Source organism: Lycium barbarum, chromosome 3 (assembly GCF_019175385.1).
Source record: "Lycium barbarum isolate Lr01 chromosome 3, ASM1917538v2, whole genome shotgun sequence".
Classification (NCBI taxonomy): Eukaryota; Viridiplantae; Streptophyta; class Magnoliopsida; order Solanales; family Solanaceae; genus Lycium; species Lycium barbarum.
Window position 1 is genome coordinate 108840572 of NC_083339.1, and position 72089 is coordinate 108912660.

At 35.8% G+C, this 72089-nt stretch overlaps 2 protein-coding genes and 3 long non-coding RNA genes across 10 annotated transcripts in view; 3 read left to right on the forward strand and 2 right to left on the reverse strand.

Annotated features, from left to right (window-relative positions):
• Positions 1 to 7948: 7948 nt before the first annotated feature.
• On the reverse strand, positions 7949 to 23877 carry LOC132631782 (uncharacterized). Of its 2 annotated transcripts, XR_009579062.1 has the most exons (3): positions 23456 to 23877; positions 11675 to 18895; positions 7949 to 11220 (listed from the first exon to the last, which is right to left on the reverse strand). It is a non-coding gene; the product is annotated as an uncharacterized LOC132631782 (long non-coding RNA). The 2 variants fall into 2 exon arrangements; XR_009579061.1 differs by having other exon boundaries at positions 7949 to 18895.
• Positions 22798 to 31688, forward strand: LOC132631779 (uncharacterized). 3 transcript variants are annotated; one of them, XR_009579059.1, is made up of 4 exons: positions 23142 to 23377; positions 24498 to 26346; positions 27601 to 27685; positions 31320 to 31688. It is a non-coding gene; the product is annotated as an uncharacterized LOC132631779 (long non-coding RNA). The 3 variants fall into 3 exon arrangements; XR_009579058.1 differs by lacking the exons at positions 27601 to 27685; positions 31320 to 31688 and having other exon boundaries at positions 23148 to 23377; positions 24498 to 24718; positions 25078 to 26831; XR_009579057.1 differs by lacking the exons at positions 27601 to 27685; positions 31320 to 31688 and having other exon boundaries at positions 22798 to 23377; positions 24498 to 26831.
• Positions 28471 to 33836, reverse strand: LOC132631780 (uncharacterized). The gene is made up of 2 exons (XR_009579060.1): positions 32958 to 33836; positions 28471 to 28798 (listed from the first exon to the last, which is right to left on the reverse strand). It is a non-coding gene; the product is annotated as an uncharacterized LOC132631780 (long non-coding RNA).
• Positions 33837 to 45773: 11937 nt separating this feature from the next.
• Positions 45774 to 47412, forward strand: LOC132631783 (CDGSH iron-sulfur domain-containing protein NEET). Its single transcript, XM_060347486.1, has 2 exons — positions 45774 to 46089; positions 47049 to 47412. The coding sequence occupies exons 1-2, from the start codon at positions 45905 to 45907 to the stop codon at positions 47149 to 47151; spliced, it is 288 nt and encodes a 95-aa protein (XP_060203469.1). The 5' UTR covers positions 45774 to 45904; the 3' UTR covers positions 47152 to 47412.
• A 21675-nt stretch (positions 47413 to 69087) lies between these two features.
• Positions 69088 to 72089, forward strand: part of LOC132633995 (CDGSH iron-sulfur domain-containing protein NEET-like) — a 4643-nt gene continuing 1641 nt past the window's right edge. For 2 of the 3 annotated variants that reach the window (XM_060350334.1, XM_060350333.1), the window contains exons 1-2: positions 69088 to 69346; positions 71058 to 71179. In XM_060350334.1, the coding sequence (XP_060206317.1) occupies positions 69162 to 69346; positions 71058 to 71160 (288 nt within the window). In that variant the 5' untranslated portion in view covers positions 69088 to 69161 and the 3' untranslated portion in view covers positions 71161 to 71179. Of the gene's footprint in view, positions 69347 to 71057; positions 71445 to 72089 lie in introns of those variants that run through there. The other variant, XM_060350332.1, reaches the window with a different exon arrangement.

Consider the following 72089-nt stretch of genomic DNA (forward strand, 5'->3'; position numbering starts at 1 on the left):
GAATCAAAAAAATATTTAAACAATTTTTTTCGTCTACTCTGCGTTTGTCGCGAATTCGAGTCTCGCGACATCGAATTTGAAGTGTTCAAGCATGAATCGAAGGCGCCGTACTCATTTCGCTGCACCTAGAAAAGGTCAGAGTAATCCCTAGTTTCTATCCTTAAAATTTCATCTTAATCTATGTTTGGCATATTGTTAGTATGTGATTAGTGTATATTTACTGCCTGTCTGGATTGCTGTTTGAATTAGAGTATTGTAAAATTATAGGAATTGTTTAGTTTGAAAAATAAAGATTATTGTGATCGTCTTAGTTAGTTTAGCTTAACTCTCATTTTTTTTACTCAGCTTGATTAATATGTCATGAACTTAGTCGTTCCAGATTCAAATCGAGATATATGTTGATCCATGTTTAAACCAGTATAAATACGATATATTTCTGTCTTGGTTACATGCTTATCAGGAGTCCATCGTAATGAGAGACTATAATAAACTGGTCCTGTTGTCTATGCTCCCTTCTTCTCCCTCAATTCGTTTGACATGAATGATCCAAACCATCAGTTCTTATTTATTAAAAGATGTTTTAAATCCCAATGGTTTCCTTCAGTTATCATATTGAAGAATTAACTCAAAGCATGTGTTAGTTTGAATACTGATATGTTCAGCTACTGTTTATGTAAGATTGTGTGAAATGACATGACTAAACTCTTGAGATATGCTAATTTACTTGAACATGATTAAATCCCTGTTCAAAATTTTGCCTAACCATGAGAATATGCGAGGATCATTCATATAAAAAATGCATTTCTGTTTTCACTTTACTTATTAAATATTAAAAACTTGGAAGGTATCTCACGAATTCTTTAGTTTATTTGGTTATGAGTCGATTCAGATCTTTTAAAATTTCTTAAAGCTCCTAAATGGCATGTCACTTATGTAGGTTTGATCCTAGTTTCTGTCCAGATCCCTCTGAGTCTCTTAATGTTCCTTGAGTCTTAATTGAAGCTGATCATTATTCAGATTCCTCTGAAACTTTAAATTTATCTGTGAGTTTGTTTGTTTCTTTTTTTTATTCACTTAGGTTCTGCTGTTTTTTCAAGCATCTGGTATATGCCAAGTTGAATATGAACCTTTGTATATCGGGTTGATGTTGTTGAATGTTGTGTCCCCTTTTGTGAAGTTGCCTTTTGTATATCTTGAAATAATGCCTGAAATACTTCAACTGTGTAGCCTTATGGTAATTTGTTTTCAGTATTGATTAGCCTAGTCTTTGTGTTCTTCTTAAATTAGTTAAAGGTATTCAGATTGGACAAATGAAAGATCAAGGTCCATCCATGTGAACTAATTTTACTTAACTGGAATAGAACATCTTTGGGATTCTTAACATACTAGAAAGCAGTTTTTAAAATGTGTAGATTGGAGTTGAGTTGTTAAAAACTATTCTTACCTTACACAATTCCATGTTGCTTCATGAATTTACTATTAGTTGAGTTTTCTTTAACCTGTATAACCAATGTCAGATTTGTTTAGACTGAATTCAGGCACACCCAGTTTGTATATTTTTTCCTCTTCTCTTTATGCTGCTCGTGTTGTAGAACACAAGCAGTGGGGTATTTGTTGTGTGTTTGAAGTATCTTGAAGTCTTTTTTCGAAGGAATGAGTGAATACGCATTAGTTAAGCTCTATATATATTCCATAATGTCGGTATACATCTCGTTAGAATTCTGCATATGTTGCAAGTATATCTCGTTGAAGTATGTTTATGAATGAGATACACTTAAATATACATAGTATATGCACAATCTACTGATCTGTTTTTGAGCTCATATTCATATGTTTAGCCTTATTTATTGGTTATGTACTAACTCTTTTTCTCTCGTTTCTTTGCATAAACCTCGCGTATGAGCCCGAGGGACTCGTCTCCCTGCCGCATTTGATGTTGGGTTAAAAACCCAACTTAATTTCTCCGAGTCGTTCGTCATTCAATCCATCCACAGCAAAATGAAATCTACTGGGCCAAAGCCCAATAGCAGCAGCTCTGCCGTCCAAATGGGCTGAGCCCACTCAACTCATTTACCCCTCTATTCTATTCCTTTATGTATTTATTTAGTATCACATGACTAACATTTTGTTCTTTTGTATGGATTTGGTTGAACTTTTTTTTAGGGAAATTAGTAAGTTTAGTAGTGGCTGGTTAGTTTAAAGAAGGTTAACAGTCGATAAGTTTATTTCCCCCTCTTCTCATATTAAATTATTTATAAGGTATATTTATTTTATTGAGAATAATTGATTTGCAAAACGGCACGACTATATATTTTAAGTAAAGAAAAATTATATTTTATTCTTACTGTTATAGATATTTCAAAACAGCATTAATACGCGAATATAAGCTCAAGTATACTTTATAGATAAATTCTTCAAATTTGGAATTAATCATGCATATTTTTAACTAGGTATGATTAATAAGAAAATTCACTTCCGTTTGAAATCCTGTTTATAAGCTTAGATTTTCTTACATTGCTATAATCCAATAATACGATTTATTTAAAGGGCAAAACTGTCAAATCTCTTCTCAATAGCTATTATTTATGGGTAAATTATCATGTTTTATATAAAAAAAAAAAACTTATATTAAACAGCATTCTATTTTAAAATTTAGCCACATTTATAAATCTTCTTTAAATGACATTTTATCTTAACAATGCTTGTAAGTTTTATTGCAAATTATCATATTATCTTATCATACACGCTATCATATTTCCTACAAATCTTATTAAATATTATCTTTTTTTCATTTAAGGTTTCATCAATATTTTTAGTCTCATTCCATATTTAGGATCTTCTTTTATGCACGCCATTATGTTTTCTACAAGTATTAATTCAAACAATATCATCATCACTTTCATTTAAAGTCTTAACAATATTTACAAGTTTCATAAAAAATGGCGTTTAAAGTTCCTTTACACAAATTATTATCCTTTTTCTCTAAATCTTATTTTTTATTAACATGATTTTCTTCTCAAAACTTTAGCAATATTTTAAAGTCATTTTTTTTTAAATTTAATCCTACATTTAATTTAATTAATTAACCTAAGTTGGTCGGATAACCGTAAGTTAACGGATCCTAAAGGATGCCTAATCCCTTCCCTTTAGGATAATATAGAGCCCTTACCTAGAATCACACTGGTTAAGCAGACTATTAACAGAGGTTTAGTTTCAACTTTACCTTAGTTAACATTTAGATGTCCTAATTCATCGTTAAATTAATTAGGTGGCGACTCCTTAAAACAAACAAATAGGAATCACCAATACGTCATACTCCCTAAATCAACCCGGTTAAAATGGGGTGTGACAACAGCTCCAGCCATATGGATCCACGGCCTTCCTAACAACATGTTGTATGTCGTGGAGATATCAAGTACTTGAAAATCCATAATGAACTCAACAGGTCTAATCAGCACGTTCAGCTCTATTTCTCCAATAGGACGCCTTTGAGCCCCATCAAATGCTCGAATATTCATATCACTTGTCTTGAGTTCACTAATATTATATCCGATCTTCTTCAGACTTGTTAGTGGACAAATGTTAAGTCCAGAGCCCCCATCAATCAACACCTTAGACACAAACATGTTACGACACTTGACAGTTATATGGAGTGCTTTGTTGTGACTACATCCCTCTGGTGGCAGTTCTTCATTATCGAAGCTAATTCGATGACTGTCAAGCACGCGCCCAACTATCCCAGCTAGCGTCTCACTAGTTGTTTCGCTTGGAACATATGCTTCACTCAAAATTTTCAAGAGTGCATTTCTGTGTACATCCGAACTCAAAAGCAAAGAGAGGATAGGAATCTGGGCATTGGTTTTTTTCAACTGATCCACAACTGAGTATTCGCTGGCCTTAATTTTTCTTAAAAAGTCTTCTGCCTCGGCTTCTGTCACAACCCTTTTGGGAGGCACATTGCTTTCTTTAGTTTGCCTCAATCTAGCTAGTTCTTCCGGGGTATAGCACCTTCCGGACCTGGTCATTCCTGACGTCTTAGTCTTGTCAGTGATCGTTTCCTTTTCTCGACATTCCATCACAGCTTGTTGATAATTCCATGGGACGGCTTTGGTATCGAGCACTGGTAACTGATTTGGTGCTTGAACTACTTCCACAGGTGTTGATGAAGCTCCTAATATCTCGATAGGTACAAAACCCCTTATCACTATAGCCGGAGAAGCAATGGCTACAAGACCATGATCTTCCACGCTATCCACAGGCACTATGAATTTGGCTAGATCGTCATCATTTTCATCTATTCCAATCATATTTATCGTGGCCCCATCATGGGTCGGGAGTAGATTGTTAACCACATTTGGTACCGGTTGTTTGACCATGATCTGTTTTGCTTCAATAAGATCTTCAACCTTATGTTTCAATGCGTAACAGCAATCAGTGGAATGGCCTTTTACCCCCGAATGATATGCACATGTTTTAGTGGGATCAAAACTTCTAGGTAGTGGATCCGGAATTCTACCTTCCACAGGATATACTAAGCCTGAAGCTTGCAGTCTTTCAAAAACAACGCTCAATGGCTCTCCCAATGGTGTAAAATTGCGAAACGGTTTATTTGGGAGAGGTGCGGATGCATTGTTTGGATGATGAGATTGTGATGGTGGAGTTGGGTATGTTGGTGGTCGTGGAGCTCGATATGCTGGTTGTGTGTTGTAAACAGGGTAGGAAATTTGTGGTGATTGAGGTTGGTAAGATGACAAAGCTTGGTTGTATGGATGTGGAGAATATTGGAAATATTGTGAGTGGTGAGCGTTAGAATGGTATCGCGGGCGTTGTTGATGGTGGTATGAGGTGTTTCCCAGAGCCATTACCGCTGCCGCTTCCTTTTTTTTTTCTTTCCATTTCCGAGAGCACCAGTTTGTATAGCCCTACTAGTAGACTGTAATGCCGCTAGACTTGTTATTCTCCCTGTCTTAATGCCATCTTCGATCATGTCCCCAGCTTTGATCACTTCCGCAAAAGTTTTTCCGCCCATTGTCACCAAACGTTCATAGTACTCTGGTTCTAGTGCCTGAATAAAGAAAGTAACCATTTTTGTTTCCTCCATGGGCGGGTGTACCCTAGATGCTTCTTCCCTCCACCGTATAGCATATTCTCGGAATGATTCGGTTGACTTCTTTTTTAACTTTGTAATTGAGATTCTGTCAGGAGCGATCTCAACATGAAACTTGTAATGATCCACAAAAGCATTTGCCAAGTCATCCCAAGTACGCCATTTGGTTGTATCTTGTTTGGAATACCATTCCAAAGCTTTTCCACTCAAACTCTGATTAAATAGTTTGACTCTTATCCCTTCGTTCTTCCCCACACCAATCAACTTTTCACAATAGACCTTCAGATGGAAGAAAGGGTTTCCCGACCCATCAAACTTCTCAAATTTTGGAATCTTGTAACCTGGTGGCAATTCTACCTCAGGAAATGCACATAACTCTTCATATCTCACGCTTTGGTTACTACCGAGTCCACGCAAACTCCTCATGGCATCTTCCAAACTTTTGAGCTTTCTATTTATCATTTCATCATTAACTGCCCTTGCCTCATTTTCGACTTCGACATAATGATCAACATCTGTGCAACATTGTCCTTGGGTTTGTGTCATGGGTGGAGCTGTGGTATAAGTATATACCGGCGGAACTTGATGCGCATTGGTAACATCATGTGTCGGCGGTGTGAACTGAGCCTTTGAAGAGGCGGCTGTAAACAAAAGAGGAGCATTTTGAGTAACTATGTGGGCAATGGTTTCGGAATGAGCTGGTTGAGAAGTGGTAAAATAGTTTTCTTGGTTAAGTTCATCCAAATTTGGGAATGGAGGTGGCATAGGCAAAGTCTGACGAACCCCCTGAGATGGAGTCATATGTGGCGGAGTTTGAGAAAATGACCGATTTTGAAGTACCATGTGACTTAGTTCAGCAACTCGTCGCTCCAGACGAGCAATGATCTCCAAATGTGTTTCTGGTTCATTAGAGGATGTGGGATCACTCGTGATCAGTAAACTAAGAGATGGCTCAGATGAAGTGGTTGCATTGATCAAACTTTGCTCCATTTTAGAACGAATCTTTTTAGTTAACCAGGTGATTAGTGATGAGTCAGAGTCTGATTTCTTGGCTCTAGACCGTGTGAAATATGGATGCTCCGCCAGTTCCCTTTTAGCACAAGTCAACCTTTTTTTTTTTTTTTTTTTTTTTTTTGAAAATGTGTTTAAAAGAACAAAAGATAAAACAAGAAAAGAAAAAAGAAAACGAGTAAGTATAGTGTAAGGTCATATTATTGCACATAAACACATTATTGCACATAATACATCGCGTTCTATAATGCAAGGGACCTCTTTATGCCAGAGGTAGGCCTAACGAACATTTGAAGGACAAACATGTCTTTTATGTATCATTCCATAACTCTTCCTAAGACTAATTTACAAGAATAATAAAAATTTATTACATGCCAGTTTAATAATACAATTCAAAGTTAATCTAAGATATCTAACACTTCATCTCCACTAATTTCTTTTAATTGTCTTCAACCCTCCGGCATTAATCGGATGCTCCACGACAACCTGCAACAAAATGTCAGTTTTCCTGAAATATTTATCTATAGAGTACTAGGTCCACATATTCCACAAATTTGTCCTTCAAATAATGCACATAGATAGTGAATAGTGTCACTTAGAGTCATAGATTCATTTGGACATTTGGTAGGGTTGTCTAATGAACTTAATACACCAAGGGTATTAAGCCTCCTAGGTTTAAAATGATGCATGTCCTTATAAGGTTTTGGTTTTCGCTTTACCTAGGTAGACTAAGAGTGGTTTTCCTATGACACAGGGCTCCCCCAAGCGGACAACTTGGGAGTGGAAAGTCTGTGGCCGTCGACTGCACCGCCGATCGACTAAATCCACTAGATCAATCCAACTAAAGGGGTAATTTAGTAGTGCACGGGCGCGAACCGCGAAGCCGCTTTAAGTGTGTGAATATGTGTGAGTTTCCAGGAGTGGAAGAAGTATGAGCGGAATGTCAATTTAAGGAAAGCAATAACATACATATTACATAGAAAATTTACATAAAGAATAAAATAAAAACACCCAAAAGCATATAAGGAAAAAACAATAATAAAGGCAAAAAAAAAACAAAACAAACAAAATATCCAACAAATTAACTATTAACCTAAGTCTGTTATGGTTAGAGCCTAAAGTCCCCAGCAGAGTCGCCAAGCTGTTATACCCCATTTTAACCGGGTTAAATCGGAGTACAACATTTTGGTGATTCCTATTTACTTTATTTTAAGGAGTCGCCACCTAATTAATTTAACGGTGAATTAGGACACCTAGATGTTAACTAAGGTAAAGTTAAAACTAAACCTCCGTTAATAGTCTGCTTAACCAATGTGATTCCAGGTAAGGGCTCTATATTATCCTAAAGGGAAGGGGTTAGGCATCCTTTAGAATCCGTTAACTACGGTTATCCGGCCACACTTAGGTTGATTAATTTACGAAAGTAGTGTGTTGAGCATTTTTTAAATAATAGCATTTAGTGGACTAGTTGAAAGTAGTGGATAAAGAAAACGTAAGTAAACCTCATAGTTGAGCACAAGTAAATAGTTAACTGAGTTACAAAAATAATGGCACTTCATAATAATTTGACTCATACGTTGAGAACATTATTTAAACAGAAACTTGAACCTTTTAAAAAATGTTTGACAAATTAGGGACAAAATGCCACTTTATTTAGAGGAACTGAGTAAAGGTAATAACTTTTAGCTTATAAAAGGCTTGCTCGGTGCTTACAAAAAAAAATTGAAGTTATTATCCAAGATTTGCTATTAATGTTCAAAGACATTTACTTGTTTGAACTTCAGTTGGCGCAGGTGAATCAACAAAAGATTGCTATTGATCCAAGGTATAGTTAGAGATAAACTTCTATCAGATTAATAACTTAAGATCCTCAACCTATGAAAATAGATTAAATTAATGAACTCTTTAAGGCGTCACTTCAAAATCTCTTGAACTCTAAATCCGTTATCGCTAAATTACCCCATAAGGTTAACTACCTGAAGTACTCTAAAACTAACCATGCCTATGAAAGGAAATAAAAATATGCTAGCAAGTCATGAGATCTGTAAGAAATATATAAAGCGTAAAATCGATTGACACAATAAGAAGGGGAGTTCCGTTGTTTCTCCTCTCTCTGTTGTATTCTGTTTGGATGCATTTTTCGAGAGCATGAGAGGCGTTACTGGATATGTAAGTCAAGTCTTGGGTTTAACGGCAACAGACGTTAATCTCCAACGAGACTGCTTGCGGCGGTGAGAGTCTTGTATGAAGACTCCATGTTGCTCTCAAAGCGTACATGTAAAAGAAGGTGAAATAAAGATTAGCATAGAAACAATACAAGTATCGGCATAATTCATGTTAGCTAGATAAGTGAATCCACATAAAAGACTTTAGGCCACAAAAGAGAAATTTCCCAGAAAGGTTTTCCAACATATTCAATTTACTCTGATGGAAAACACAGTCATTCTCATTCAAATATTTTTGTTAACGAAAACGAGAAACAACCAACATAATCTCCATCACACAACTCTTGCATTCCAATAAGTTCTAAACATGACATTCAAACATATTCTTAATAAACAGAGAAAAGGGAAGGACTGATCTGGTGCGAGTGAAATCTAACCAAGAACAAGGCTGTTAGATTAAATTAATCTTAGACCATGTACTCATACCCATCCCCAAAAGTTCAGATTAGTCTTAGACTGAGAGTAGTTCTTTCCTTAAATTTAGTAAAAAAAATGACTCCTGAACATGATTTTCTTGAAAAGGAAAGAATAGGGGATTTTCAACAACGACTAAATTGGGCAGTTAAACATGTAGACAGAATATTTTAGCTAGGAAATCGATAATTGTTCTAGTATTCATGCAGTTAAATCAACTAGCAAAAGGTTCAGTAGGCTAATACCTAGTGGATTAGTTTTAACATGTTGTAGTTATACTATAACTTAAAAGACCTCTCATGGATGAATGCATATGAAACAAAAAGTTTTGGAAAAGAAAGAATTCTCAAACGAGATTGTCCAGCTATTCTCAGAGGCTCCAGAATAAGCATGTAGTAGCGGCAATAAAGCATTTTATAGAAATACAGCAACCAACTTAACACTTCGACAATGATCTAAAATGGCAGGAATGAGCTAATGAAAATAAAAAGAAGCATGGAAGACCGCTAAAAAAAACTGGTTCATTATATCTCAAAGAGACTAAACACATACAGTTCACTTCATGGGATAACATAGAGTGAGAGTACTAGGGATTTGTTTTTAGAAGTGTTTTAATCATTCAAAGACCAGTCTTGACACTCGAACCAAATGATGATTTATCCAACACCATAATCTTCAAATTAAATAGGAGCACATATTCGACAAGGAGCAAGATAGCCAGTCAAGAAATGCTTACACACACCACAAAACAACTTGTTCTAAATACTTCGCTAGGCTCGCTTATCTAAATAGCATGCTTCGTATCAAGTCAAACTCAACCTCACTAAGAGCGTACTTAGATTATAATGCAAATAGAGGAAAGGCTAATTATGTCTCAAAGAATGCTAAGCAGCATAAAAGGAACCAACACATAGAAAATGATATATCCGAAAATCATTTTTATAACCACAAAGGGAAAAACAAGCTGGTACTCGTGCCTTTATTCATACAACAAGTAACCAGAAATGACGAGAGAGATGGAAAACTTATGTCATACCTGAACTATAAAGAATATTCAGCCACAAATTGGATTAAACTAATAAAACCAGGCTCTGGACAAAACATAGGCTCAGTGAAATGTTTCTGGGTATTTGGGAACAAGGGAAACATGTTCGGTATTTGGGAGCAAGGGAAACATGTTCAAACCAGTATATTCTCATATACTCTTAACTAGATCAGATATCCAATCAATCCAAACCGTAGACTAACCACAAACTAACAGTGGCAACTAACCAATCATGACAAACTGATTATTAATCATTGAACTAATCATGAAACTTCCAAAAGCTAAAACGGGATTTGACGATAAACTAAGCATAACCACTTGAACCATAGGAGCTAAACAAAACAGAATTCAAACACTGAAATTACTAAGGCATGAAAATTACTGACCTTTTTGGGGTGCAGCGAACTAGGCTGCAAGGGTCTCCGATTCACACCCGAACACTTCGAATCTCCGAGTTTGCGCAGACTCGGATGCGAAACAGTAACAGAAGCAACAAAAGAGGATAAAACAAATTATTCAACACTCAATTTTCAGGGGAATTTTTTACCACTGAAACAACTTCTCTTCAAGAGATTTTCGATCTGTCAAGATATGTTTTTTAAAGGGTTTTTTCGCCTCCCCTTTCATGAATCAAAAAGACCTCATTTATAGGGCGATTCTAGGGTTTGTTAGAGAGGAGCGTGGGGAACAACGCGAAGTGGGGGTGGCAGAAGCGTGGGGAACAGGGGAAATGGGAGAGACAGAGGTGACGATGAAAGATAGGAGAGAAGAGAGAGAGAACAGGGGTCGAGGGAGGCGCTGAGGAGAAGAGATGAAACCCTAGGGGTTTAATCTTTTGTTTAAAAGGAAATGGGCCAATCGGGTCAGGTCGGGTAATGGATGTGGTGGGCTGAAAATATATGGGCTGGGATATTTATTTGTTTTGGGCTGGGGTGAATTAAAATGGATAGTGGCCTATGAAAATTGTTTTGGGTTACTCCGAAAATATTGGGGTGAATTGGGCTCGTATTTGAATTAATAATAATAATAATAACAATAATAGCTAGTAACTGTAATAGAATAATGAAACGCCGGTATTGATAAGAGGCTAATAATTATAGTAAAATATAAATATATTTTTTTAATTTTCCAAAAAATATTAGAAGCGTAAATAGGTATTTCGGAGGAGAGGCGGGACAAAATTGGGAGTCAACAAGGCTTACTCGTCATACAAGGAACTTAGTACAATCGTAGCATACCAAGAATCGTGAGCTTAATAGCTCGGAAGATTGAATCATTTATGAGACATCACAGACTTATGGAAGATTTAGATGTTTGGCCAAAGAACCATGCCTTATGAAAGAAGGGTTAGCCTTACATACCTTTTCCGTTCGACTATTTACCACTTGCACGTTCTCTTTCAACGGTTGCGTTTATACCTTCATTAAAGTCATACTATCGTTAGAATCGACAACTAGCACACATGGCTAAAGCTAGAGAAAATCGGACAGCATCTCCTTTATTTATACAACATTCCTCCATATCGTAATTCAACTCCCAAACGTCAACAATACATTCACAATACCATAACAATGGCCATTAATCATTTACGTTAACCACATTATCTAGATTTCTCAATTCGCTCCCAATTCACCCATATTCATGGTCATATCACCCGACTTCGTCCATTCATATAACATGCCCATTTGCATGATCTTAACATCATTTATAACACATTCATATCACAACACAACAAGAATCATGGTTCAATTCAAACTATCTCTCAAAATGTCATTATTCATCATTCATGACCCATTTTTCTATACTCATCTAATGTCCAAGCATTTTAACTCTCAAATACCTTAAACAACATATATATACCATAAATCTTACCTTAGATATTGTAGGAACGAGCCTTGGTCGAAATACTCCACTTGAGCAAAAACCCTAGTTTTCCTTCAATAAGATCTTCTTGACTTGAATGATCTTAATGGGTTTCCTTACACTTGATTCACTTGATTTGTGTTGTTGATGACTAATAATCCTTGAAATCTTGTGGAATAAATGTAGAGAGATGTTTTAGAGAGAAGGGATGAAATGTGGAAATGAAATAATAAACTTGGTCCCTTATTTAATAACCCAAAATCTGATCTTAAAAGAAAGCACAGTGGTCGTAAACTTGGTTTACGGTCCGTATTCCATTTTACGGACCGTCCTTCGTGGTCGTGTATAATCCTATCAGAACCAGAAACTCAGGCTGAGACGTGGTGATTTACGGACACAGTTTACGGGCCGTAAACTAGTTTACGGTCCGTATTTTGGGTCGTATTTAACCATTTGCTCATTTGGCACAAAGTTGAAGTTTTGGAAGCCAAAATACGACATGGCAGTTTACGGGCCGTATACCACTTTACGGTCCGTATTTCATTTTACGTGCAACTGGCCAGAATGCAAACCTGCAATTTTTCACATTTCCAAAACCTATAATTAGTCTTTGTGGAGCATAACCTATCTCTTATTGCAATTTCCTTCGGAATCTTACTTAGGGTCGTCAAACGTTGTTTCTTACTTATGGAAATATCGTATACTCGTACTCCTCACTGGATCATTTACTTGCGTACCAACGGAAGGTTTTCCAAGGTGTAACATGTAATTTCTGTGCAAATTCTGTAAAATAGACTAAGTGTGAACTATCTTGGGGTCCTACTAATGCTTTGATGAACCTGTGACTTGCCAATCTTGCTATCTCTGAACTTGCTGAGATTAAAACTAAGCTAAAATGACCCTGGATTTGTAATTTGCTTCTGTGACACCTTTGTTGATAACAAACAGACTTGACAAATAGTTTTTGGTATTTGAATTGGTTCATCACTGGACAGGTATGACTTCTAAGTCATTTAACCTCTAGTTCTACCCCTTCTTTGATTGCTGACTCTTTAAAACTGGAAATAGAAATATGAAGGTGTGTTTGGTAGTTTGTTTGTGTATCTCTCCATCTTGTTGTGCTTGATTTCATGTTCCCTTGTCCCCTCATCCTTTTGATGTAGCTATTGCTTGTTTCCTTAGCCATTTTAACACCCCCCCCCCCCCCCTCCTTGGGACTCATTAGCCTAAGTTACATTACTAAAAATTGTTGAGCTATGTGGCTTTTTGGCTTTTGCATGTTGTTGCTGTTTGGGTAATCCTCTTTGCTTGCTTGCTTCTGGGAATTTGCATTCCTCCTAAACCAACTAATGACCTAAACACTGGTCCTAGAATGAATGTGTGAATTGGTTTTTGACTTTCTAAAAAATCTATTTGAGTTAACAAAAAAAATGGATATTAAGTGAATTGGGAGGGTATGCCTTAAGGTTTTGCTCTCCCATGGTGCGTATAAGGAGTGTATATCAGGTATATGGAGAGTATGCCATTTGGGTTTTGCTCACCATTAGTCGTATATCATTGGAGTATATTTCGTATACACGGTCTTGATACTTAGAAATTTTGAGAGGAGATTGAGTGGTATACTAGTAGTATATCATGTATATTAGAGTTTTGATACTTAGGAGGAATTTGAGAAAAATAGAGTAGTACACCAGTAGTATATCAGGTGTACCACCTCTTGACACTTAGAAATTTTTTTAAGGAGAGAATGGCTTGGGCTTGGGCCTTGTCATCCGTGTTTTCATACTTGACTTATTGTTACTACTATGCTAGGCCTATTTTACTTGAACCATCTAATTATCTACTGCTGCTAGTTATAATGTATGGGCTTGGCCCAATAACGCTGTAATTTATTTTTGGCTATGTAATAATTATTGTAGGCTTTAAATTGTGTACTTAGTTTAATCTATGAGTGTATTCTAATATCATGTATACTCATTTGCATCCTTGTCCACCCAAACCAGTTGATGGGTCTCAACGAGGCCCACTAACTTTCCTAGATCGAGTCGACTTCAACCATGGACGAACCTAGCATTGGAGCAAGAAAATTGGAGCGGAATAAGTCAATTACATTATTTTATTTTTCTATTGGGCTTGGTAGGCCCATTTCCGTACTTTACATTGTTTATTTGTTATTTTATGCTTATTGGAACCCTTTAATAATCGTCACAAATTTAGAGTTGCTAAAAATCATTTCCAAGTAACAAAACTGATTTTTGATAATAATTGGCGTGTAAAATTGATTTTTTGAGACAGAAACGGACTTGTGGGCAAAAAATGGACATTTTCTCAAACTTAAAAATATAATTTTGTGGACAAAAAGGACTTGGCAATTTATGGACATTGAGACAAATTGGGACCGTACCTATGGACAATTTGGACAAATGGATTAAATGACCCTGGACTGACATTGGACTAAAAAGACTAAAAATCTAAATAATATAAAATATGAATAATAATAATAATAATAATAATAATAATAATAATAATAATAATAATAATAATAATAATAATAATAATAGTATGCCAAAAAATGATTTTATAAAACTTAAAACTAAAAAACCCTTTTCTAAACTCGGGTGGGCTTACGTAGTGTTCTACTTAGGTTAACGCCTCTGGGTTTTAACCTAGGTGTTCTAGTCCGAAACCCAAAACGCCCAATTTTGGGCAAAACTCTACCATTTTCATTTCTTGAAAGGTGAGTACTTTTGCATAAATGACACATCTTGTATGCGAAAATATAAACAAAAGCAGTTTTTATGATAAACAACTATATCTACAGGGCATACTATTAAAACCCGTAGGTCAACCGTATTTTACAGATCCTTAATACCGGGGTGCCTAACACCTTCCCCGGGGATCACCAGAACCCTTACCCAAACTTTGGTACAGATTGGTTTCTTTTAAAACTTAACCATTTTAAATGAACCCTTCCGAACTAGTTTTCCTAATTTTATAAAAATTAAGTGGCGACTCTAAAAAATAAAGTCCATTTAGAGCACCATCACGTAGAGGTATATTTTTTCTTTTTCCCGGTACGATTAACAACCGTACTTCCCGGGGACACTTTCCTTTTAAATGAGGCAAGTGCAAATACGAATCGGAAAAAATATCGAACCACTACAGGACTAATCACCCTCCACCACATTTCCACAAATTCCCAACTAGTAGTTATTTTCACAAAGGCCTTAACTGGGATCAAACATTCTTCCATCTTGCGCAAGTTGGTTGTGATTACATCACCTCCAACTTGAGGGGGGTTTTGAGATTATTTGTATTAGCTGAAAAATAGATTAGTGACAGTGGCAGTTTTGTAATAAGTAGAGAGAGTTAGTTAATTAAAAACTTGATTTGTTTTCCGGTGAGAACGAACTAGATAAGAAAATCAGTTAGAGATTTATTTTTATAGGGTTTGAAGACAAGTGAGTCGTATCCAATTCTGAAAACTCTGTTATGAGCCCGGTTTGGAGTAGCAATGAGCACGGGTGTAGCACAATGCGAGATAACAAACAAGAAAATGATACAAGAAAAACAGATTAATAATGGATGTTTTTGTCTATATTGCCTTAGAGAGAAAAGAGAGATAGGGTTTATAAAATGTGAGCAAGATGCCCTTCCTTCTATCCTAAGCTATCATTATATAAGCCAAAGTTGGACTTTTCAACCCCTAAAGTACGGGTGATGTGACCTCTCTGTGACCCCAACATTCGTGTATGATACGACGCTCTGATCGAGGTCGGTAGACGTGACACGAGTTGGTAGCAGTGGAAGCTAGCTGTATGGATCCCCCGGAACACTTGAGCATCCAGTCGCACAAATTAACCTCGGGTGCTTCGACCCAATACAGATAGTCCCCCACTTTCCGGGTCTTCCATAACATGAGCCCGGGAAGTAGAAGAGTCCGTCTTTTTTGAATTTGATGCGGGAAACTAGTGAAACGTCTCCACTTTTCTCACGATTAGACATATTGTCAGGACAACATTTAATGTACTCATCCACTCATTCGGCGGCACCGTTTTAAAGGCAGCGAATGATGGTTATAGAATCAGGCATGCCGCTTCGTCAATCGAGGCCTATGATTAATCCTTCCCCTATTTATACCGCCAATTAATCCACCAATTTCCCTCACAAACGCCACAGAACATTATTACCTTAAACCTCAACCATCTGCTTCTAATTTTTCCCTTCTCCCTTTCTTGCCTTCTTTCCCCTCAAGAGGATAATGTCTAAAATCTTCTTCCCAATACCAAACTCCTATCCCTGCAGAGGACCGACTAGACAGGGCCTTTGATGCCTCTTCCGACCAGGGAAACGACATCTACTCCTCACCCGATACACAAGAAATTGACTTGGGGTCGACTACCGTGACATCATTCCCCCAATTCTCAATTTTATGAAGGATTTTCATATCAGTTAGAAATTGGGGTCGGTTATGGAGATACACTCCTTGATCACTGGTTCCACCCGTCTCCAAGTTCGGACTGACTGCCAATGGGAACCCGAGGTTGAGATTTTTGTGGCCCCTGAGGACACTAACATTTCTCACTATGTTGCTGGTATGTCGATAATTTATACTTACCCTTTCACCATCGGTTTCTCCTGCTTGTGCATGATATGATTGAGGTGTTTTGGCGCCACTACCGAGTCTGCATCGCTTAATTAGCGCCTCAAATTTGGAGAATAGTTCAATGCATTCAGTATCTGGCTGACCTAGTCGGGCTCTCTTTCACTCTGGACCATCTGACTCTCATATACTCCTCTCGCACGTTCTGTGGGGGGGATGATTCATTTGGGCTCTCAAGGCTTGATCACCAGTACTGAGGATGATCATGACCGCGACTGGTACGATCGATTCGTGATGATACACACCAATTTCTTGCATCGTGCGTCTTCTGATCCGCTCTTGGAATAATGGAATCCTGCTCGTATGTACTTAATTTGTACATTACTCTTATTTACAGCGGTCCCAGTTGAATAAGATTTTATGCCCGACCTTTTTAGCTAACTGATGGCCATTCTGCACGCATCTCTCAGGGTTGAGAGGACCTAAAGGAGTATTTCTGCCAACCATTGGAGGGGTAAGAGCCATGGCGAGCTAGAGAATCTTTTCCTTATGTTACTTTCTTTTAATCGCATCTTCTTATAACTGGACTTCCACATACTTTTTCTTCTGCAATCCTTCCTGTTCGGGGATCTTCATCCCGGAGGGTTCATTACCGGGAGGAAGCCCTAGTCAATATTGAAAATATTGAGGCCGCTGCCTCTGATTCTCGCAAACAAAGGCCTTCGGCTGATGCCGGCGCCTCTTTCTCCGGGGGGATTGGTTCCCGAGTAAGGACACAACTGTAAAAATTGGATAGGTTCAATCTATAGTTATTAGGGTCTCCTAAAATAATCTACTAAATTCATCGAGTTGTTGCAAAGAATCAAAACAGCCAGTTATTAATGGAATTCCTTGCAGGCTCATTCAATATTGGCAAGAAACTATTCAGGGCATGGTGAACCAGGATGAAGGTAAAAAGGGGAAGATTGTTAGTCGGAACACCGGGGGGCCTTCTAATGTTGCTACCAAGAGCGTGGTGGTTTGCCCAGGGAACGCTACACCCTAAGATGCTGAGCGTGTGACCGGCGATGCAGGTGCCGACCCCTCAGCTCCACCACTTCGACTGAAGGACTCAGTCTTAGCTTGGAAGTGTCCCTCTCTCACCTGGCCTAACTATTTCTTCAGGTACATCACTGGTTTTTTTTTATATGAAGGTCTTATTATGCTATGTCAGGATCTCTATGTTATCTTCTCTTTTCCTTACGCAGGGCCATACTAGCACTGTTTCTACCATCGATCTGGTCAAGAGAATGCCTTTTACCGCATCCGGAGAATTAGAAAGGTTGAAGTCCGAGAACTTGGCCCGCGGGCTGATATGTCAGGGTTCGCATCTCGACAGACTGCCTTTGTATCAAGGTGGCTGGAAGCTAAGAAGGCCTTGTCTGATCGGGAGAGTGTTCTTTAGCATCTCACGGTCGATCATTAGGAGCTTCAAGAGAAGGCGGCTCAAGTCGAAACGAAGGGGGCAGTTGCCCGAGGGCGGGTCCAAGCACTGGAGGCTTTCACCGAGCTGCTGACAAAAATGTTGCCAACATAATTAAAGACTTCGTTGTGTTAAAGACTCGGGCAGATACTCTCTCGGAGGTTCATGAGGGTCGTACTATAGACATCCCTTCAGCGTTGTTAAAAGTCGATGTGGATGTAGCATCCGCCGAAGCAACTCTAGATGACCTCCGCGATATGACACCCTCTTCTTCTGATGCCTCTGCTAACTCCTCGGACGGTGAAGATATTCCTCCCTGCCTAGCTTATGTATGTATCTTGTGGGCCTTCATGCCCTTACTGAATGTTTTGGCCTGTGCGTCGCTTAGTTAACTGTTGGCTTTTTTATTTTTAACACTTAACCGTCAGGGCGTAATCACTATGCCCGACTTTCGAAACTATGTTCATATTTGGGTGTCGGTGTTTAAGTTACGAAATGTTGACCGATACACGCCTTTCAATTTTCTTTTGCGTTTAGTGTTTGAGGTAAACATTTTTAACTCAATCCGGGCATGTCACTTCCGGAAACACTTTTTGTGATCTGGAATTATTTGTCCGAGTCATAATAAAGGAGGGCCCTTTTGATTTCGGTCCTGGTGAGGAAGATGTCTCGACCTCATTTAATGGCACAAAGTTTCATGAAACTTGCACGCTCTGAGGCTCTAAGGCTCTAAGGCTGTGCCGTGTGTTAGAAGTGATTTTTCCGGGCCACGTGGCCTCCGAGTTCGGTTTTGCCCAAAACATTTTGAGTTTGAAAGATGTCTTCCCGATAATAATTGGGGAATAAGTAAGAATTCTTATTTCATTCCTGAAGTTTGAACGGATAAACCATCCTATTGATACATAAGCTAGTCCCGGATTTTTTATAGAACCTTGGTAAGATGTATAAAAAGAGAAAGCAGGGCGCGACCATTGATTGCCGGCAGTCCCAGTTCATATGGGTGTGGCTCTGAGAAATTCTGTGATTTATTGGTCCCACTGATTTGTCTTGTACCCCTTTTACATTGGGCCATAGACATCAGGCTAGCTTCCCCAAAAATTCTGGCATCGGTTGAGTATGATACGCTTTTGGATTGTTGCCTCATTAAAAATCTTGCCGGTAAAACCTGTTACAATTTACTTTTTACGTGAGGCATAAAAGCTACACCTAATTTATTAAGGAAAATTAGGAAAACTGAGTTAAAAAAAATCATTCAAACAAGAGAAAAATCTTTTAAAAATCAGAGTTCTAGGTAAAGGTTCTGGTGATCCTTAGGGAAGGTTTAAGCACCATAGTATTTAAGGATCCGTAGAATACGGTTAACCTTCAAGCTTCAATATGTGATTATTGTAATTATTTGCTAAAAGAGTTCAATTTATTGTATAACTTGTCATGGCATATCACAAAACACTTTGGAAAAAAGGCTCCTTAATTTAAAGACAAAAAGGGTTGAATCTTCCTCTAAAAAATGTATAATGTCCTAAAGTCATTTTATTTTCGGGCCAAAACTCACTTAAGATTTCTCTTAAGCAGAGTTCCACTAAACTTGGCCCAATGGCATGCTTTTTATCCTTTATAAGTTTATGGAAAAGTTTTGAGTATATCTTCTTTATGAATGTGCCATGAGTTTATACAATATATGAAATGTTTCTTTTCAAATACCAAGTTATATGCCCATTTTATTTGAAGGTCAACCATACCTACTTTTAAACCCTTTCTCCAAACCAAAGTTTAAGTAAATCTCTTTTGCTTGTTTTTACTTAAGGTTGGGCTTGGCCCAAAATAGTTTGAAAATCTATAGACATTTGTATGCTCACCAAAAGTCAGTTTTTAGCTCATGGGCTTTAAATTCAGAAAAATGCCACGAAGATAGTAAGTTAGCACCCTCCCTACTTTTTGATTTCCATAAGTGCCATTACTATTCCTTGCTAACTCATTTAAACTAGGGGCCTTTGTGTCATTTAACCAAAATTCCCTCAAATTCATTTCCCTCGCAATTTCATTTCCCTCCCACCATGAGTGACTAACCTCACCAATCAAGCATGTAATTTCAGCTAAGTAAGCAAAACCCTGGTTATCCTAAGCTAGCAATGAAATCAACACCAGTAGATAACTCAGGTAATTTTAAGTCGGTAATTAGTCGACACCAATCAAAAACTAAAAATGCCTTCAAGTTGAGTTTGGTATCCAACTCAGGTTAATTAAACTTATATTGTGTATGTAGGTAATTTCGATAGGTATCCTTATTTTCCAGATTTGGAGCTTTGTTTCCTTTTCCTCCTTCATTTGGTTTCATAGTCAAATTTCAATTAACTCCATTTCGATATTTAGACACTACTAATAATTATACAAGTTGAAAATTATGGAAAACAGAAAATAAGATTACTTTAGCGACCAAATCGAGTTAAGTTGAAGAAAGAAAGATTCATTGTTGAGCAAGAAAAAAGAAGCCATATTTTAGGTGAAGTACTATTGCACTTGGAGTTGGTGAAGAAGGTGAAGCATTGTGTAATTAATTGTGTTTTCATTTTTTTTTTTTTGCTGATGAAGATTTAAGAGCAATGGCGGCATAATCTCCTTTCACGCCATGATATAGTGAATGGATATTTGGCTGATGCAGGGAGATGAATAGAGGGATTTTGGGTTAAATGACAAAAGGGTCCCTGTTTTAAATGAGTTGGGGCATTTATGGAAATTAAAATATGGGGAGGATACTAACCTACTACCTTCACGTAGATATATACATGTATGTATATATATATATATATATATATATATATATATATATATATATATATAAAGGAAAGAGTTAGGCTGGTGGGCCTACCGAAGTCCACCAGTTGCCATTTTCACTTATGGTTGGGCCTTTATCACATTCCTTTCACTTGGACTCGATAGAAAAAAGAATGCAACATACGTATCGTTTTTTCTATGGCGTCTAAATTCATATCCATTCGGGTTTCAATATCTACAAGCATTCATTTACAATTTACAAATACAAACAAACATATATATACTTTTCTACTATAACCGGTGCTACTTTCGTCGTCCGTGTGTGGACCCCCCCCCCCACCAACATAAAAAAAAAAAAATTGGGCCCCAAAATAAAATAGGCCCTAAAAAAAATTGTGGACCCCATATTCAACAACATCCAATATTAAAAAAATTGTGGGCCCCATATTAAACAACATCCAGTATTAAAACAAAAAAAAAGTGGAGCTCACCACATCCAAACTCACGGGAAAAAAAAAGTGAACCCCATATTAACAAAATCAAGCAATATTAAAAAAAGTGAATCACATATTTAAAAAACAAACAATGTTAAAAAAAAAATGTGGGCCCCATATTAAACACGATGCGTATTCATAGCAAACACTAATATAATAAAGTTTTAAATACGGAGCACAAACTACAATGTTATATTAATCGTGTTTTGAACATAGTATCCCATATTGACAAAATCAAGCAATATATAAAAAAAAAAATGAATCTCGTATTAAAAAAAAAAAAACAATGTAAAAAAAAAAGTGCAGACTTTGTATTCTTAGCAAACACTAATATAATAAAGTTTTAGATACGGAGCACAAATTACAATGTTATATTAATCATGTTTTGAACATAGTATATATAAAAATAAAAATAAAAATTGGGCCTCATATTAAACAGGCCCATAAAAAAAACAAAATTGTAAAAAAAAAATATTGTGGGCCCCATATATATTGACCCCATACTAAACAACATCAAACAATATATAAAAAAAAAAAAAAAAAAAAAGTGGAACCCACCATCTCCAAACTCACGGTAAAAAAAGTTGACCCCATATTAATAAAATCAAGCAATATCAAAAAAAAAAATTGAACCCCATATTCAAAAAAAATAATGTCAAAAAAGACTTTGTATTCGTAATAAACACTAATATAATAAAGTTTTAGATACAGAGTACAAACTACAATGTTATATTAATCGTGTTTTGAACATAGTATATATATATATATATATATATATATATATATATATGCATAAAAATAATGCAAATTAATAATGTCCAAAAAAAAAAGTACACCCCATATTAAAAAATCAAACAATATTCATGTAATTTCCAAAGTATCTCATTAAGTCAATAATGATGGATTCATTACCGCGTGCGTATCAATCCATTAGTGAGAGCAAATGAAATTATTGTACAGTAACATACTTAAAATACTTATATATTAAAATAAGATAAAATTTAATTACTTTTTCATTTTTTCCTTACTCTAATAAATGTGAAAATAATTGTGGGCCCCATATTAAACACCATGCGTATTTATAGCAAACACTAATATAATAAAGTTTTAAATACGGAGCACAAACTATAATGTTATATTAATCGTGTTTTGAACATAGTATCTCATATTGACAAAATCAAGCAATATATATATATAAAAAAAAAAAAAAAGTGAATCCCATATTAAAAAAATAAACAATGTCAAAAAAAAAGTGCAGACTTTGTATTCTTAGCAAACACTAATATAATAAAGTTTTAGATACGGAGCACAAATTACAATGTTATATCAATCGTGTTTTGAACATAGTACTAATAATGTCCAAAAGAGTGGGGCACATACTAAACGACACCAAGTAATATAAAAATAAAAATAAAAAAAAGAAGAAACTATATAAAGCATGGGTTTAGACCCATGTTTCATCGTCCGTTGTCCCTTTAAAAAAAAAAAAAGAAAAAAAAGTGGAACTGACCACATCCAAACTCACGGGAAAAAAAAAGTGAACCCCATATTAACATAATCAAGCAATATTAAAAAAAAATGTGAATCCCATATTAATAAAACAAACAATGTTAAAAAACAAATGCTTAGAAAATCAAACAATTAAATCAATAATGATGGACTCTTTAGAATAAGGAAAAAATCAATTTCTACTTTATTTCGTTTTAAACATGTAAAATTAATTTAATAATTTGAATTAGAATTATCTAAATCAAAATTTGATAAAAAATAATAGGTATTTTACACCGTTAAATTAATCGAATTAAAATTGAAAGTATCAACTGATGCTTAAATATTGCTATTGTTTTATCTTAAAGAGAGGAAAATAGTTTCTTTTTAAATAAGTATTCTCTTTTAAAAAATATTAATAAATTTTCGTAGCAAACACGAATAAAATAAAGTTCTACATACGAAGCACAAACTACAATGTTATATTAATCATATTTTGAACATAGTATATATATATATATATATATATATATATATATATTATCATTATCTAAACACAACTATATATACATAGATACACTATAATCCGAAGTGTTGGACTCGTGCACACGGGCATAGACCATCAAGTATTATATAGAAGCAATCAGTTGGGTCCTTTTCGTCGTCGTCGTCGTCCAAAAAAAAAAAAAAAAATTGGGCCCATATTAAACAGGCGCGTTTTCTTCTTCCTATCCATAGATGATTCTAGGATCTACTATGGAGACATTTCGGATCCACTGACTACTTAACCTAAGCGAAGAAGAAGTCCATATCTTGCTTTCTCCATTCAAATTTTATTTCAACTGATCTACATTCAAGAGGAGTATTCTAGAAAAAAATAATTTGCAGCAGTGGTTAGTTCCCTTTTATTTCTTCTTATTTTTTTTTTCTATTCAATTTCATTGTATGAATATGTAAGAATATATATTTACCTCTTCTTTTTGGTCACCGTTCGATTTTTGATTCTCTGCTTATGTTTGTCTCCTTCTTTCTATGGAACTTCGCTTTTGGTGATTGCCTTCCCTCTACTACTCCTTCCGGTCAGATTCAACTCTAATTTTTGGCCTCTTGCTTGGTCTATTTAGTATTTCTGCGTATGATGCTCTTCCAGCCGACTTTTTTCTAAATATCTGACGCACATCAGGTGTTTGAAGAAATGTGACTATCAGACAGTCAGGCTTTATTTGCACTGTTGAGCAGCAGAATTTCGATTTGTATACCTTTTAGATGTTCAGCCTTCAAAGACAAAAGAAAAGTGAAGTGACCAGTGAGCACCCATTAATAGAATACTGCACATGTTTGCTAGGCATTTCTTTTGAATGAGGTGTCTTAAAATTGTCAATAAAGTTGTTTTGGACGCACTGCTTCTATTCTTTCTTTTCTTGACAGGAGTTTAAGTCATTTTTGACCCTCACTTTCTACACATAGATAGGTGTTTTTTTATCTCACAGAATAGGATATGTAGGACCAAGAAATGCATTATAGAGAAAAGTACAACAATTGTGTTGTGTTATTTATGATAATCTCTTGACAAGCAGATCGTAAGAATAGAAACTTTGGATAGTTATTCTCTACTTCCTCCTCCTCTGTGATTGAGGTATTGAGAGTGCAAACTGCCTCCACCATAGAAATAACAGCAGATGCAAACCTAAGGAGCAAATGCAATACTGTGGATCATACAGTGGGAGTTAAAGTCTCAGGTCTCAAGAAGTTAAAGGTGTGATGACGGAAATCATTGAGAAGACAGACTATACTAACCTCCTTTTGGATTATACCCTTTCAAAAGACTTTATTTCCTAATTTGAAACTGGAAAGAATCCAAAAAAATATATGTGGCTGATTGATGTGAGTTATAGCCTTACAAGTTCTTGATCATTTGGTGTGTAAAGGCTTGCCCATATTGGATCACCCCCTTTTCTTTTGGATTGTTTCTTACTTATTTTTCCACATGCGTGTTTGAATTTATATACCCAGGTACATACTTATGAGAAGTACTGTCAGAAATTTAGCTATAAATTATGTCAAGTAAAAGGTAGACACTCAATAAGGGGCATTGACTGCTACTTTAAAGCCAAGGTGCAGCTGCCACAAGAAGAAAATGAAAAACAAGAAAATGCAAACCAAAGGAAGAGGAGATGGAGGAGAAAATACAAAGAAGAAGTTACTGTAAATGGATATCACTTTGAACTTTCATGGTAAATGTAATGCGTCGTTAGTTCTTTTCAATTTCTCATTGTGCCTTGCCCTTAGCATAAAATGCATGCTTGATTATAAATGTTGTGAATTTTTAAAAACTTGATGTGATGAAGAGTCTAATTAGGCTACCTTTTGCGGTAGAATTGTTTTGGCATGCGATTTCATTCATTGATTTGGTTCTGCAAAGCTTAGTTCGTCCAATGTTGTCCTTCAGGTGTCACTTTCACGTAATTTAAAATATCACCACTTTTAGATAATTTGAATTTTCTCATTATTTACACCATGTGGAAATCTGGTGTTTTTGATGCTGAAAGATTCATAGATGCTATGCAAGCATTTGAGAATTTCATAACTGCAGCTAAGAGTGGAGGTGGGGAGAGTTTGAATGGAAGAATGGCAGAGGTTGGCATTATGCAAAGTCAAACAAATAGCATAATTCCTTTTTCTTCTTCAAGTGCTTATCAAACAGAGCAGCCAATCCAAACAAGAGCAGCATTAGCATTTCTGCTCTCTGATAAAGGGATTTTTTTTCCGCGAATTCCTTTTGGATGAGGTACGTCTACTTGGCTGCTAAGTTAGCTCTGTGGGAAAAATTGCAGAGATGAATATATAATTATCAGATATGTTTTTTAATCTAAGCCTGTAATCACTCAAACTTTGTGAACTATAATTTATCAAGGTTTGATTCATTTTAAGACCATTTGTTCTGCTATACATTTCTGTCTAAATATACACAGTGAATGGACTATGCAAACTCATTTGAAGGCCATCAACAAGTAAAACTTGAAGCTCTTGGAAAAAATCCTCTTATGCACATGAAAATACTAGGAAGGAAGAAATATTTTTTCTAGGCTATAAAAAGGCAGTACCTTGTAGGTAAAGTGATCGAATGGTGATTCATGCATAAATAAGACTTCCCTACAAGCTAACCTCAAGCAGGATCCAAAGGTAAGAGGTGTTTTCTGTTGTGTTGTTGGATAATTGATTGTTGGTTATCCAAATTGTATTTAGACTGCAAGAGAAATGGGAACTAGAACATTTGATAAATGTAAATTGTACGAGACTTGGGAGGACGAACACAGCAAAAACAAGTGGTACTCTGCTCATCCATAGTTGGACCTTTAAACCCCAAGTCCAAAAGATCAGCTCTTCTCTTTATCATTCTGACAAGTGTACTTTTTGGTTGACACGTGTTTATTACTTCTATTTGAGTGGGACAACTGCTTCCCAGTTCCCACTTCTATTTCCTTTTCTATTTTCCACACTTTTCTATTCCTTTTTTCACATTTGTGATTGATTTTCAGTTTCCACTCCCATTCTTCCTCTCATGTCGACTGTTACTACGGCCTGTCTGCCAAATGGTGTCTTAATGTTTTGGTATTTTAATTTTAGTTATCTAGCAAAATTTATGACTCATTAGCCATTCTTCTTTGTTAGTCATTTTTGTTGCAGATCGTGGTTCAAATGCTAATTCAGATTCACATGTAGATTTATATCCAGATGATTTTAGATTTGTAAGGAAGTCAAAGTATGTTGATGAAGAAAGGGAAGAGAATTTGAAAAAGCTGAAGGAGAATATCAGCTCAATATTAAAGAAGTTGTTGAGTTCATATTGTCAACAGCTGAGGTTTGCTTAATTTTGCGTCAAGTTCTTGGTCAGAGGTTTGGTTTGTCATCAGAAAAATTGTGAATGCTAACTATACTTTTGTATTTTTAGGAGAACAATAAAATGAACCTTGAATAGGGAAATAATATGATTGATAAAACATATCCCATTTTCTCGGTCAAAGATGGTTTCATTTGAATTTTATAGGTGCTTAGATAATTAGCATGTCTTATTGGATAGGAGTACTCTCTAACCAAGTTTAATTATGTGGTTCAAATAGTATATGTAAGAGGCTTGATTTGATCCTCCTCTTTCATTCTAGATGGGAGTTTGTGTGATTTTTGGAAGAAAATCCCATTTCTTCTTCTGTTCATTTATGTGTAAAGCTTATAAGGTTGATGATAGAATGCAACTGTTGGCATTCTAGAGTAGGAAGTCACAGTACTTCTAGATGCTCTATTACATTCACATATTTGATAGCCATATGAAATTGGGTTGACATATTACTTCATCTGTGTTTATCTTCAAGGTTGCAAAATGTGAATTATTTGTTTCATGACTTACCAAAATTCCACTCCATAATCGGAAGCTGATAGTGGGTAGAAGAGGGCTTTTGGTCAGTGTTGATTTGTGTTCTTAGTAGTAGATTGTGTACTTAACTTGCAATTCTTAGTTATGGGATCTTTTTATTGTTATTGACAACTTTCATCAAATTATTATACACATCACAAGATGCATTTTATAAATATTCTTTTCGCAGGATTCTTGTGAAATCATTAAACCTTTTCTTTAATTGTTGATGAGTTTGACTGATTGATAATTTCTCATAGGCAAAATATGAGGTGCATATGAATGTATCGGTTATGATAGGTACCTTACCCTTGAAAAGTTCTCAAAAGTGACAAGAGTGCACAGTTCTTTCGTTATGGATTGTATATTTATAAATGTGTCATTGTACTGAAGTCAAAGTCCATACTGCTCTGTTCGTCTCTATGTCTGAAATTCAACTAATATCTTCTCAACAGAGGAACTATTACATCTGTTGATAAATAATAACGATGGTATCTTCAAATGAATTGAATCTGTCATCAAGCATTACTATATTATGAAGCTTAAAGATTTTGTAAATGTGGGAAATTGAAGACTATGATATGCGACTATTTGAATGTAGGTTAAGGCAAGTTGTTAAAAAATCTGATTATCGTTGCTGAAACCTACTATACTTCAGTTGACAAAATTATACTGGAATTGACATGTTGTCATTTCTTTCGGTAGGATGATAAATAAGCTGACAACGATGAGGACTTGGAACTCTTGGAAAGATCTATAATCTATACAAGAATAGCTGCCTCTGAATTAGGTAAGTTTGTTGCTAATACATAGTTAAAAATTATTTGTGATTGCTTGAAAGTAATAACCTATATTTATTTTTGGCTGGCACTTTGGACAAGGCAGGCCTAACCTTAAACTCAACTCTGCCTGTGCTTGTAAAAAGCTATACTATTTAACTGCAAACTTTGCATGCTGTATATATATATGCCTAGGAATTAATAATTTAAGTAGAATAAAAAGCTACTACTACTGCTACTTTAGGATGAAGTTGCTTTAAATCTATAAGCTGAATCAATAAGCACAATGATTAGTTACAAACCAAACATTTTTTTAAAAGACATTTTTTAAACTAATTCATAGGCACTTAATCTCCTCCAAAATAAACTGGTGATAATATTGCTTAGTCAAGCTGAAAATCACAGAAACTGATGTGAAGCTAAAGATGTAAGTGGCATGAATTAATCTTCTTTTTCAATTATTGTACTCCCTCTGTTCACTTTTACTCTAATAAATGTGAAAAAAGATTAATATCAAATGAAGATCAAATAATGAATAAGGTAAATTAATCAAATTCTAATTCTAATTCACATTTCCTTAAAAAACCATGCAAAAGATAACATGACAGTATTTTACACTTTTAAATTAATTGAATTAAAATCGAAAGTATCAACTGATGCTTAAATATTGCTATTATTTTATCTCAAAGAGAGAAAAATAGTTTTCTTTTAATAGTTTTCTTTTAAACAAGTCTTCTCTTTTAAAAAATATTAATAAATTTTCATAGCAAACACGAATAAAATAAAGTTTTAGATACAGAGCACAAACTACAATGTTATATTAATCGTATTTTGAACATAGTACATATATATATATATATATATATATATATTCACTATCTAAACACAATTATATATACATAGATACATTATAATCCGAAGTGTTGGGCCCGTGCGCACGGGCATCTAGTATATATAAAGGAAAGAGTTAGCCTGGTGGGCCTACCGAAGCCCACCAGTTGCCATTTTCACCTATGGTTGGGCCTTCATGACGTTCCTTGCACTCAGACTCGATAGAAAAAAGAATGTTAGGCCTCTGGCCCAATAATGGCTTGTGAAGGACTGGCCCAAATTGCCCACGTCACCTTTTCCATGCAAAACAAGGGAGGGAAAAAGGAGAAATGCGGTTAGAGAGCACCTAAACTTAATAATTAACTTAACATGAAACTTAAACGATTTAAACACACTTATAGACATAATATCCAGTAAAAGGAGAAGCAGAGAGGTCATGCTAAAAGAAAGAAGTAGCAGACCCAATATTGAATGTAAAGGAAGAAAAGTCAGATAGGCCCAACATGCACAAACAGAAACAAACAACCCAAATTGAATGCCAAAGGTAGTATAAAAAGGGGAAATAGCCCAATTCAATTAAGGAACAGTCTTAGTTCCTCAAAGTTTATCATGATATACCATGGGTATATATGATATAGAACTCAATATATACTGAGGTATATAAAGGGTATATATCTTGTATACCTGGTGTATATCTAGGTTATAACATGCACAATATGATGGAAAAGGAAGAGAAAGGATAATGTGAACAAACAAAACGCAGCAGTTCACTCACACTAGTCTCAGAACTCAAATGCATGTATTTAGCTATAGAAAGATATACATCAATATACCTATCATATTCATTTCTCACAATGCATGGGATGAAGGGCCAAACACATAGATAGTTCAGGTTTCTCATTCAACTCCAAACAGCCAAGAAAACAACATACAAAGGTCTCATGAGTCATTTAGACACATTGGCATACATTTAGAGTTCAGTATTCTCAAATATATATCATCACACAAAAAGAGCATTGGGTCTAAATGTATCCAAGTTCCTAGACAAACACTAGTTAGACATTCATTCTTGACAAAGAATATGCACAACCGAAGAGTCATTTTTTTTATTTCAAGACTAAGCCAACATCCACCCATTTAGCATTTTTTCGAAATACAGACAAGAACTAGAAAAAAGGGAAAGGGGTGACCATGCTGACTTTTATAATCAAGACTGGAAAAAAGAGAAAGGGGTGACCATGCTGACTTTCACAATCAAGACTGGAAAAAAGGGAAAGGGGTGACCATGCTGATTTTCACATTCAAGACCTTTTGACAGGTTTTCAATGACCATGAGGAGCCTCTTGCAATCATAAACATGACTAAATGAGATAGACCTTGATCTAGGCCATAAAAAAGGGAAAAACAACACCAAAGACTTCTAAATCATAATATGAAACAACTTAGACAGGATAGAAGATCAATTATCACACAGATAGGCCTACTGTACTTCAAACAGGTTTCTAGCTTCATTTACATATCGTATCTTTATGTAATTTTCCTCTTTTAAACTTTCAGAGACTTGAGAGTAGGAGTGTACAAAGTAAACCGACAAACGGCACCAAACCGATAAAACCGAGTCAAAAAGAGAGAAAAAAACTGACTAGTGGTTTGGTTTGACTTGATTTGGTGTTAAAAAAAAAAACCGACCATAATTGGTTTGGTTTGGTTCTAGCTAAAATAAGTCAAACCGAACCAAACCAACCCGACATTACATTTATTCCATTTTTAAAATATTTTATACATAAATTTTTTTATTTGCAATGTAATTTATAAATATTTCTAAAAAAAATCATAATTTTTTTTGTCTATTATCATATTATTTCGAGCTTGAACTTAGAATTTTGAATGTCAATGGGTTTTATTATATCCCATGTATGTTAGTAACTCAAAGAAAGTCCAAACAAAAATCAACTCAACACTAATGCTAACAAAAGAAATTCAATTCTACGACTACGAATGACAATAATGTTGGATATCTATTCTTTAGTTTTGCATAATTGGTTTAGAGAGTGAAAATACATAACTTAATTTTTTTTTCTTTGTCTTGTCATTAAAACTTATTAGCCGTACTTATTTTAGCATGACATAGTATTTTTATATTTTGCTCATTTTCTTTATGGCTTATTAATTAGCAATATTTATTTTAACCGATTTTATTATCTTTTTTGTTAAATATTTTAATATATAGTCATCACTCATCTCACATTTTGTGTTATTTTCTTATGAAACACCTTAATTATAAAATTGTATCTTACTAGGACTAAAGAAATATTTGAAGTAAAAGTTATATGTTTTGTATGAAGACTTTTTCGGAAAAAAACCCGAGAAAACTGAACAACCCGGGAAAACCCGAGGTTGAAAAATCCGAATTTTATTGGTTTAGTTTGGTGTATAAATTTAAAAATCCGACGCAATTGGTTTGGTTTGGTATTTTAAAAATCCGAACCAACCCAATCCATGTACACCCCTACTTGAGAGGATCCCATGATATTGTAATCCAAGAAGGAATCCCAGCAGCCTAGGATAGGTAGTACTAGACTGAGTGGGAACTCAAAGTCTGTCCTAAATCCTCCTTAGCCCTAGGTGAGTCACTTCTCATGTTATCACAAACCAAGTGACAACCTCTTAAGCCTCTTTGTACCTATATGGCCAAGCATTATTCCATTTCTCCCTAAATAAGCTTTACCAACTCAATTTGTTATACACAAGTCCAATTTTATCCTCCATTATATTCTAGGTATTTCAAGCTAATAGTTTCATTCCAAAAAACAGGTCAATGCAGTATCAGACACATCAACAACAATTTTTGGAACCTGGAGGCATGCTAATACTTATTTGAAATTAGACAGAGGCATAGGGTTATGAGGTTCATCCATTGTTCAACATCTACAATTATTACATGATGATTAACAAGTCCCAACAGACAAACACTTCAATCAGGGAATGAAAAGGCCATTCATGAGCAGGCATATCACAACAAGACATATAATATTGCAACTAAGATTCAAGAGATACTACTCAACAAGATTAGCATCATTACCATTCATGCAAAATCATTCTTAGTCTGACTAAACTCTTTGGTGATACCTAGTATGGTTAACAATTGGCATTTCATTAACTCATATTAGCTAATTTTCTCTACACACTTAAGCCATTTAGACAGAATATCCCTCATTAGGTTAAGTCTGGATGACATGCACACAGAGAACACAGCAGGAAAAACTTAGCATAGCTCAGACTTTGCTTAATAGGGGCATGGGAATACCAGTTTAGTCTTATTACAAGACATATTATATCTTTAAGCAAGGTTGGGCCAGCAAATCAATCATGTGCAGACATAGAGTTTAATTTGAATCTTTTTATATCACCAGTAACTAGTATAGGTATGAGTTAATATGTCTAAACTAAATAACCAGAAAGGTGATCATACTGAGTTCAATCTTAATGACCATAGAATAACATCAGGATAAATACTTGGCAATATCATATCTGAACTAACATACATGTAAGCAAACAGTGATTAAAGCATTCAATGGTTTTATGACATATTCATGGCACATATCTAAGATAGTCAGATATGGATATGCTTCTAACTATGCTAATGAACCAACAGCTGACCAACACACAAAGAGTCAGGCCACATTCAAACTTCCAAACAGACTTGGAGGTATGTTGATAACACAAATGGCCTGGTTTGGCATACATTTATCCAAGCAGCAATCAATACTAAACTGTAACATGCTGACATCTCAATGAACAAGTAGGTGCAGGATTTCATTATCATTTATCTAGTGAGGAAACTATAACAAACAAACTTATCATAAGTAGTCATTAAACTGAGCCTATCAAGATCTATTGAGCTTATTTATGCTAGTCACATTTTGACAAGAAGGTGTTCTGAACTCTGCTGGGGTACTACTTGCATCAATAAGGTTTTTGAAACCTATCAAGTCACTGTGAGATACACTAATCCTCAAATGATGGTTGTTTACTTAACTAGATAGATTAATTTCTATTTTTTATAACTTTGAATTAACCTAGTTAAATATAAAGGATCTACTTTAATAACTCTAAATCATGAACTACTCAGCATATTACTAATACTATTACTACTGTCCTTAATCTCTAACCCATCTGAGCAACAAACATATAACTGTATTACTGCTAATGTAAAAAAGAATAAGTAATTTACTACTTGAACTAAACTAAACAGAGACTAATAAGCACATAAGAATTAAACTAAACAGAGACTAAATAAGCACATAAGAACTAAACTAAAAGCTACTTAACTAATAAACATGCTAATAACTAATTACACTAAACTAAACTAAACAAACACATAAATACAGACACCAGCACATCAAAAAATTTAAAACATCAAACTAAAACAAAGAATGGAATATCATTTACCTTTTTTGTGCGCAGCCTTTGTCGAGATTTGGAGTTGAGATCCTTGCTCCTCCTCGAAACTCAGCCACAAACAAGAAAATGAACAGTTTAAAATTTTACTAAACTCAAATAGTTAAAGGTCTCAGCAGAAATGCTAAAACCCTAGGTAATTTGAGTTGTTTTTTTCTCTAAATCGAGCCTTGTATGTGTGAATATTAATCAATGAATGAATGAATAAAGTGATAAGTGAAATTTGCAAGAGATTCATCTTGCATCCCGCCTAAACCTCAACAACCAATCAAAATCGGGCATTGAAATTAGTCCTGAGACAAATCCCATTAAGGGGTTTATACTCGTTTGACCGTACAATTGAAAAAAAGCAAAAGGGATAAGTGTTTTACCTTGTTTGGTTGTGTTATGCTGGAGAGAGGAGGCAAATTCAATCAACCATGCCAGGTCTACAAAAGGTGTTGTACACCTGACTTTTTGCCATCAACGGCAACGATGACGAAGAAAAGAGAAGACAAACTAGTGACGACACTAGGGTTTGCAACGAAACCCTTGTTTCCACAACACACAAGACCTTTGAGGTCTGTTTGTGTGTATCGTGGACATGTTTGGTTGAAATAAGGAAGTTAGGTCGGGTCTGGTCTGTCTGGACTGGGCCTGGTCAAATAAGGAAAAAAAAGGTCTAGGCCCGATGTGTATATGTATGTGTGTATATACATATACTAGTTATGTAAGGCCCGGGCTTACTCAAGATATAAAAATAGATATTTTAACTAAGGAAATATAATTTGTGTTAGTACAAGGGTATAACAACAACCATATACCCATTGTAGTCCCACAAATGGGTAGTTATATGAAAGCAAAATTTTCATTCCACTCATTTAATATTTTAACTTCCATTTTGATGAAATTATTTACTTCAAATCAAATGTGGAGCCAGAATTTGACATCTATAACTTATGTATCATAATTTTCTGAAGTTATTTAGTTCTAAATAAATAATCTATACATAGTTAATGAACTTTTAAGACAAATACATAATTTAACTTGTGCAGCGGATGGAGCTGCTCTTCTCTTAATTAGGGATTAGGGGTTTGAACATGGATATGAAAAAAAATCTTTGGAGGAAGCGCTCCCTCCGAATAGACACGATACAGTGCGAATTATCTGGATTAATTGGGCTCAAATGCGGATATTGAGCACCAACCAGAAAACCAAAGAATATGAAAAATGAGGTAGGAGGTTCGATAGCTTTTGAAAAGTAGACCTTAAAAACAAAAAATAAAAAAAATGACTTAAATAAATAAGATTAGGACTTAAAAGTAATTAATTAATTAATTTTCTTTAAAAAAAATAAAAATTATTGTGAGGACTACAAAAGCCCCCAGGTTCGATAACTTTTGAAAAGTAGACCTTAAAAACGAAAAGTCAAAAAATTAACTTAAATAAATAAAATTAGGACCTAAAAGTAATTAATTAAAAAGTTTTTAAAAAATTGGGAAATTATTGTGAGGACTACAAAAGTCCTCACATTTGCTCTTATATTATATAGTAGTATGTACATGTATACATATATATAAAGGGGGTAATTTCGTCAAAATATGATTATCAATTGATTTAATAAATAACCAATTTTAAAAGGGTGGAAACTAATTAATTATTTCAATTATAGCCATGTTGTAAGTGTAAAAACTAGCAAGCAATTGGCTATTTAAAATATGACCACAATTGACTCATGCAATTAACAGATTACCAATTTTAATCAATTTTTGAGATAAATTGCAATTATAGCCAAATAAATCATAAAACTGAGACGTAATTGATTATCTATTCAATTAACCAAATTTCTTAATTTAACGGAGTAAAATATTTACCAATTAACCATTAATAATTTTAAAAAATTAATTAACTAATTGTTTTCCACTATTTTTTGAATTAAAATCTTGATAAACATGTTTGAAACTCTTAAAATATACCAAATATACAAGATGATATATGCTAATATATTTGATGATACTTTGCCAAATGAAATGGCAAAATGCCATCAACACAATTTTGTAAAATCATTTTTGGCTTGTAAAAATGTACATTTTACTCCGTTTGTGATTCAAGAACTGCGAATAATTAAATAAAATTATTGGAGGTCAAAAATTAGGTGTCAACAAAACTCATTCGGGACAAAACCTCGATCAAGGAAAAGAGTGCAACGCGCATCTTCGTCTCTCCTCCTTTTGATTTGGAGATACTCTTTCAAGGGTAGTCCCTGTCAAGGATAGGAAGCAAGTTAGTGTAAGACAAAAGATGTAGACCATACCTGTTGCCTCTTCAGAGGTAAAATCTCTTGAGGTTGCTGACGTTCCAGCTATTCTTCAACTCATTTCCATGCTCGTCCTTGATCCGGTAGGATCCCTAGCCTGCAATCCCCATTATCTGGTATTGGCCTTCCCAGTTAAGCCCCAACTTGCCCGCGTTAACGTTTCGTGTCGCAAGAGTGACCTTTCGGATAACGTAGTATCCGACCTTAAAGTGCATCAAATTTGTTGTTCCATTAAAATATCTTTCAACCCTCTATTTTTGTGCTACCATCCGTACGAGGGCCATCTCCCTGCGTTGCTCCAGTAGATCCAAACCGACCGCCATTGCTTTCTTGTTAACTCCTCCGTGGTTTGAGTATATCTGATGCTACGTTCCCCGGTTTCTACGGGGATCAAGGCCTCAGCCTCATATACCAGGGAGAATGGGATTTCCCCAGTGCTTGTTTTAGTCGTGGTTCTGTATACCCATAATACCCTGGGCAATTCCTCCAGCCACCCTCCCTTGGTGTCTTCCAGCTTTTTCTTGATGTTTTGGACTAGAATTTTGTTGGTGGACTCTGCTTGCCTATTCACGCAAGGGTGGCATGGTTAAGAGGTTATTCGTTTGATTTTCAATCCTTCCAGGAACTTGGTGACCTTCGTCCCAATGAATTGAGGACCATTATCGCACGTTATTTCTTTTGGCACCCCGGACCTGCATATGATGTGGTCCCAGATGAAGTCTATTACCTCCTGCTCTTGGATTTTTATACGCCTTCGCCTCTACCCATTTTGAAAAGTAGTCTGTCGACACCAGCATGAATCTTACGTTCCCCACAGCCCCCGGCATTAGTCCCACGATATCTGTCCCCCATTTTAAGAATGACCATGGAGCTACCATTGAGTGGAGCAATTCGGCAGGTTGGTGGATCATAGTAGAGTGTCGTTGGCATTTGTCACATTTTTGAACAAAGGCTTTGGCATCTTCCTCCATCCAGGACAATTAGATCCAGCCCTTATTATTTTTTGGACTAGCGATTCATACCCAGAATGATTCCTGCAACTACTTTCGTGTACTTCCCTCATTACGTATTCTACCTCCGCCGGTCCTGTAACACCCCGTAAACATGAACTATGTGTGAATGAGTAAAAATCTAGTGTTAAGATGATATTTTATCTATATGAATCCATTCTTGATGAATTCGGATGGAAGATGGTCGTTTTGAAGTCAAACCAACAATTGAAGTTCTTAAGGGCTCTTAAATTCGCCTAAGTTTTGATAGGTCTGTTTCTGGGCCATTTGCATAAAAATATGTTGTGAATTTGGCAAAACTTCCTTGATGAAAGTTGTAGATCATTAAAATAACTTTCCAACGGTAGGTCGCCCAGCCCAAGCAAAGTTGCGTACAAAAAGTTATGCCCGTCTTACTGAAGCCTGTCTTCGCTGGAAATTTGGCTTGTGTTACGGTGAGACGTTACGGACCGTAACACGTGTTACGGGGCCGTAACATGGCACCGTAACATCTCAAAAATCACCAGAACTCTCTGGAAATTTCCACTAAAGGACGGTCCAAAGAACGGTCCGTAACACGAAGGACGGTCCGTCCTTCGGGGGCGTCCTTTGGCTCGTTTTCACCAGAAAAGTATAAATAAGACACTTGTTTTGTTTATTCCTTCACTTTCTGAACAACCCTAAGGACGAAAATCATTCCTCCAAGTCTCCAAATCAAAGGTAAGAACATCCCTAATATTACTAATCAATTCTAACATCAAACCCATGATTCTTGTGACCAAAACCTAGGGTTTGCAACATAATTCTTCCCAAAGTGATTCAAGCTAGGGTTTGGGTGTTCTTCATTAGAAAAGTGAATTGTTAAACTTTGTTTAACATATTAAGGTATGTATCTTTTAAAAAGTCATTGTTGACTATAGAGGTGATTCGTATATCTCTTTTAAAAATCATTGTTAACTATAGAGGTGATTCGTATGTCTCTTTTAAAAATCATTGTTGACTATAAAGGTGATTCGTATGTCTCTTTTAAAATCATTGTTGACTATAAAGGTGATTTGTATGTCTCTCTTTTGAAAACTTATTTTGAATGAAAATCATTTTTGAAACTATTGTTGGAAGTATAAATTTTATTCAAGATTTTTTAATGAATGAAAGGAAAAGTAATCTTTTCATGTTTCTTGAACTCCAATTCATGTCTAAATGGTGGTTAATGTGTGTGAGGGGACAAACCCACATTAAACCTAGATTGAAACGAACCCTATATATGTATGTGATATTATGAATGTTTTTCTCTATAAGAGATGCTTAATAACGATGGTTAAGGCTTGGTAATGATATTCTCATTGATGAATTAGGACATGGAATCTTTCGTAAAGAAGTTATACGTTTTCAAAACATTCTTTGAAAGGATTTATCTTTACGATATGGCATAATAAACCTTAATGGTAAATGGTGATGTGACTACCTTGAGATGAATTGTAATTTGGCTTTTATGCTATGAACTCTGTTGATGTGATTTTTCCTAGCCATTCGGGAGGATGAGTGGTCACCGAGGATTTCATATTCCGGTGTATATATGCCTAGCTACTCGGGAGGAAGGGTAGTCACTATGGATCCTAGTGTGGTAATTGCCTAGCCATTCGGAAGGAAGAGTGGCCACTACCGGGTTCGCTACCCGGAGTGTGGTTAATGCCTAGCTATTCGGGAGGAAGGATAGCCACCGAGAATTTCATATTCCGGTGTGGTGCGCTGTGACAAGGGAACCCTACGGTCATCCCTTCGATGTGATTGATTCTTGGGCTTGTATTGGCATGTGTGATATTCTTATTCTCTCATGGAACTGTTGTTGACAATCATGATCAATTTGAAAGGCATAATTGAAAGTTGTAACTTGACAAAAGACTTTATAATCGGTTTTGATAATTCTTATTGAGATACACATGCTGAATACCTGTTTTTATATTGATTAATGGCTTTGTAAACCGTCTAACAAATGATATTAAGAATCACAAAGTGGAATGACTGTTTTTATACTATCTTTTCAGAACTGATTTCTTTATGTATTATTATATTTTATTTTTATAATACTTGTTGTCCCCGAGGCACTCACTGAGTACGAAATACTCAGGCATACCATTGTTGCTTTTGATGGTATGTTAAGAAACGGAGAAGAGCAGGCTCGTGATACTTTCAGCGCTTAGGAGAACTTGCTGTTGTTGTTGATTTGGTGAGCCCACATCCTTGTTCGTGGGACACTTCCTGTTTCATTTATTATTCTAGATTTCCGGACTGTGTCCCGAAGTTAGACGATTGTTGTGTCTCTTAGAAGCTCCATAGATAGTTGTCAGAATTTTGGGTAGATTGTCAAAGTCTCGTACGACTTAATGGGTGTTTGCCACGTTTATGACTATTACTTATATTAGACTTCCGCTGATCTTATTTCATAATTATGATCCTGATATATGCAGTTATTTATAACTTTGTTTAATTTAATAAGGAAAGATTATTAAAAAGGAACTTGATGTTACATTTATTTTATAAACTGTTGGAGGTGAATGTTGAACCTGGCGGGTTCAAGTGTTATTATTGCATTGTTTAGGTTTTTCCGATGTTGTTCATGACGTTGGATGCCGGTCACGACTAGGGTGGGTTTTGGGGCGTGACAGGTCCCAGACACTTGGCCAGGGGGCCAAAGTACGACCTGCGATACAGCTCTCTTTCATGCATGCAATATCGCGCCGCTTTGACTATCATTGCTCATGCGACTTTAATATCTACGGGGAGAGTCCCATTTTGTAGATAATTTACGATGTCGTTCCGCTAGTCCCTTGTCAAACTGGTGGTGTTTATCTCATGTAAACTGAGGTCCTTGACGGAATGTAGTAGATGGACAATGGAGTTTGATCCTGCCTCAGTCACCCTAGTCGAAGAATCCAAGTTTGCCAAGACGTCAGCTTCGGTGTTCATCTCTCGAGGAATTTGGGTGGCTTTCCATTGTCGGAAATAAATCAACAGTGTCACGACTCTGCTTTGATATTCCTGCATCTGACCATCTTTAGCCTCGTATTTGCTGAGGATCTGATTTATGATTAATTGAGAGTCGCTTTTCAAGAAAGTGCTCCTTTATTGAGCCTTTGGTGGGATTTTTTCAGCATGACTGATTCAATCTCGTGTAGCTTGAGGTCGTGCCCAGTGACGGCTGCCTCAAAGGTGGCTATGTGTTCTTCTGGATCCAGATTCCCGGTGTATTTGGGTATGTCTGGCATTTTGAACTTCTTCGGGATAGGCGCGGGAGCTGCGCTTAGTTTGTACGGGATCTTTCCGTATTTCCTTGCTACTGCTCCCTTCAAGACAGGGGGAGCCCTCGGTATCTGACTCATCCGGTCATGGAGCTCCTTATCTAGCTTGGTGAGCCTTGCTAAATCTGCATTCGGTTCGACTGGTTCCAGCCCCATCTGCTCTGCATTCACTCCGGAAGTCCCCGGTGCTTCGATAACCTTTGAGTTATTTGAAGGGCGACTAGCTGGTGTTACCTCGGTCAGAGAGTTTATGAGCTTTTCCATACGCTCCATCATCGCGTTGTTTGATGCTAGGATTGCTGCCAAGGTTATTTTCGATGGGGGGTCTTCAGCTTTGTACCTCCCCTCAACCCTAGAGTGAAGGCGCCTTTTCCTTTTCCTAGAATAACGCCCTCTGGGAAGCATTCCCCTACTTTTTGCTGAATGATTAGGATAGTTCTCCCCAACAGGGGTTTTGTCATGAGCCTTCACCGGGGGCGGTGCTATCTCCTCTCTCTCTTCTCGTCTATCGGACTCTGGGTTATTTTCCCTCTTAGAGTTTTATCGATCCACCGATCGTGAGCCCTGCGGGTCTCTTGCTTTGATTGGAACACTACTCTTTGACGTGCTGCTAGCCGATCTAGACATGATCAGGTGTTTTCTAACAAACAAGTCCAAATAGGTACGACTTTAAGAGTTTCTGCTACGAATCAGGACGACACCACAGTTGTCTTTCCCCACAGACGGCGCCAAATTGTTTTCCAGTGAAAACAGACTAGATCAGAAAATCAGTTAGAGATTTATTTTTATAGGTTTTGAAGACAAGTGAGTCGTATCCAATCCTGGAAACTCTGTTATGAGCTCGGTTTGGAGTAGCAATGAGCACGGATGTAGCACAATGCGAGATAACAAACAAGAAAATGATATAAGAAAAACAGATTAATAATGGATGTTCTTGTCTATATTGCCTTAGAGAGAAAAGAGAGATAGGATTTATAAAATGTGAGCAAGATGCCCTTCCTTCTATCCTAAGCTATCCTTATATAAGCCAAAGTTGGACTTTTCAACCCCTAAAGTACGGGTGATGTGACCTCTCTGTGACCCCAACGTTCGTGTATGATGCGGCACTCTGATCGAGGTTGGTAGACGTGATAGGAGTTGGTAGGAGTGGAAGTCAGCTATATGGATCCCACGGAACTCCTGAGCATCCGGTTGCACAAACTAACCGCGGGTGCGCTTTCCACTCAATACATAATTAGCTATCATTAAAATAGATACTTTGGTGGAATACCACGCGTGTATATAAGAGTAGAATGATACTTTGGTGGAATACCACACGTGTATATAAGAGTAGTTAGTGAATTGTAACTCTCACTTTTTCATTCATTCATCAGAAAATGAAATGCTCTCATTTCACAAATCTTCTCTCTAGATTTCATGAATTGTGCCTAACTAAATCTTCAATTCAATTTCAGCCATGTCACTATTTTGAAAGTTTAAAGGATTATTTTACCTTACTGTGTCAGTGGTCCATGCAATTGAATATTTAAGCAATGATGGGAAAAATTATACTGCATGTTTAATTGGTAATCAAGTAGAGGAAGCAGGAGCGAGCGACAAGTGTCTAAAAGCAGAGGGCTTTTGACTTTCTGCTTCTTTTGTAAACCAACATATCAAATCCTAATTATTAGTTGTAGAAACGTGGTTTCTTCTATTGTTTTCTTTTCTTGGTAAATAGTGACGACAACTTACCACGTTATTGTAAATGTAAAAACATGTAATTGATTCATACGTGTGAGGAGTATCCATTGAGTACAAATTACCAACTTTTAGTATATGCATAAAATCATATATATGTGAACGTATATTGTAAAATGATGCTAAACATATTGTTAGTATTTGCAAATATATTACTTAGTAGGAGTAGTAGGTTATAAGTAAGTCATATTGAATTTGAGTTGATCTTGCAATGGCTGAAACTCGGTCCTAACCAATTTCCAATTAAAACTTGACACGTATGTTCGATAAAATTACTCTATCAAGGTCTTGACTGAAAAAGTCCAATGCAGATTTCTTGGGTAACTCTATTCAATTGACGACCATAACATACATTGTTAAACTATTTCCATTTTTTCTCTTTTGAATTTTCCATCTAGCTAAGGAAGAAGTAATAAATAGTTTATTTGAAAAGTTAGCAAATGAAGGACCAAAAAAAAAAAAAAAAATCATCCCGTGTTGAAAATTATACTAATGCAACAGACATAAATGTCAAAGAGTGACACCTTAGCATAAATTTGGTCATGCATATAATTAGTGAAAAGATGTCCCATTTAAAAGAAAATTCGAAATGGACAAAGAAACGCTCAAAAGTCAAAACTAAGATGCTCGTTATTATTATTATTATTTTTTTGTCTCTTTTTTTTTTCCTCTCTTCCATGTCTGATACTTTTTCAACCTTAATCTTTTATGATAATTTTTTAGGGAGTTCTCTTGGTTATTGCATGTCGAGTATGATTATATTTTATCTGTTTTAGTTCATATATATTGAGACGAGCTAAAAATAAGTTCCCGGATTGCAAACGAATATCTCTCTCTCTATAAATATAGTTTGGTCCTATGTTGCTATTAGACCAACTTAATGCGAGAAAAAGAAAAGAAATACCAGAAGGGAAACTGGAAAGGTAATAAAGGAGTAATATTAATCTTCTTTGGTTTTCAAAAAAGTTTGTCGAGTAAAAATAAACATTATCATACTTCAAAGGGATTGACAAGTGGTGTAGAGTTTACTTTTATAACTTGTGTCAAACTAAAGGAAACGATTCATGTAGAACTCTTTGAAGTACGACAAAATTATACTAACAAGGTTTTCTTAAAAGTATAGGATACGTATTTTGCTTTCATTTCACTTGTACCAATAACTAATTTGAATATTTTTGTTGATTTGAATGATATATACCCTTAGCTTTCATTTCACTTGTACCAATAACTAATTTGAATTTTTTTGTTGCTTCGAATTATATATACCCTTAAACAAAAGGTTTACGTGTAAACGAGTAATGTGTAATTAATTAAAATATCAACATTAGTCAATAGGTTCCTTTCCATCTTACTTTACATTGATGAAATTTAACTACCAATAGGGCATGTGGTGGAGTAGTAAGTACTCTTTCATCTTTAATCAAAGGGCTCGTATTCAAGTCCTGCTGGATACAAATTCGAACGTGTTTACCTTTAATGTATGCTTTTTCGGCGCGAGTCCGAATTTAGTCGGACCCAAGTTTAACTATTGCACTTCGGACTCTCTTGCCAAATAAGAGGAACAATAGTTCATTTCTACACATTTCTTGCGAAGGTATTTAGTATGCCAGTCCTTTTTTTTCCCTCTAATTTTTTTATTAACAATTTTTTTATTAATTCTTTCTTTTCCTCTCACCAAGAACCATTTATAGTGCAAAAAAGTTGCATAGTTCGAGATGAGTTTAGAAATTTTTTGTTGTAACACTCACATCACTTGTGGTTCAATTTAGTGGTTTTACGTAGAAATTTAAGCTAATAATGTCGGTCTATTAGTACCAGTTAACTTGTACAATATTTATGCATTTATCACTAGGTACATTATAAAATTATTTTGCATTGTTAATTCTTATATTATAAAGCATGTATATATTTGCTCTGGAATAATTAGAAGTGTTTTACAAAAATACTTTTACTTACGTTAGAGCAACAATTTATGATTGATCAAGATTCTAATAGTGCTCCAGGAAAAAGTTACTTTTTCAACTTCAGCTAATACTTTAAAGCACTTATTTTTTTCCTCTAAAAGTTTGGTTGTCAAACATTCTTAAAATAATCGATAAAAATATTTTTGACTTCTAGAAGCTTGGGCAAAATAAAATATTATTCACGAAAGCAAGAATATTAGGAAAAAAATATCAACGTAGACAATTAGACATGAAAAAAAGGAAAAAAAACATTACTTTGTTCATCACATAATTGACACAAGTTGTGTGACTTCTTTTGTGGTGAACTCAAAATTTGGAAATTCAATATATTTAAAGATTTGGACTCACTAATTTGTGAAATAAAAATAAGGAAATTTATATATTTGGCTGCTTGTGAAAAATAATTACAACCGCTAGTCATATATACAAAAAATATACGTTAGTTATGCATAAAATATGTATATTATATGTATATGCATATTAATATACATAAAATATGCATTTGCCGATTATTATTTTGATAGACGACAATAAAATATAAAAATTTCATATAAAGGCTTAATACATATAGTCAGCCCCTTAAACTTGTACGGATATTCCATTTAGACACTCCAACTAACCTTTGTTTCAAGTGAACACCTCAACTCCCAATAAAATGTTTCAATTATATACTTTCGGTTTAAATTTTGAAAAAATATTTGCGCGTGTTGATGGATATAAATTATTCATGTAATTTCAGTATATAAAAATAATATTTTAAATTAAAACATGAATAATTATATCCAATTCTCACATTTTTCTAATAAATCTTGGAGGACAAAGAACACATGGAAAAGAAGAAATGAAGAAGCTAAAAATCAATGAAAATAGGAAGAAGCTACTTTGGCCAATATGAAACATGTCATCTTGCCAATATGACAAATGAAGAAAAGAAGTCACTTTGCCCAAAGTAATCTCATTTACTTTGCCCAAAGTAGAAGCAATCAAAGGGGCATTGTTGTTGCTATAAATAGAGACATCTTTTGTCTTAAAGATCATCCAATTGTAAAGAGGACACAAGAACTTGTCTTGGTCTCTCTCTTGTTTCTTTCTTTTAGTAAAAATGTTTTTAGTCTTTTAATTTTCTATTTAGTTTTTCTTACTCCATAATGGATTAATTTTCTTTAGTTGGGATACTAGCTTGATAAAGTTATTATGATAAACATATTAATTTTATTATCTTCTTATATTGAGATTTTCTCTTTATCATCTTCATACACCAAGGTATTTGATATTAATTATATCTATTATTGGGTATAACTAAATCTATTTATCAAAATCTTTATCTTGTTATTTTATTTCTTATTCGGGAGAAGAGAATGATTTAAACAAGTTTATTGATTATATAATCTTTATCTTATTTCTTTCAGCCCTATTCTCACGGAGGGATTGACTCAATAGTTTATCGATTTGAGATATCTTTATCTTATTTCTTCGGTCCTATTCTCATGGAGGAATTGAATCAAATAAGTTTATTGATTTAGCAAAGGCTGATCAAAAGAGGCTTTTGTTCACTTGGTGCACTCAACTAAGATAATTCTTGTTTGAAGCCATTACTTTAAATGGTTAACTACACTAATCGAAAGAGGTGTTATTAATCAATTATTGTTTAGTGTCGCTAACTGACAATATATTGATAGTATAAGTGAGAGTGGTGCTATTAATATATTGTCGTTATGTGGAGTCGTTGAATTAGAAATAAGCAATCATTCTTTAAACAAGGTCTTTGTTTCACCGTCAATTGATTAACTACACTAATCGAAAGAGATGTTTTTAATTGGCTACTTTTATATGATTTGGTTGTAATAGAAATAAGCGATCATATCATTAAACAAAGAAATACTAATAAACTTTTGGTTTTATTACAATTATTTTATCTTGCCAATTCAAAGTATCCCAACATCTATCTTTTATTAGAAAAAATCCAAAAATATTTCTCACTTTGTTGTTTTAATTTTAAGACTTTTAAACAACTCTCCTTTCATCAATTTGATTCTCTCAAATAGTAACAAAGATAATACAGATCTGTAGCATAGGTGGTTCCATACTCTGTGGGACGATATCTTAAATGTTATTATAATTTGATAGAGTACGAGCAAAAAAACATATACACATTGCACTCGTCACGTGTTTTCATTCGTCTATAGGTAGTTAAGTTAACCACATAAAATATGTCATCTTTTTTAATTATACACACCAACCTCAAGAAGAAAATATGTAGAGTTTTACGGCATATTAAAGCGATAGCGTATAATTAAATGAAATGACATATTTTATGTGGTTAACTTAACTAACTAATAGAGTATAAACCTACAAATTTCCAAAATTTAAATCACAAAACAAAAATAACGGAAAGACCCAAAAGGAAAGCAAATTCTGATTTTAATTTCCCTTACCCCCATTCAATAGAGATCACAAAATTTGGAGGAGATGAATATAGAGGGACGTGTGGATATGGTAGCTTCCACTCGATTGCGAACGTCACAAAAGGGGACCGTGGTCGCCACACGTTCATCACCCCTTCGCTATTTATTTACACTTCACATTACCCCTTCTCATTTCCCCAGTGCGATCGAGTCATTTGACCCCCAAATAACAGAGAAGAAAATTGAGAATGGCGTCAATTACTAATAGCATAATTCAAGGTGGGTTTGCATTATCTCCATTGACGGTGAGGCCAAGGCGTATGGTGGTGGTTCGTGCTGAAGCTATAAACCCAGATATTAAAAAGGACGAACCAAAAGTGGTGGACTCTGTTGTCGTCACTGAACTCTCTAAGCCTCTTACTGCTTACTGCAGGTTCCCTTTTCTTTTTCTCTCTCTCTTTTACACATGTTCTTATTATGCTAGTATTACTTTGTGCACCGTCAGTGACTTCTTGTTTTGTTAAAAAGTTGGATAATTCCTGGTAGTTGGGAATATGCCTGCAATTATTAATTTATTTACAACTTTTTCCCTTTGGCTTACATATGCGAAAATGGGGGAGAGAAGAAAAAGTCAGCCGGAATTTGAATAATCTGCTGATGTATATAAGTGAATATTATATATTACTCCATAGACCTATATCACTGCAGATAGGACAAGGCACATAGTGGGATGGGTCAATCAACAATGTTTTTAATTTTTTTTTTTTTTGAAAAATGCTTTTTGTGGTTGCGACTCTTGTACGTTCATAGGAAAAAGAGATTTGTTCATTTTTAGTGGGGATTGGACATTATTTGGTTGAAGTTGAAAAATATAGCATGTAGAGTTGAAATTATAAAAAAGAGAGTCCTATTACCGGTAGTGATAAGTGACTATTTAATCTGATTTTCAAAAGCAATTTCATATTCCAAAAAGTGTGTATAGAAAGGCCTCACTTCAAAAAACTTTATTTTGTGCCTCACACAACTGACGCTAATTGTGCTAATTGTGTGAGACTTTTTTTTTTTTGTCTCACTAAGAATTGGACTTGAAGGTGTTAAGAGTTAATGTGAAACAACACTACATGTGTTAGAGCACATAAACTACCCCTGTTATAATCAACCAGTTTAATAAGTTTTTAATTGTATTACATTAATTATGTTTAATCATAGATGATGCTATACTATATTGTATTTACTGATCGTTGAACTGAAGAACAGAGTCATAAATTTCTCCCTTTTATTATTGTGTGGATTTCCTTCTGGATTCTACGCTTGCTAGAATCTTGAAATAGAATAACATTTTGAACTGAAAGTAATCGGTAGTTTTATTAAGTAGGAGATTTTTCTGCGCAGGTGTTGGAGGTCTGGAACTTTTCCTCTATGTGATGGAAGCCACGTGAAGCACAATAAGGCAACTGGAGATAATGTTGGACCCCTGCTCTTAAAGAAGCAGTAAGCTAGTAAATGGTTGTGGTATCGTGTTAGTCTCTAGATTTTGCAAACTCTTGAGCTCTATCTACCATTCGTTGAAATGAGATGTTCTTCTTTCCATGTGAATGTTCATTCTAGAATAAGACTTATTTGTCCTTTGTCAGCATTAGCTTTTCTCATGTTAGAATCTGATTCCATTGTGGTTTGGATTATGCTATATAGCGAAAACTTGTCAATGTCATGATTCATGAAACATGAATATTATTTCCATACGAGTGTTAGATGAGACTGATGACTTAACAAGCCATATAGTTTAGCTGATACAATCAATCTAATATCATTGTAGCAAGTGTTTTCACAATCTCGTATTGCTGTTCGTAGCTGCTGCTAGGTCGGGCTTCTGTTGTTCTTTCTTAATCAGTCTCTATGGACTGATTAAAATTCATAGCTAAAGAGGAGGGAAAAAAAAAAGAGCTGGTCTTCTGGAGTCTTGCCGAAAAGACACAGTATTAAATGCTAAGAAAGAGTTGAATAGCTTTTCCTTTCTGAAGTCAACAAAGGTAGTAGTACTTAGTCCAATTAAAAGGTTAGATATAAGCTCATAGTCTTATACTTACATCACTTGTCCAAACCAAGAACCCTTCAGCCATTCAGTCTAGTGGTTCTTTTGATCGTTTTAGAGTTTGGAAGTGAAGTAGAGAGTCATCGATTTATCAGATCTTAGCACTAATTGGCACTGCGTTTCCGTTATCTAGAAGTGTTGTACTCCCCGATCAGAACAGCCAGACTTTGACAGCTTACGCTCAATCTGCTCTGATAGTTCCTGATGTAGTTATGCTGTAGTAACCTTTCATTTGCCTTGAACTTCAGCTATTCATCACGTGATTTCTGGCTTTATGCTTCATCAGTCTAAGGATTATGCTCGTGAGCACAATGCTATATAGTCCAGGGACATTTTGATATTAACTGAACCTCCTCTAAAAATCACAGCTTCTGATCCTGGAAATAAAGTTCTCATCGAACGAATGAATGACGTATAAAACAGCACTGAACAAAGTTCTCATCGAACGAATTGATATGCGAATGCCTATGGAGGAAACAGAACAAGCTCATAAAGCTGCCTAGACTTTTAAAATGCGAAACAGGCGCTTAATTTTCTTGAAAAGAATCTATTGATAGAGTTTGGAATGGAGCGCCAAAATTCTGTGTATGAAACAATTCTGCAACCTTTAAAAACAAAGTTATCCTTTCAATCTTATTCCAAGTGTCAATAGATTGTTGTCATAGGATTATAGTAGTATAAGGTATATGAAGGCACTATATTCTGCCTTGTTGTGGCACTACTCAAAAGGTATATGACCATAATGATCTGCAAAATAATTTTTGTACTGAAATTTATATTTATATGTCACCCATTTTGTTTGATCATTGATGTGGCCAATCATGTGTGAAGTTTATAAGACTCCGTTGCTCATACCAAGCCCCTCAAATGAGACTTAGGCAAGATGCAAATAGAGACGGAGCCAGGATTTGAGGTTTGAGGGTTGGAAATTTTAAGACAAGACAACTATCTCAAGCTAATGTGTAACAATAGTCAAATTAATAAACAAATATCGATAATTAATATATTTAAAAAAGGGACAAACTGAAAGGGCTCCTGTACCCACCGGTCACCATCCGAAGGTTTGGACTCCGGCAGAGAGTGGGTGGCGGTGAGCAAAGGCTTTTGTCGTTTTTGAAGAAGGAGAAGAAGACGGAATAGGTTTTGGGTCTTTGTAGAAATCTGATATGGGGTTTGATGTTTGTGAAAGAAACGCGGGCCTCTTTTGTTTTAGAGTGAAATGTTCTTTTTGCATACAGCTCTTGGACGCAGAAGGTTCTTCAACTTCTTCCTTACCACTGGACCATCAACTTACATTTGTAGGTGGGTTCGCATTTAATTGGTTATAGACGTTTACTGGATTTTCTAATACAAATACAGAGTCTATGCATAAGCTATTGGTTCGGCCGAACCCCCCTATTACACTGTAGCTCCGCCCCTGGATGCAAATTATGATTATAGTTGGTTATCATTGCTTAAACGAACTGCAAATTTCTTTTTGAAAAGAAAAAAAAAAAGATGCTCACCTGGGATTTTAAGAGTAATAATGCTATTATGATTTGTATATTTGGCTTTGGACCAGACGGTTGGTGAAAGGGATATTAGCTGGAAATTCATTTGTTCAATGTAAATAGTCACGACCCAAAGATCACACTAACCATGATGGTATCTACTCCTATTCCAGTAGGCGAACCTTAACCAATTTTAGTCCATTTAACTAGTTAATGTGGAAAAGTAAAGTGAAGACAAAGCAATAGAATACGAAGTCTCAAGATCATAAATATGCGGAAAGTAGAAAGTACACTCCCAAAACTAGTCTCAAAAGTATAAGAGCTACTAGAATACGAATACATAGCAGAATGAATCTCAGTTCTTGTTCAGTAAAATAACTTGTCTTGTTGCTATAGATTATTCTCTGAAATTCAGAAGGACAGAAAGTTTTGGATTTGAAGCCAAAAACTCTGCCGAATATGAAACACGATCAGTCGGAATGGGGAGGGAATCAATCGGGATAGAATAGGGAGATTTGTGGGGAAGTCACATGCTTGGCACATGTTTTTATTTCAACTTTTAGTTTTTTAACATAAGTTAACAGAAGGATGTTTATTGCAATTTTTGAGATAGTTAAAGGAATTTTTTGTTCACTATTGTAGCATAAGGATGTAATCTAAGTTTAAGTTATAGTTCTGGGAAGATTTTAGCTCAAAACTGAATTATGATGGGCCGACATGTGTCTAAGAACGTGTTTATCCTCAAAATTCAACTTCGCCTTAAAAAATGAAAGATATATTTTTAAATTCGTCTAAATACAATTTTCAACTTGCTTGTATTTTGTGATGATAAAATACAGAGCCAAACAATTTCAAATGTTCGACTATATTTTTAATAACATGTTTTCTCACACAGATAGTTATGTATATGTTACAGTTTCAAGAGAAATATGAATGTCGATAACATTAACTTCCGTCCATATAAAGCATCCAAAGCGATACAGAAGAACGTACACAAAAAATAATTGTTTATAAAGAAGTATTAGGCGAGGTACGATCACGTGATTGCCTTTTTTTATAGTAAAAAATAAAAACTATTATACGTCCCGATGATATCTGATAATTTTAAATTCAAGTGTTAATATAATAAGTTTTCAACATTTATAAAATAGTTGCATTATTTTATAAAATTATTTTTACACCTAAAATCTATTTGCATGTCATAATTTTCCTCAATTTCATCTTCTTCATTATTGTGAGACGAATCGCCATTAATTGATTTAAAGAATAAATACGTAGTACTTTGTTTGAGACTATTTGGTCTTTAGAGTATTGTTGCTGACATACAAATAGATTCGAGATTCAAGCTTTTGCACATAGCTTCAACTTTGGAGTTGTTATTCTGATAGAGCTCGGATAATTATTTAGTGTTTCTTCAACTGCAAAACGTGGGCTGGCTCGCGTTATTATTACTAAGAAGTAATTAAAGATTGGATGAAGTTGGGTTCTTTTTCTTAGAATGAGAACTTGGTTTTGATGGAAGATAAAGATAGAATAGGTTTTAATCCAGACCTTCAATTTTAAGGGGAACATGTAGCTTTAATCTAGAAGAGCATAGAGAAGTACTGAAAGCACATTTACCGGAGGTAATCTAAAGCTTAAATTATAGTGCAAAAAATTTACATAATTAGTAGGCGTTTGGCCATGAATACCAAATATTTTTCACTTTATTTGGTATTTTGGAGTTGGAGTTGTGTTTGGTTATAGTTTTTGCAAATAATATTTGATTGTTTGAATGTATTAAAAGTGAAAAAAGTGGGGAAAAAAAGTGAAAAACAAGTTTTGGTTGTTTTTCAAATTCCAAATACAAGTTCAAGTTGTATTTGGAATTTTTATGGCCAAACACCATAAAGTGAAAAAATATTCCGGAAAAAAATGAATAATTCTTATGGACGAACGGGCCCTTAATTTTTGAGATAAATTAAGAAATCTTCCACTCAAATTTATCCTTGTAACACTCCCGTCACCCATGGCTCAAATTAGTGGCATAATAGGGCCGTTTAGTCAGTGGGATAGGATAGACAAGGATGATCCATAAGTTTGGATAACCCACGAAATTAAAATTATTTGGGATTAAATAATACTATTACCAAAACACAGTATAAAATAATCTCATGGAATATTTCGAAATTATTATCCTTATCCCACCAATCAAACGACCCTGAATTTTAAGCAAACATCGTCATATTGACACAACTTAATTTGTACACGATTCATTCATCTAATAATAATTGCATAAACAATTTTAATAACTCAATAACACAAATATTCATTTTAATAATTTGCCAATCTGGGCCTGGAAAAGAGATGATGAAAGGCAAGCTGTAGCAACTGCTACTAATATTCGATCACTTTAGCAACCAAACTAATTTATATTGATATGAACTGAAGGATTACAGCAGCTTTAGGGAAATTAAACAATACTTAAAGGATTCTAATAGAGAATTCAAGAGGAGGGAGAACAAAATAGAAAAGGAGTGACTTGGGGAAGAAGAAGAATAATAGAGAGATAGGAAGATTCATCCAAAATTAGTCCCCTGCCTAATTCTCGTTCCTCACACTTATGTCATCACACTTCTACTGATACCTAACAGAATTGGTTACCCTTTGTCCCATACGTAATCATTCAACATTCTATTTGCCACAATTGCCCTGCTACTCTTTCGGGTGGTCCCAAGCATTGAATCCACGTTGGCGGCTGTCTTGGAAACATGAGCTGAAGTGGACTGATCCAAATCATTCATAACGATACTCTCCTCCTCTAAAGGAACCTTGTCCTTAAGGTTCAAGGAAGGGCCTAACAGCTGAAGTGGAGTGGTCTGAGTATCCGGCTTGCCAATGCATCTCCGAAGCATAGAGATGTGGAATACGTAATGTATGCGTGTAGCTGCAGAAAGATCTAACTTGTAGGCAACCTGGCCAATACGTTTTAGAACTTGAAATGGACTAAAGAATCGGAGACCCAACTTGTGATTGTGTAATTTTCTGATCGAAACCTGTTTATACGGTTTCAAGTTGACAAAGACCCAATCTCCTTCATTGAAGTGGTTATCACTTCTTTTCCTATTAGCGACTTCTTTCATTCTGGTTTGGGCGATGAGAAAATTTTACTTTAGAATGCTCAAAACCTCATCTCGGCAAACCATGTATTTTTTGACCAAATCATCGGAGCTGCCACCCAAGATATATATGCTTAGCACAGGAGGTTCTCTACCATATAATGCCTGAAAAGGAGTCATGCCTACTGCAGATTGGTAAGACGTATTGTACCAATACTTTGCCAAATCAACATGGTGACCCATTCATGAGGAGAATCAGCCATAAAGCAGTGAAGGAACATCTCAACACACTTGTTCAGAGCCTAAGACTACCATCGGTCTGAGGGTGGTATGAAGTACTGGTAGCCAATGTAGTACCCTAAAGTTGATGTATCTCTTGCCAGAAAGAATGGAAAAATCTTGGATCCCTATCAGATACTATGACCCTGGGAGCACCATGAAATTTCAGGATATAGTTGACAAAGGCCACAACGACTGATTGAGTCGAGAAACTGGAGGGTAAAGCGACAGAGTGACCGTACTTGGTCAATCTGTCAATGACAGTCATGATAGTAGCCTTCCCTTTTGAAGAAGGCAAACAAGTGATAAAGTCCATGGCTATTTCCTCAAACACCATTTCCGGAATTGGAAGAGGTTGAAGCAAGCCTGCAGGGAGTTGAGAGGAGTCTTTCATTTGTTGGCAAACATGGAAAGCGGCAACAAACTGTTTGACATCCAGCCATATCCTTTTCCAATAAAAGTTGGATGATAACCTATGGAATGTCCGAGCTTCACCAGCATGCCCACCAGTTTGGGTGGAGTGAAACTCATGGAGTAAATGTAGTCGGACAGGAGAATCAGATGGAATCACCAACTGCCCTTTGTGAAATAGTAACCCCTCTTGAAATGAAAATTCAGTAACATGGCCTTGTTGTAATTCTGTTAGCCATCGCAACAATTCTGGATGGGAAATATTAGCATCTCGGAGGGACATGATGAAATCAAAGGTTCGACCAGATAAAGCTAAAAAGAAAGCCTCAGGGCAGCGTGATAGTGCATCAGCTGCTAAGTTCGGGCTACCAGGACGATACAGGATGTTGAAGTCATAGCCCACGAATTTGCAAAGACGTTTTTGTTGTTCCGGGGTTTGTATGACCTGGTAGGTTCTTTAGGGCTTGTTGGTTTGTCAAAATGGTGAAACGATGGCCTAACAAGTATTGGCGCCATTTGCTTATAGCCTCGGTGATGGCATACATTTCACGGTGATAGGCGGATGTACGTTGCATATGGGGGCATAACTTTTGGCTGTAATAAGCAATAGGGTGGCCAGCCTGCGTTAACACCGCACCAATTCCAACATCCGAAGCGTTAGTTTCTACTTGGAAGGGTTGAGAAAAATCAAGAAGCACTAAAACAGGGGTACTCAACAATTCTTTGAGCTTGACAAACGCATCATGGGCTGTAGAATCCCAACAGAAAGAAACTTTGCATAACAAATCAGTACGAGGTCCGGTAACCTGCGCATAATGGCATACAAGAAAACTTTGTAATTCCTTCACAAATTTGAGGTGGAGGCCATTGTCGTATAGCAAGTACCTTACCAGGATCAACCGCTAAACCTTGAGGGGTCAAGATATGGCCTAAATAATCCACAGGTGTTTGACCAAAGACACATTTAGACAACTTAGCCACCAGTTTATGTTGACGCAGTAGCTGCAACACTAAGGTCAAGTGTTCCAAATAAAGATCCCAAGAAGGGCTGTAAACAAGTATATCGTCAAAAAATACCAAAACAAACCTTCGAAGATAGGGTCGAAATATAGCTATCATGAGGGCCTGAAATGTTGAAGGCGCATTGGATAAGCCAAAGGGCATAACAAGAAACTCATAGTGCCCATCGTCTGTGCGAAAGGCAGTCTTCTCCGTATCCGAGGCTGGGACCCGAATCTGATGATATCCCGCTAACAGGTCAAGTTTAGAAAAGAACTCTGATCCATGGAGCTCATCAAACAGTTCGTCGATAGTGGGAATAGGAAATCGATCACGCACTGTGATTGCATTTACTGCTCGATAATCCACACAAAATTTCCATATACTATCTTTTTTTCGGACCAACAACACCGGGGATGAGTATGGACTGGTACTGGGGCGGATTATGCCATCTTTCAACATCTCCTCAACCAAGCGTTCAATTTCCTGCTTTTGGTAAAAAGGGTACCGATAGGTCTTAACATTAATTGGGCCGGTATTGGGAAGCAAATGTATGGCATAGTCTTGAAGTCGAGGTGGGGGTAATGCACACGACTTTGTAAAGACATCAGAAAATCCATCCAAGAGTTTCGTAAGTTGTGGTGGATGTACTTGAGGATTCGCAGGTGCAGGAGCAGTCAACTCAAGGTGATAGTAGGATGCAATGGAATTGGTATGATGTAAACGACGAAGACACTGAAGTTTAACCAGTTGAAGGTCGGGAAAAACATCCCCACGCCAACTCACACGACGACCATTATCATTGAACTCAAACAAGCGGTCAGCATAATCAGTCATGGTCGGTCATGGAGTAGCCAACCATGAAACTCCTAAAACTATATCTGCATCGTGCATTGGAAAAACATGGAAATCGAGGTGTAGGTTATGCCCTTGAATTGTTAGAGGAACGGAGCGAATGATTCCTTCACAAAAGAGGTGCTGACCAGTACCAACCAACACCGAAAATTTTTCTGTAGGCTCTAATAACGTCCAAATCCACCCTATTAATTAGAATGAGCACGGTCGTATGCAAATATAATTTACCCAACTATGAGTCGGGGTCGAATCCCACAGAGAACAATATATAGGCGATTAGGAAAAGTAGGAATTATCACCAATAATAGCTATGCCAAACAATAGATAATATTTTGGTTTTTTTTCGGAGAAAATTATAACTAATACAAAAATGTAAACTAACCTAGAAAGCAAGTAAAATGATCAATGGCCACAAGCATGGGTACAAGGGAAACTACGCTCAAGTAACGATCCAATGTACTTCATGATTTACAAATAATGGTGAGTTTATATTACTTAGCCTCGGATAATGACTTTAAATTAGCTTCTTCCGAAGACTAACTAGACTACCTAATTGAATATCCCTAAAGCAATTAGGAGCATTAAGAACACCCGAATATGGCTACAAGTGGTGTCGCCTATCCCTAGGTCGATTTCCATTAGATGAGGGTTAACGCCCCAAATTCTTGTTAATTAATCTTTCCCAATCCCGAGTTTTCCTCTTCCAAGTTTAAATCGAAATAAATGGGCAAGTCTTAGGGTTAGCTACTCCCTTAAGAATCATTCAAAATGAGATTAATTAAAGAAACAATAACCCACTTCATTAGGAATAAAATCATTCAACACATAAGCAAAACAAGAGATTCAATCCAAACTTAAACAATGTATACTTCCATAAACAAGGTTCAAGTATTGAAATGAAATACTACACACATAAATATTCAATACAAAACAAGGAATTGAAGAAAGTTTTAAAAATATCTCATTAAAGTGCTTCCAATCTTCTCCTCCAATGGTGTTGGTGATGAAACCCTAGCCTCCAAGTTTATGTGTTATGCCAAAGATGTGTTTAACAAACCCTAGTTGGCTTTTTAAAGGAACTGGAATAGCAGAAATCGTCAAAGCCCAAGTTCTGCTCGGACTAGGCCGAAAAAACTTCAACACGACGCGCCACTTCTATGCGCGAATGCGTGGAATCACATTTTATCTTCAGCGCGATCGCGTGACCATCGACCGCGAATGAGCAGTGCCACTGACGCGCGTGGGCGCGATCGCGTGACTTTCCTGCGCGATCGCGCAGAGCAATTTTTCACCAAAAATTCCAGAATGTCCAATTGTTTCTAGTTTTGCCGCTTTTTTCTCCTTTTTTGCTTGTTTTCCACACTTAGGCTCTAGGGACCTTGTTTTACCTGAAACATACTAAAAACCACGTAAAATAACATAGACTTGCTTAAAAACAAGTAAAACTTATAGCCGAAAGGCGTCGATTTTAGCGTAAAATCACGCCTCATCAGGCTCCACAGGTAGATGGAGGAATTTGACAACTCGCGTTTGCACAAAATTGTGGGTACTTCTCCCATCCAAAAAAGCTTGCACAGGGGAACCGTTAACATGACCATGAAGGTGAAGGGTGATCGAGGAGTGACCACCAACTAGGGCATGATAGGAGATAGCAGAAGAAGCTTCAACTTCCAAGGTCTGTAAATGCTCCGCCAAAGCCTCATGAGAAATAGCCGGGTTCAGAAGGTCAGAGTCATCGACGTCTTCGTCAGAGAAGATAAACAGGTGGGATTGTGGTTTACATTTATGTCCAGGGGTAAATTTCTCATCACAGTTAAAACAAAGACCCCTTTCTCGGCATTCACAAAGCTCGGCTGTTGAAAGCCGTTTGATAGGAAACTTATGAGCTGATGCGTTAGGGTTAGGCGTCTGGGAAAGAGGGGAAGTGGAGATGGCTAAGGTAGATACTGGGGTGGGTAAAAGAGGTTGGGATTTGGGCCCAGAGGAGTGGGATGGGCCGCGTTCCCGTTGCAGCTTATGTTCATACCGTTGGGCCAAGTGAATAGCCTCATCTAAGGAATTGGGCTGAGCAATTAAAACATCATCTTGGATCTCTGGTTTAAGGCTCGAAGTAAAGCCATGAAAAATCATAGGGTCCGGGAGAGCAACAACGTCGTTCAATATACTCTCAAACTGAGCCTGGTAAGCTGCCACCGTAGAAACTTGCCGGAGTTTAGACAAACAACCTTCTGGCTTATTTAAATAACGCTTTTTAAAGTGCCCAATCAATTTCACAGAAAACGAATGCCAATCGCCTAGTTGTTTGTTCCGAAAGAGCCAACGGTACCACGCAATAGCCTCACCATCCAAATAAAATGAAGCAATTGAGAGCTTGTGATCCTCGGTGATGCCGTAAAATTCGAAATAATGATCTGCCTGAAATATCCAAGCTTCCGAATTTCTCCAGAAAAATGACCCAGTTCCACAGGCGCTGGTTTGTGACGCAAAGTTGGAGAGAAAGCCGTGGTGGAAGAACAAGGTTGTAGATCTGACGAACTCAAACGACCACAGGGAGACTTGAAAAAACAGGAATTGACTTGATTACCCAGATTTACGACATGGTGAATGATTTCCTTAACCTCGGTAGCAAGGGTAGACACTGACAAGTTGATATCACGCATCTCCTGTTTGAATTCCACCTTTCTGTCCTTGACCTCCTTCATGGAGTCGTCCAACAACTTGAGACGTGTATCCACCATGTTGACAATGAAAGCACCAATGTAGCAACTGCTACTAATTTTCTATCACTTTAGCAACCAAAATAATTTATATTGATATGAACTGAAGGATACAATAACTTTAGTGAAATTAAACAATACTTAAAGGATTACAATAGAGAATTCAAGAGGAGGGAGAACATAATAGAAAAGGAGTGACTTGGGGAAGAAGAAGAAGAAGAAGAAGAATAGAGAGATAGGAAGATTCATCCAAAATTAGTCCCCTGCCTAATTCACGTTCCTCACACTTATATCATCACACTTCTACTGATACCTAACAGAATTTGTTACCCTTTGTCCCATACGTAATCATTCAGCATTCTGTTTGCCATAATTGCCCTGCTACTCTTCGGGTGGTCCCAGCATTGAATCCACGTTGGAGGCTGACTTGGAAACATGAGCTGAAGTGGATTGATCCAAATCATTCATAACACAAGCGAATAGAAGTTTTAGTAAGAGTTAAACTTTTCTAAAAAAACCTTAAATCATGTAAAAGCAAAAGTAACAGAAAGACACAAAAGGAAAGCAAATTTCCATTTTATTTTTCTTTTCCTAAACTCAATAGAAATCACAAAACTTGGATAACTCCTGGTAAATGGGAATGTGCTGAAAAAAATTGTAACTTCTTTATCTGGATAAAATTCCCAATTTTTTAGACAACTCGAAAATCCGAATATTATTTTAAAAATTTGCCAATGTGGACATGTAAAAGAGGTAATGGCAGCGAATATATCTTTTATTAGGGGTTGGTCATAAAATTTAGGAGCATGATTCATATTTTTATTTCAAATTAGAGTTTGTTTATGAAATTTGCACAAATTTTCAACTTCAACTTCAAATCATGATCTCAAATTCTAAGTTCTCCAAAAAGTAGGATTTGGGATTCCAAATTGTAATTTCAAACTTTTTTAGATGTAAAACTAGACCCATAAGTTTATATTTTGTAAAATCAGATCCATCATTTTCAATTTTGCAAAACAAGACCCATGCTTGACGTGAAGAGATTATCCGTACCATGTCGGAGTATTATATTAAGAATAGCTAGTTACAATTATTGTTGATTTAGTGGACTACCATATCTTTGTATTTGAAAGTTTGTACTAACATGTGATCGTCGGGCGAATTTACTTTAGGCCGAGGGGTGTCACGTGACACTACTTTGTCGGAAAATTTTACTAAATAAATATATATAATAAATAGGCAAAACCACAAATTAACGATATAAAATATAAAGTGACATTACATGATAAAATGAGCTCCATAGCTCAGTTGGTTAGGCGCCTCAATTAAAGTTAGAGCACGCGAGTTCGAAACACTGCAACTTCATCTTGTATTTTTCTTAAAAGATTTGCCTTATTTACAAAATAAAACTTTGTCCAGGTTCGAATACCTCTTGAACTAGGGCTGCATATCGGTCTTTGGTCCGGGTTTGAAAGTTATCTGTTATTGGTTTGTAGATATATTAAACCGCTAAGATATCGGTTAATCGGTTGTTGTTTGTTATCGGCTTAACCGTTAAGATTTCACAAAAAAAATTTCTAGAACAAAGAACCCATCTTCAAAAGTGAAAGTAGCTGCAGCTCCTAAGACTATGCCGAACAAAATAATACAATTGAAATACAAAGGACGTAAACAAAATTGGACCAACTAAAAGTGTGATTTTATCAAACTTGTCAGTGCAAACACCAATGCATAAGGCAAATGAGAAACATTCTCCAGGCATTTACATAACATTAGTTAGCAAAAACATGTCTAGCACCACCAGAGAAATACAAAACCACATAAACAAGAGTGATAATTGAAAGCAATGTAAATTGCAGAATAAGTAAAAGATAGTTTACGTTGGGTTTGCGTCTTGCGAGTTGGAGGAGAAGGGTTTCTGAAGTTGAAATCGCTGCTTGAGAGACTGAGTTTATGAAGTGAAAATCAAGTAAACCCTAAATCTAGTCAAGTGACTTTATATATGGAAGGGTAGAATTGTAATTAAATAAATGGTTATCGATTCACCCGTTAACAAAATTGGCCAAACCGTGATCCAACCCAATAAGCCAATAGCCACAGGGCACCACCCAATATCCAATTCAGTAATCCATTAACCCGAACCATTAACCCAATAACCCAATAATTGGTTCAGCTTATTGGTTTAACCATCAATATGCACAACCCTATCTTGAATGTCAATAAAGCAATGAACCAATTTGTCTAAAGGCATATTTGTTGGTTTAAAGTAGTAGAATTTATGGTGTTGTGCTATTTTTTTCCCTCTCGCTTTCTTTCTCTCGCCAGACGCGAACGAAATTGATTAAGAAGGACTTTGCAAATTAAAAGAAAATGAATAATGAGTTATTTGGTGATTGTTTGGTGCCCTATAAAAAAGTGTTTAGTGTCATCTATTATATATATATATATATATATATATATATATATATATATGTATGTATGTATATATAAAATTTAGTATGAAGTTACAATATTTTATTTATTTATTGTCGCTTTAAAATGTGACACCGATTACGAAAAATCTAGCGTACGCCACTGGTGATCGCAAGCATTTAATTATAAAGGAACATGGAGATATGCAATTTATCAATGTGGCGCCTTAGAATATTTCGATACCTTGTTTATGAACTATTGGTTGCTTGTTGTAGGAATTTAAAAGAAAATGTAATGAGAAAATTTCTGTATGTATTTCTTCTGTTGTATTCGGGTATATATATAAGTAAAAGGAATGAAAAGGAAAGTTCTATCCTAAAAGATTGTACAACTGGCCTGTACATCATTGGTTGTACCATTACTAATTTTATTCTTCTACAATGTATAAAAGGACATAATAGGAAATCTAAGTACAAACTTTAGTAGGTATACAATCTGAATTCCAATATTGAGTGTATTATGAAATTGGGCTATTGAGAACCAAAGAACTGGGCCGCTTGTTCAAATCTATTTTCGTAGTGGAAGGACCAATGCCTTTTAAGAGCCCAATATCCTTAATATTATGTTTCTCTCTTGAAGTCGATACAAACGAGGACAATTTCTCCTTCTTTGAAACGTTAATTGAGTCTTCATCTCCAACACCCCCTCAAGTTGGAGGGGTGTGATTGAACCCCCAACTTGCCAATCAAAGTCCGATGCGAAAGACTTGGAAATGGTTTTGTGAATACATCGGCGAGTTGAGAAGAAGATGGAACAAAATGCAATGAAATCAATATGGCTAAGAACTGTTGACGAACAAAGTGGCAATCAAGGTCCACATGTTTTGTTCATTCATGGAAGACGGGGTTTTTGGTGATGTGATGGCAGCTTGACAATCTGAGTTTAGTGGGATTGGAAGAGAAGGGGTGATGGTGAGATCGGAGAGTAGTTGAACCAAGCAAGTTAATTCAGCAACAACATGACACATTGAACGATATTCTGCTTCAGCGGAGGAGAGGGAAATTAACGACTGGTTCTTTAATTTCCAAGAAATCGGAGAACCACCAAGGTTGACAAAATAACCACTAACTGATCGTCATGAATCAAGACAAGATCCCCAATCGGAATCACAATAAACATTAATTTGAAATGAAGAAGCTAATTGAAAGAAAAGGCCCAAACTTAGAGTACCCACAAGGTAACGTGGACAATGAATTGCTGCTTGATAATGAGGTATTCTAGATGTTGACATGTACTGGGTTAAATGTTGTACTGCAAAACTTAAATCAGGACGAGTGTGAGTGAGAAAGTTTAATTTCCCCACTAATCTTCGATAAATTGTAGGATTTGGCAATAATTTCCCAATATCCGATCTAAGCTTGGTGGAAGGCTCAAGTGGTGAAGAAGTAGGCTTCTTGTTAAGGCAATCAAAGTCAGTAAGTAACTCCAAAGTGAATTTACTTTGTGTAATGATCAAACCTTGTTTTTCCCTTATCAGTTCCATGCCTAGAAAATAGCTTGCCAGACCAAGGTCCTTAATGTGAAACTCAGCATTAAGAGAATTAATTTTATGCACATCATCCCCTATTAGAATTATGTCATCAACATATACTGCAATGATGCAAACACCATTAGAAGTCCTTTTGTAAAATAATGAATAATAATTGAGTGAATGAGAGAATCCTTTGAAAGTTAGAGCACTAGTGGGTCTTTCATACCACTGTCTTGAGGTTTGTTTAAGCCCATATAATGACCACTTTAGTCTACAAACCTTTTTAGGATGAGAAATAGGCATACCAGATGGCAATTTCATGTAGACTTCTTCTTGTAAGTCACCATGAAGAAAAGCATTGTTAACATCTAATTGAAAAATAGACCGATCTTTCTTGATTGCAACTGCCAAGAGACATCTCACAGTGGTCATCTTCACCACTGGTGAGAATGTCTCATTATAATCAATAACTTTCCTTTGCACATCACCTATGATAACTAATCTTGCTTTGTACCTTTCAATTGAACCATCTGCCCTGTACTTTATCTTATAAACCCATTTAGAAGGTAGAGTTTTCTTACGATGTGGTAAATCAACAATTTTCCAGGTTTGATTGTCTTCCAAAGCATCAAACTCTTTTGCCATAACTTCTTGCCAACAAGGGTGTAAAGAAGCTTGGGAAAAACTAGTAGGTTCATGAGTAAAGCAAAAATAATTAAGAAAATATTGATTAGTTTGAGATAAACCTAAAAAAGGGAAAACATTAGGTATAATAGGAGCTACAAAATAGGAACTTGTAAGATCAGTTAAAAATACAACATTACATATATAATCAACCAAATACTTAGGTTGTTTAGTCACTCTAGAGGATGCTCTAACATCTGTAACAGTAGTGTAAGGAGGATTAAGTGGAATAGGAGACTGAGGTGCTGATTGATCAGGTGAATGAGGTGGTGAGGGAGAAGGTGGTGGTGAAGGTGAATCAATAGGTGAAACAGGTGGTGAAACAGAGGAATTAGGAACTGGTGGATGAATAGGTGAAATTTCAAAAGCAGGAGAGTAGAAATAATCAAAAGGTGTGATAGAAGGAAAAATAGGAGCAGAAACAGATGTAGAAGTAACAAAAGGGAAAATTTCTTCATGAACTTGAAACAAACACTTTATTTGTGGAAAGATTTAAAAGTTTGTATCCCTTTTGATTAAAAGGATAACCAAGAAAAACACATTTTATGGCCCTGGGATCAAGCATTGTTCTGAATTGGGATATGGTGTTGGCATAGCAAAGACAACCAAAATTCCTTAAAGAAGAATAATTTGGAGGTTTGGAAAACAAAATTTCATGAAGGGATTTGAACTCTAAAATTCTGGATGGTAACATATTGATCAAATGGGTAGCAGTTAGGACACACTCCCCCAAATAAATTAAAGGCAAATTGGATTGAAGAAGAAGGGCCCTACAAGTTTCTAATAAATGTTTGTGTTTCCTTTCTACAATCCCATTTTGTTGTGGGGTAGCTACACAACTAATTTGATGAATAATACCTTTTGAAGATAAAAATTCTGAAGTTGAATACGAGAACCTAATTCTTTTGCATTGTTTGGTCTGATGGCTTTAACTTTGGTATTGAACCGCCTTTCAACAAAAGCTAAAAAATTCAGTAAGATGGGAAAAACATTGCTCTTTGTTTTAAGAAGAAAAGTCCATGTGCTTTTGCTAAAGTCATCCACAATTGTTAAAAAATACCTATTTCCATCATAGGTGGTTACTTTATATGGTCTCCAAGTGTCTACATGAATGAGTTCAAAAATTTCTTTTGTGGAAATGGTACTAACTGGAAAAGGAAGTTTTGCTTGTCTTGCCTTTGCAAAAATATCACAAGGATTCAAAGTATTTAGAGAAGTTAAAGGAAATTTAGATAGATTCTTCATACAAGAAATGGGCATATGCCCTAACATTTGATGCCATAGGTGTATACTAGGAATATAATTAGCAGAAATGAAAACAGACTGAGTATTTCCATTGCTTAAAACAGAAACTGACTAAGTACTATTTCTAGATGACTGAATACAAGGAGAATTAATAGCTAATGTGCTTGAGAGCACTTGATTTTGCTGAGAAGAAGAAACATACTTAGTACTATCACTAGATAACTGATTACAAAAAGACTTAGAAGCTAATGTGCTTGAGTGCACTTGATTTTGCTGAAAAGAAAACTGGCTTGCCTTGATTGGATTTGACTTGATTAGACTGGACTTGATAGGATTGTACTTGAGTAGATAAAGACCATCTCTAACCTCCCCAAGAATCACTGCCCTTTTCATTGAAGGGGCCTTGAAAATAGCACCACAAGAAAAGAAAAACAAGAAACAGTCAAATTGAATAGTGAACTTGTGTACAGAAGGTAAATTAAACTTGAAATATGGGACAAAAAGAACATTATGCAGGATTAGATCTGGAAATATCTTAACATTATCTCTGTGAGTGACTTTTCACCTTTGAGAATTAGGCAAATTAACATACAAAGCCATAGATAAAGGAGTAAGGTTGGTTAAGAGATTGAGGTTATATGTCATATGTTCAGAAGCACCATAGTCTAGTATCCAAGAGGATGAATCAACTTGGGATAAAAATGACAAAGAACTAGGATTGAAACAAGGTGTGATTATACCAGCACAGTTGGCAGAAGTGTTGACATCAGTGTTTGAATTGCTTTGTTGTCCAAGATTCATCTCTTGAAGTAGTTGAAAAATCTGAGACAACATATTTGTTGGAATAGGTCCTTTCACAATATTAAAACCTAAAATCTGCATATTGTTGTTGTATTGCTTTCCACTAGTTGAACCATTGTTACTACCATACTGATTGTTATACTGAGCAGGATATTGGTTCTTCTTTGATTTTGTGAATTTGAAATCTGCTGGGAAACCTATCAAACTGTATCAATTTCCTTCAAGATGATTAGTCATCTTACAGTTTATGTAGAACATTCCTCCTTTTTGCTTCTCATATTTTTTGTCAAAGTTTGGTATGAATTTTCCTGGTGTTCCAGAGAATCTTTATGTCATTGGTGATTTTGGATTGTTGTTGTTGAACTTTTGGTTTGTAACCAAGAAAGAAGCCTCAGAGTTGTGTGCTGAAACTTGCACTTCTTTCTACTTTTCATCTTGTACAAGCAGAGAGTAGGCATGTCCAACAGAGGGAAGAAGGTCTAGGATTAAGATACTGCTCTTAACCCCTGAGTAAGTGTCATTAAGGTCCATTAATAATTGAATTACCTTACTATCTTGAAGATACTTAATAGTTTTAATCTTTCTACCATATGTGCAGTCACAAGAGCAGTGATCAAAGGTATTTAAAGCATCCAATTCATTCCATATTTTCTTTGCTTTAGTGAAATTACTAGCTATGTCACTGTAACGACCCGTTTGATCGTTATTGCGTTTTCGGCCCTTTTAACCCTACCCGAGGGGACAATTGACACGCTTCCTGAGGTGTTTAGATTTGATTTAGGTGACTTTTTGTGAAATTTAGGCTTAAAGCAAAAAAGAGTTGACTCAAAGTTGACTTTTGGGTAAACAGACCTTTTTAAAAAATTCATCGATTTCGAGAGGTCCGGATGGGCTTTTAGAACTTATATGTATATCTGGTTCGGTTCCCAATGTACTCGGATGTATTTTGGGGTTTAGGTAGAAAAGATGGAATTGAGATATCGGGGGTTGACTCGGTCAACGAGACCTCCGTTGGGAATTTCGAGGCCACGGGTGCGTTCGTAGTGTGTTTTTATGTGTGTCTGTATATATGGTTTGTGAGCAGATGACCTCGGGAGTTAGTCAGAAAGTCGGGTTGAGTTGTGAAACTTAGGAATTTTTCTGGTGTCTGCGGCACCAGCACCGCGAGCGGTACCGTTATAGCGGTCACCTTGCCACTGAAGCGGTCTGTGCCATTTAGGCATGACCGCTACAGCGGTCATGGGATAGCTGGGGTGGCACCACTAGAGCGGCAATCTTGTTGCGGAAGCAGGTGACAGGCAGTTAGTTCATTAAAGGAAGTGTTAAAAGTCCTTAGTCCCTCATTTATTTCTATTCCGAAAATTGAGCTCTTGGGAGCAATTCTAGAGGATTCTTGGTGGTAAGTCCTTCTAATCTCTTTGCTATTCCATTATTCCTAATCATCTTAGAATCCCTTTTCTTGTTAGTTCATTAAGTGATGAAGATTAAAGTGGGTTTAATGGATATTTTATCTAGGCTTATAAATCATGATTTGTTGGTTGGGTTAGCTTCAATAAGCATTGAATTGATGATTAGAACCCTTATTTCATAACTTTTTCCTAATTAGAGGCTAATTTGTGGATTTAGAAGTTAGGGTTTATACCTAAATTTGGGGGTTTTGCCTAAAATCCGAATTAGAGTGAATTGTTGATTATTCTAGCTTGCTAATGATGGGAATTGATCATCTAGAGGTTTAATATCATGTTGGGACCTTTAGATCCCTAATTTCACCCCATTCCATAGGTTGGGGATTCGGGTCTTGATAGAAGTAGGGTTGGTTTTGATGTTCTTCTTGATTCTAATTCCATGATTCGAATATGCTTAGACTTCTTGATTTCGAGGCTCAGCGGAAAGGAAAGGTTAAGGAGTGATTGTCGGTGTTATTGTTGTTCGGCCTTCCAGGTAGGTTACGACTTACCCTATGGTGAAACTTTGTTTAGTGAAGCATATATTTAGATGATATTGTCGGAGAAAGCGTGTAAACCTTCAGGTATGAAGTTGAGTTGTATATTATCTTAGGTTGGGCACTATTGTGTGATTGGGGTTAGCCACCCCGTTGTGTTGTGACTTGATTTGTTCTATTGTTGTTGGCTCGATGCCACGTGGTGATAGTAGATATTGGAGACTATTGTTATACCTTTCATGATATTGTAGTATCTTACTTTTTGACGTTTGATACAAGGATAGAGTTCTATATGGCTTGTGTAGCCTTTTCATGATATTATTGGCGTACCCATGCTTGGTACTTGTGATATTGATCAGACTGTTGATAATGAGATCATGCTTTCTGTTGAGGTTATTTATATAAGTCTTGATAGGGCTTATAGTGTTGTGGCTTCCATAGCATATTCATTGGCTTTATTGCATTGATTTAGCATTATGCATTCATACATGATGGAAATGATTTGGAACTGATTTATGAGAGATTTGTGGTATCTATAAGAGAAATTTTTTGAAATGCCCATGGGAAATGGTTCCAGGTGATGTGATATTATATGATATGATTTGATAAAGATCCTCCGTGGGCAAAGATCCGAAACGAGTGGTACATGGACTCCGCGGGTCCTCCATGGGTTGTGCCGATGATGATCCTCTGTGGGCAAAGATCCAGAGTGTCGTTCGACCGCTGGGCAAAGATCCGAAACGAGTGGTACATGGACTTCGCGAGTCCCCTATGGGTTGTGCTATAGAGATGTCGATACTTCCGTCCGGAGTACATGTGTACACAACATTGCATTGCATACATTATTGCATTGCATTGCATTATGGCTTATATTGTGATGATCTGGTGATTTACTTGTGTTATTTGGATTCGGATTGAATATATTGAGACTTGGCACATTTGGGTTTAGATGCTACAACCTAGGTGACGACGTGTACTTGCTTTCTGATTTGTGTTGACTTATACTTGTTGATTTATCTGCTTATCTTACTTTATTGTTTAGGTTATGTTAGCTAAAATTAGTCGGCCTATGATACCTACCACTACTGTGGTTTTGCATTGACCTGTACTTGCTGCATTCTTTTATGAATGCAGAATTCCAGGTTGGATCTACTTCTGTTTCTCGTGGCTGATAGTCATTCCGAGATTTGTTTAGAGTCTATAGGGTGAGCACGAGATGTCCACTTCCGTGAAGATTCTACTTTATCTATGTCTTATTTTCCATTCTGAGACATATTCAGACTTGATTTATTATTGATATTCCAGACTTGTATACTTCTAGCTAGATGTTCTTGTATGGATTAGACCAGACTCTGGGTGTATTTTCTTATTTCACACTTGCTCTATATTATTATTGTTAGACTTACATGATTTATTCTCTTCCGCTTATTTAAATATTTATTTACGTTTTTACTATCGTTGGGTTGAAGGTTCGCTTATCGAGGTGGAAAAGGTAAGTGCCTGCATGACTTAGCTAAATTGGGTTGTGACAGTCACTATATCCTTGTACTGCATTACTAAGTTCCTTTTGTAGTTGGTATAACTGAGCACCATTGCATGTCCAAATCTCACTGCTAAATCTTTCCATCTTTCTCTTGCAGTTTTGGAATATTGGACAGATTGTGCAATGTCTTTTGAAAGGGAATTTAGAATCCATGATATGACCATATCATTGCACCTACACCAAGATTGGTGTTGTGCAGATGATGAGTTTGGTTCGGTGAGATTACCATCTATTAGTCCAAGTTTGTTCTTGGATAATAATGTTATGATGATAGCTCTACTCCAACCAGCATAACCTTTACCATCGAAGACTGAATTCACCAGCTGCATGCCTGGTGAATTAGATGGGTGAACATAATGTGGATTAGAGATGTCACCAACAGTGTTATTCATAGACTGCTCTGAAGTATTACCTTAAGTGGTGCGAGTTACATTTCCAGTCATGGTAAAGGCTGGAAAATACAGATAACAAAATAAAAAGACAAGAACAGAATCAGAAGGAAAATTTTCCTTATTGCTCTGATACCATGTAGGAATTTAAAAGAAAATGCAATGAGAAAATTTCTATGTGTATTTCTTTTGTTGCATTCAGGTATATATACAAGTAAATGGAATGAAAAGGAAAGCTCTATCCTAATAAATTATATAGTTGGCCTATACATCATTGACTGTACCATAACTAATTTTATTCTTTTACAATGTATAAAAGGACATAATAGAAAATCTAAGTACAAAGTTTAGTAGGTATACAATCTGAATTTGTATATTGAGTGTATTCTGAAATTGGGCTGTTGAGAAGCAAAGAACTGGGCCGCTTGTTGAAATTCATTTTCGTAGTGGAAGGCCCAATGCCATTTAGGATCCCAATATCCTTAATATCATGTTTCCTTCTTGAAGTCGATACAAACGAGGACAACTTCTTCTTTGTAATGTTAATGGAGTCTTCATCTCCAACACTTGTTTGGTAAGATTGTATAAGAATTGAGAAAGTTTTGATAGTTTTCACAACTTGTGGTGTTTTCATGTTTATGAAAAAAAGTACTAAATTAAGAAATCAAATTGTATGTTCAAACAAAACTTCAACTTCAAACCAATCTGATTTCAAATCATGTCCAAACGGTTGTTAGAGTAAGTAAAACTTTTCTGAAGAAAACTTAAATCGAGTAAAAACAAAAGTCAGAAGAGACACAAAAGGAAAGCAAATTCCATTCTAATTTCCTTTTTCCCCATTCAATAGAAATGACAAAATTTAATTTGGAGGAGAAATCAAAGACGATGAATGCAAAAGGGAACATCACAAAGAGGACCGTGGTCGCCACACGTTCCTTGTTTATTTACACTTCACATTGCAATCAAGTCATAAGTTAATTGGGCTCCCAAATAACAGAAAGAAAAAAAAAATTATGAATGGCGTCAATTACTACTAGCAGAATTGAAGGTGGGTTCGCATTAGCTTCATTGACGGTGAGGCCCAGGCGTATGATGGTGGTTCGTGCTGAAACTGTAAACCCAAATATTAAGAAGGACAAACCAAAATTGGTGCACTCTATTGATGTCACTGATCTCTCTAAGCCTCAAACTGCTTACTGCAGGTCCCCTTTTTTCTTTTTTGTTTTATACATGTTCATAATTAATTTACTATATTACTCTTGTGCATCCTTATTAGTCTTCCATTAAGTTTTATGTGAAATAAGATTATTTTTTTCCCTAGTTAAGTAACGGTATAGCATTTTTGGGCTAAATTATTAACGGAGGGTAAATTTGATGAACTCCGCATACTTTAAATGCATTTGGACCATTTTCCGACTAATTTATTAGTATATATTTATATTACTCTTGTGCAGAGTGACTTCTTGTTTGGTTATCCATGTTATTGAAAATAATTCAGTATTAAATCCTTAATAGTCAGGTGTTTGATTGCATATTTTAGTTTCCGTATTCATATGACCTGCGCAAATTATGTAGTAGTTCTCATATTACTTATACGAGTTAACGTAAAACAACACTACATGTGTTACAACACAAAAGTTACCCTTATTATAATCAAACATTTTATTGTACTTTTTTCATTGTATTACGTTAATAGTGCTTAATCACATATGATGCTATACCAGATTGTATGGAGTGATAAAATATAAAGTGACTATTGAAAAGAATATCATTTATTGAATGTAAAGCAAAACACATTTTCAACATCTCATAAATATCTTGTAACGGATACAAACATTTGTCTGAGAACCCAAAAAACCTTGAGTTTCTCCATCTGTTTAACTCATAATTAGTGTTGAAACTAGTAAACTTAAAATTTTAAATGTCTAGGTTCATATGTTTGGTGTTATTCGTATGGATATTTGAAAATCAAGGTGCATGGATTTGATGATTTCAATATGGAAAAGTTCATAGTATGTGTGGGAAACTATTTAGAAATTTTACTTCTACAATTATCCTTTAGCACTTATATGAACTCCATTGAAATGTTATTATGAAAGAGTGGAATTCTTGAAAATGATATGTTGAGCAAAATGTTTATCTCCCTCTTCTATTCCCTTTATGCCCTATGATATTATTAAGGGTCCGCCTTATATTTTCAACAGTTAGTTAGTTCTATTCTTATAATGGAGATGGGAGAAATATAACTCGAACGAGATCATGAGCCGAGCTTAATTGCCAGTATACATGTCCAATGTGAGTTTCTTTAGTTGAATTTGTTTCATGTCCGTCATTGATTGAAAATTGTAAGCCTAAGAGTCTCAAGGGAGTGGGCTCCATGCTGAAAAGAAACTGATAACTACAGGTTGTGACTCTTGCCATTTGGTTGAATTCTTTGTTCTATCTACAGGGGAATACACTTACTGATAACTTTTGTTACTGTCTCAAAAAGCTGGGATTAAGTGCATGAGAGAAGAAAGCATAGTTAGAAATGGATGAAAAGTTAACGGAGGGATGTTTTTGGTTAAGTTTTATAAACTCAGGGGATGTTTAAGGTTAAATGGGATAGTATGAGGATGTAATAGAAGTTTAGTTGATACAATAAGGATGATTTTGGTCAAATCCTCTCCCATCTCCCTGTCCCTTTTCTTTTATTAATTAGTTAGAGAATGTGAAGTTAGGAGGACCATCTGTTATCTACATTTACTGATCGTTGAACTGGTGAACAGAGTCATAGATCTCTCCCTATATATTATTGGGTGGATTTCCTTCTTATTGATTTTGGAACTCTTGCTAGAAACTTGAAGCAGAATCAGATTTCAAATAGAATTTAGAAGGTAGTAGTTTTAGTAAGTGGGAGATTTTTGTGTGCAGGTGTTGGAGGGCTAAGACTTTTCCTCGATGTGATGGAAGCCACGTAAAGCACAATGAGGAAACTGGAGATAATGTTGGACCCCTGCTCATGAAGAAGCAGTAAGCCAGTAAGGGCTCGTTTGGTATGAAAACAAGTTCTGATGACATTATTTCTTATCGATTGGTTGCATTATTGTATTAAAAATAACATGCATTGCATAATGTACTGAATAAGGTGTATAAGCATTAGAATAAAACTGGTATTGTGAATGTCAGATAATTTACTATGTATAAGAATACTACTGAATAAAGTGTATAAGTACTATTGGTAATAAGATCATCCTAGTGATGGAGGTGCATGTTTATGATCCTTTCCCAATGGTAATCTTATTTTTTCAATCAATAAACATGGCAGGGCCCATGCCGAACCCCCGACCAACACGGAGGTGAAAGTTTGGGTGGATGACTTATATAAAAAAGCAATACTGATAATAGTTGTTCTAAACTTAAATTTGCAACCAAACATTGCACTAAAATTTTATACTAGAAATATTCTACCTAATACACCCTACTAAACTATACCTAAATGGCTGTGGCATCGTGTGAGTTTGCAAACTCTTGAAGTGTTACACCTTGTACTTTGATGTTAGAATGTGTCGTAAGTGGATCAATATGTTACATCCCACATTTTCATACGTTAAAGTGCATTGTAAGTTGGTTGGATTAAGCTCGGAGAGTAAGGCCATTCTTAAGTTTATAAGTGATTAAAACCATATTTAGTAAGTATCAGATGGATTAGAGGTTAATTTAATCGAAGAAAATAAGTTTCGTCGGAAGTCGGCAAGTTGGGATTGTTATAACCCGTAGTTTAGGGGTAAGACAAGGAGTGCTTGACATAATAAGAAGGTTATGTTATGAGGTATTTGAATCAAATAATAGTCATATGTTAAGTGTTGAAGTCAAGCAAGTTGTAAAATAAAAAGCCGGCAAAAGTTATTGCAAGTTACGTCATAAGTTTTCTGAAATTTGGGTCTGATGTCACTGAGCTTTCCT

What these genes read in the sequence shown, in the direction of transcription:
- LOC132631783 (XM_060347486.1), top strand. Translation starts at nt 45,905, where the DNA reads ATGGCGTCAATTACTAATAGCATAATTCAAGGTGGGTTTGCATTATCT. An exon ending in CCTCTTACTGCTTACTGCAG is followed by an intron (nt 46,090 to 47,048) that starts GTTCCCTTTTCT and finishes TTTTCTGCGCAG; the next exon opens with GTGTTGGAGGTCTGGAACTT.